General features: G+C 39.9%; 1 protein-coding gene and 1 non-coding gene across 3 annotated transcripts; both read right to left on the minus strand.

Moving 5' to 3' along the window:
- Window positions 1-600: 600 nt before the first annotated feature.
- Window positions 601-46,742, minus strand: Lamp2 (lysosomal associated membrane protein 2). Of its 2 annotated transcripts, none has more exons than XM_042665813.1 (9): window positions 46,553-46,741; window positions 31,524-31,642; window positions 30,018-30,231; window positions 24,786-24,944; window positions 21,920-22,107; window positions 18,882-19,001; window positions 13,057-13,120; window positions 12,327-12,491; window positions 601-1,118 (listed from the first exon to the last, which is right to left on the minus strand). In XM_042665813.1, the coding sequence occupies exons 1-9, from the start codon at window positions 46,614-46,616 to the stop codon at window positions 979-981; spliced, it is 1,233 nt and encodes a 410-aa protein (XP_042521747.1). In that variant the 5' UTR covers window positions 46,617-46,741; the 3' UTR covers window positions 601-978. The 2 variants fall into 2 exon arrangements, with proteins under 2 accessions (XP_042521747.1, XP_042521748.1); XM_042665814.1 differs by lacking the exon at window positions 601-1,118 and adding an exon at window positions 7,497-10,145 and having other exon boundaries at window positions 46,553-46,742.
- LOC122095403 lies at window positions 15,846-15,977 on the minus strand. The gene has a single exon (XR_006145120.1). It is a non-coding gene; the product is annotated as a small nucleolar RNA SNORA63 (small nucleolar RNA).
- Window positions 46,743-72,089: the final 25,347 nt, after the last annotated feature.

Below are 72,089 nucleotides of genomic sequence, written 5' to 3' on the forward strand. Positions count from 1 at the left end.
ACAGCCTCCCACTGTGCTTTACCACCTCCCTTCTTAGATTGATGTTAGCTTACATTTCATAAGTACCAGCATGATGACAAAACTAAATCAATTGTAATGCTCCAGAGATCAACAAGATGAAGTAGAAAAACACAACACAATCTGTCCTAATTAGTTCATACACTATTTCTATCTTTCAATGTTAATCAGGCATCCAAAGAGCAAAGAAAAAAGGAAACCAATGTAAGTGGTTATATATGTTTGAATCTTTTCAGTCTATACTGATGAAAAAGAAATAATAAAAGACCTTTAATTCTAAAACCAGCTTAAGTTCTGTGGAAGCCTCTTGGGACTGTTTTTACCTAAGGTGGGGAAAAATCACAAACCTGAGGTAGTAATTTTGTCCATAACACGAATGGGAAAAACAACAACAGCAAAAGTCACAACTTTAAAAATGTGGATAGTCTTCAGGACAGCCTCTACTTCACTCCACTGACAAATAAGGTTATGTATATCTGATGGGCATGAATTTCACATCAATACTTACTGAACGAACTATCTGCAAAGGTACAGTGATGAGTTTAAACCGGTATAGTTTCATGCATTGAAACAGAACACCAGTAGTGAAACAATATTTATTAATTCCAGTAAGATACAACTATGTATTTTATTCTTATAATGACCATGTTAATAAATTTAAGGCATCTTAGGTTAGAACCAAAATTTGGCCAAAGCTTAAGACACATCTTAAAACATTATATATCAAGAGTCTAACAAGTTGTCTCCAGGACCTGTAAATACAACACTTTCAACTTTAGCCTCATCAAGGGAAGAACAGTTTTTATTAGTAAATACTAACCTCAAAATTCCGGGGTTTAGATTTAAGAATTAAAAGTTATCAGCATAGCAATTTTAAGGAACAGAGTGTTTCATATGCTAAGAAGCAGGGAAACTTTGTTATTTGCATGTATTTTTGTGTAATAAATCAGATTGCAGGTTTTAAAATTGCTCATATCCAGCATGATGGCGCTTGAGACCAATAAAATAAGCCAGCAACACTAGAATAAGTACTCCTGCCAAGGCTGCTCCCACCGCTATGGGCACAAGGAAGTTGTCGTCATCTGCACTGCAGTCTTGAGCTAGATGTGGAGAAAGGAAAATTGAGAACAGAAACAAAAACAAAATTCCATATCTGCCCATTTTAAGTTAAAATGACAGCACTTCCCAATTCACCTATTTTATTCTGTTTTGTTAGTAGGACTGGGGTTTGAACTCAGAGCCTCATGTGTACTATGGAGGCATTCTACCACTTGAGCCACACTCCCAGCCTTTTTCTCAGACTCAAATACTTCCTCCTGTGCAACTGACCTTAGACCACAATCCTCTTATACCTCCCAAGTAGCTAGAATCACAGACTTTACCATCACATCCAGCTTGTTTACTGAGATTGAATCTCACTACTTATTGCCCATGCTAACCTTGAAATTCAAGCCTCCTGCTCTCTGCTTCTCAGGTAGCTGGGATTACAAGTGTGCATCACTATGCTCAGCCCCACATTTCTTTTTTTAAATGTTTTTTATTGTGAAAATACTGTACAGAGGGGTTATAATCACATGAGCAAGGTTAATGAGTACATTTCTTATCAAGCATTGTTGCCTCCTCCTTTGATTTCTTCTGTTTTTAAACCAAGGTAACAAGTCATTGGCATTCATTATCAAGAAATGAGGTAGATGTTCCTCGAGTGAATCTCCAATAACCAAATCATATGCTTTTTGAAACAAAAAGGTCAATTATTGGTCAAAAAAGTATACAGTGATCACATAGTTCCCAGATTCCTTTAGCAAAAGATAACAAATGAATATAATTAGCTTTTCCTTGGGTGTGAGCCTTCAAAGGTAAAATGTTATGTTGAAAAAGTACATGGCCTGGAATAATGAACATCAGGAAATAACTCTCCAAGTAAACATCTATGCAAAGCAGACACAAGAAATGAATGAGTAGCAATCTGAGGTCATTTCATAATGGTTAAGAAAACTATAAAATGTCCCTGGTGTCATAAGGGTTCATTTAAAGATGCTCAATCTGGAGTGACAGCTAGGCAAGGAAATCAATAGTTATAATTTGAAAATATGCCATGTGGTAGGGGCAACCAATACACAAGTTATTAGGGAAGTGTTTCACATACACACTAAACTCAGCCTTGTTACACAGCACTTTGAAAAGGTCACATTTGAGCTGATTTTTAAAGACAAATAGGAATTAACCAAGCAAGTAATCATTATAGATATAAGAAAAAAAGAGGCAAAAAGACAGACTAAGAAAACATGGCACTACAGGGGCAAAGCAAGATTAGCATAGCCAAAACATTGAGCCAAGAGGCAGAATACATACTAAGACCAGCTTACAGAACTAGCACATTATGCTTGGTTGTTATGCCATATCCCAATGGGAGAAAGTCCTCATCAGCATATTTGTTTAAGAAATTATGGCAGATGGAAGACTAGCAGTAATTAAATGAGGATGCATCCTTATTGCTAGAGGCCAATTACCCTATAACACAGACCTGAACTGGGGTAAATGAGGCACAGATGCAAGAGAGACTGAATATTCATTTCAAAGTTAGAATTGACCAAATTGATATACAGGGTATAGGAAGAGGTGATAACAAGATAGTTTCCAATTCTATACTTTATTATGTAAATGCTGGTGCCAGTCATTATGATAGTAATCCAAGAGGAAGAACTACGCATTTCAGATTTATTATGTTTGTAGGTGTTGAGAATGGATGGGTAGGAGATCAGGAAAAGATATGTGGAAGGAGGAGACACTCCATTTTTGATTGAGTTTAAGGTATCTAACGGGGCTATATAAACCTAAGTGTTAATAAAAATCATAGACAATCATTGTATTATATACTGTTTTGTTAAGTGTCAACTACCTTGTACAACTGCTTGAAAATGATTTAAAAAAGAAAAAAATCATAGACAAAGATATTTCTCAGTTTGAGAATAAAATTAGACCCAGAGACAAAACCCTTGGGAATACCAATATTTGAGGAACAAAGGAGTAGAAAAGAGGCATGTAGACAATGGTCCCACAGAAGCCTGAAAAATATCAATTAGGTCTAGCAATACAGAAGGTAAAGGGTATTAGTCAAATTCTCCAGGTTTAAGAGTGTAGAGTGATTGTTTAGAAAAATCAAGAATCTGGAATATAAACACAATACTGCCCTCAATAGGTTGAAGGTTAAGAGAGGATAATATGGAGGGAGTTAGGAGGACATGAAGATGACATTTTTGTGGAACATACTTATACATGCTTACAGAATGAAACTTAGCTGCTTATAGGATGAGGAAAACTACCATTAGCAAATGGTAAGTTGAAGATGTTGAATGGTACAAGGTCTCCTAAGAAGTAGGAGATTCCAAAAGCCCTGGACAGGAAGATAGCTTCCTATGACACTGGAGAAAAGTAATGGTGCAGATGGATGGACACAACCTGCACAGGGAAGAAAATGGCAAGGATGTCCAAGTGCCATTTCTATTCCCATATCCTACTTCTCTTCTTGGCTTGCAATCTACCAGAGATCAATAAATCAGGTAATTATGCTTATTGGAATTGTGTTGAAATAAAAATGGACAGGGGAAGTGGTTCTGTGGCTCAAGTGGTAGAGCACTAGCCTTGAGCTGAAGAGCTCAGGGACAGTGCCCAGGCCCAGAGTTCAGGCCCCATGATTGACAAAAAAAAAAAAAAAAAAAAAAACAATAATAAAAATGGACAGGCTATAAGGCAATTTTAATTTTAAGAAATGTGTCAGGCTTGTTTTTTTTGTTTGTATGTTTGTTTTGTTTTATTGTCTGTTAAACTCTTGGGCAATAACTGGGAACAAGACGCAACTCTGGCACTTAATAGTTTTTGACATTGAGTTTGGCTGCCAATTCAATTAACTTTTAAAACTTAGTTTTATTAAGAATTGAGATAGCTGAAGTTGCCAGATGTGAGTTGTGAGTAGATGGGTGTTAAAAGTCCCCAGTTAGCTCATCCCTTCAATTTCCCAAATTACCACCCAGCCAATAAAGTATTTGGTGACACATACCATAAAGTATTATGCCTTAGATTTAATATCTCTTGGATTTTACAAAATTCATTAGTAGATTAATTTCTTATTCTGGCAACAGACACATAGCCCTCTTTCCCAAATTGGGTATTTGACCTAGTACTGAAATGACTTTCATAAATACTGCCAATAAGGCTTTCACATAAGACAAATATTCCCAGAGTAGATCAAAAAGGCAATTCCACTAATACAAAGATGTTTCTAGATGCTGTCCCTTACTTAAAATGCTCTCAATTAGTATGTGAAATATTAATTTATAATAGCTATTGATTTTATGAATCCATTCTTTAAAAATTCTTTAGATAATGGAAAGAAATGTTAGTAAAATAGTAATTTTAATGGGATTGTATCCTAAAGAAACAAAATGCTCATTGTGTAAGTCAGTTTGACCTGATCTACTTGTCTAATGTACACTTAATACTTACCAAAAGAAAGTATTTCTGGGGGAAGGAAACATGTAATTATGTTCTGGTTTTTAGTACTGGAATTGAACTCAGGAACTCACATATGATAGGCATGTTCTCTACCACTGAACTGCACCTTCAGTTCTGTGAAAGTCAAATAGCCACAGAAGTGATAAAAAAAATTTTAAAGATTAGAAAGTTGCATGACCACTGAAATTTCATTGAAAAGTTTCATGTAGATTAAAAATACTACTATAGCTGAGTGCTGGTGGCACACATCTATAATCCTAGCTACTCAGGAGGCCGAAATCTAAGGAACACAGTTCGAGGAAGGAAAGTCTGTGAGACTCTTATCTCCAATTAACCACTAAAACAGCCAGAAGTGGAGCTGTGGCTCAAGTGCTAGCCTTGAGCACAAAAGCTCAAACAGTGTCCAAGCCCTGAGTGCAAGTCCCAGGACTGGTACCAAAAGAACAAAATCAAATACTGTTAATTCTTGATTTTCAATTCAGAAATTTTCAAAGATAATTTTCAGCCAAAAAAAATTGGAAAACCGAGCTATACTTACACCTCTCAGAAATGATTACTAATGTGAAAATGAACAATGAAGTTCACTGAGAGTGGTTTGAGAAGGAATTAGGGTAGTGAGGAAGAGCAATGGAAGGGGTTAAGTCTGATTAAGGTGCTCTCTCTCAGATGTGTGTGTGTGTGTATGTGCGCACACGTGTGTGTATATGTGTGTGTAGGCATGACATGGAACTCTCTGAATAAGGTGACTCTAATTTAAAAATGAGGGAAAAGACAGAAGTAGAGCTGTGGCTCAAGTGGTAGAGCACTAGCCTTGAAAAAAGGTCAGGGAAAGAGCCCAGGCCCTGAGTTCAAGCCACAGGACTAGCACAAAACAAAAACAAAAACAAAAACAAAAAACGAGGAAAAAGAATAAGAATTCTCTTTGAGCCTGGGGGGTGACTTATGGCTGTAATCCTAATTCTACACAGGATCATGGTTTGAAGCCAGCCCAGGCAGGAAAGTCTATAAATAAACTCATCTCAAATGAAGCACCAATCAACCGGAAATGGAACCCTGAACTCAAGTGGTAGAGCACTAGACTTGAGCAAAAAAATCTCAAGGACAGAAACCAGGCCCTAAGTTCAAGCCCCAAGACTGGCCAAAAAAAAAAACAAAACCAAAACCAAAACACACCAGATTTCTTTCTTGAAGAGTTGGCTTTACAATCACATCCTTGGCAGTACTAGGTTTTGAACCCAGGGCCTAATGCTTGTTAGGCAGGCTCTTTACACTTGACCTACAACCCAAATCTCTACATATCATATTCTTTTTTGGGGGGGGTCCGGTCAGGGGGCCTGAACTCTGGGCCTGGGCACTGTCCCTCAGCTCTTCAGCTCAAGGCTAGCGCTCTACCACTTGAGCCACAGCGCCACTTCCGGCTTTTTTCTTTTTGCTTATGTGGTGCTTAGGAATCGAACCCAGGGCCTCATGCATGCAAGGCAAGCGCTCTACCACTGAGCCACCTTCCCAGCCCCAATATCATATTCTTAATGTGACATCTTTTCTATATCCCTTTTAGATCTATACTCAAATCATTTGAAGTATATCACATGGAACTGAAGAAATATTTGAAGTTACTCAGTATAACTTATGCAAGCCCCATGATCAACAAAAAAAAAATCACGAAGTACAAAACATGCAGTAAACTTGCATGGTGCAGACTATACTGAATGTAATATATGCTCTTGATATATAACAACTTTTTACCAGATTGCTTCTAAAAATATTCAAATGTGTTTATCTTCTGTAAAATGGAAGTTATCATTCAAGAAATAAGAATTAACAGGATTTTAAAGCCCCCAAAACCTAGAACTGAGACCTTAGAAGTTAAGCAACGTGACTAAAGCACATAGTAGCTAGTAGTCATACTGGGAGCTATGACAACCTGTACATTGTTTAACGTGATAACACACAGGAGGAAAATCACTGGCTAAAGTTGCTAAATTTTTTTATGGGTGACTGGGAAACTAGTTAGAAATTAGAAAGTTCAAGAATTTTGTTTTGCAGTACTGGTGTTTGAATAGGGCCTTTGCTTGGTAGATAAGGACTCTATTACTTGAGCCACACTTACAATAAAGCATTTTACAGTAATCCAAGAGATACATTGGACATGTTCTCCTTTGGTCAGATCAACAGCTTCATATGAATTACTATAGCATACACATGCTATGCATGAACATTTAATAGAAATTGAGAAAAGTGTATATAAAGATACTCTGAACTGGGGCTGGGAAGGTGGCTCAGTGGTAGAGCGCTTGCCTCTTGCATGCTCAAGGCCCTGGGTTCGATTCCTCAGCACCACATAAGCAAAAAGAAAAAAGCTGGAAGTGGCGCTGTGGCTCAAGTGGTAGAGCGCTAGCCTTGAGCTGAAGAGCTGAGGGACAGCCCCAGGCCCAGAGTTCAGGCCCCACGACCGGACCCAAAAAAAAAAAAAGATACTCTGAACTTTTTACTATGAAATAAATATTCTAAGCTGATGTGATTCCACTGAGCCATGCTTCCAGTTTCTCCCACTTGCTAGGTATCACTTACACACACACACACATTCTCTCACTCTCTCACACACACATACATTCTCTCTCTCTCTCTCTACACACACACACACACACACACACACACACACACACACACACACACACACACACACACACACACACACACACACACACACACACACACACACACACACACACACCTCTCACCCCAAACCTGCTAAATGAAATCCTGTAGAGATGGAAAAATATACCCTTCTCACGTGATTCTTACTCTGTAGCCAACCTAGTATCATTTGAGGCCTACATAATTCAGAAAACATTTTGGAAATAATTATGTTCTAAGCATTTCTAAAGTTTTTACTGTTGAAAGAAATTGCCATTATGTAGCACATAAAATCTTAAACTTAACCAATAGGAAAAAATGTAAGCAAATTTCCTTAAGAAATAAAAGAATCTTTATTGTTTGAGAAGCAATGTTGAGCAAACAAAACAGGCAAATATCTAAAAAGAGAGACCATACATCAACTAGTGGCTTAAACATTTGAGAAAAAAACACAGAAGGTATTTACATGGACCAGTTACTTCATACAAATGCTAAAACATAAAGAAGACCTGAAACCAAATAGAGTGTTACCATTAAGGTGTGAACTCAATAAAATTAAACAAAAAATTTACAAAAGGTACAAAGAGCATATGGTTATAGGAAATTATAGTGTAAATAGCAGTATATAAACTGGCCCATGTAAAATACAAAAATATTCACTCGTCATATTTTTCTATAAAACAGTGCTTAATAGTACTTTAATATGAATCAGATTTATAATCTAAATGTAGAAACTTTTAGAAACAACAACAGCCTTAAGCTAGTGCCAATCACTTACAGTTCTAATTTGTTTTGATTCATGAGAAATACCTAAGGCCAATGTTCATAAAAGCTTAATCAATTCTTATATGATTAATAATTTTACAGTAAAACACAGTTTTAATGAAAGTAATTTTTAAAATCCAGATTTAGATTTGGTTTCTAAGAAATGTTTTGTAACTGTTAATGCAGCTCAATGAAGCTCTAGGAGAGAATCAGTGAAGCATATAGTCTGGACTAATAAATTTTTAGGCTAAAGAGACAGCAAATTTCAGTGAAGAAAATATTACTTATTCCAATAAAACTCAAAAGACAGTTACAGACATACATACCCTAGCATGCAATCTACTATGGATGTGTGCATACCATGCATGTATGTGTGTACCAATGCTTTCATTCAATGCCAAACCCAGATAGTTCCTCATTTTCAGGTAAATGGGAGGCATGTAATCTGTCCTCCTCAAATAACCATAAGAATCTGCAATGTGTAGCAAGATGCTAATATTTTTAACATTTGCTCAGCTATATCTACATGTGTAAACATACATAGTATATGCATGTATGCATATGGTGTATAAATATATGCATGTACAAGATGTTTTGGTAGCTACAAGGAACACTTCCTGTGCTATCAAGCTGAAGCATTGCTTTTTCATATAAGCATTAGGGGTTGCATGCTCAGTAAATTGACAACTGATGCATTTCTCTGAGTACCAAATTGAATACAAAATGCATGAATTAATAATGCCTCTACCATAATGAACAATAACAGTATAAGTTTTGATTAGCACAGAACCATTTAAATGTGAAAGGCAAATTAGTAAATGCTGTAGCAATCAACACAAACTAGAAAAGAAAAACATTTTAATGGACTAAAGGGAAGACCAAGACTTTTGGATTAAGTGCAAATTATTTTCTGAGTGTAAGTGCACTTCTTTATCTAGGTTCTTGGATATACTAGCATTTCTTCTTCAAAAAAAAAGAAGAAGAAAAAAACATACCACCAAGGAAGACTGGAAAGTTAAAGAGAAAGCTGCATTAATTTTAGTACTATACATAGAGGCCAATATACAGGCACAAAGGAATAATGCTCTCCATTGGCACTGTCTAGCAATTATCTCAAAAGCACCTAAAATATAGATTGAAATGCCTAGCTGGAATAGTCTTGCAGCTAGCAATTTAAAAGATTGAAATACCCAATTTTTTTAAAAGCAGATTAAACAGTAAGTTAAACATTTACTCTAAACTTTAAAAAATATTTTCTATCTTTTGTTGTTACAGCCACATTAAAAACAAATGTATTCAAAACACATGAGAAAAGAATTCATTAGGAAAAACACACTACTACTTACTAGGCCCTGAACAAACATACTACCATCTCTTTCCTAGATCAAATATGCAGCGAGGCAAAGTATCTAAATTAGCCTGCAAACAAAATCACAAAAAAATGCAAAGAGAACAAGTACAAACCCATTGTAGAATATATTGACCCAACCCAGTGTCATGCAGGGAAAAACCCTTTAAAAAAATTATTTTGTTAGCTGGCTACTGGTGGATCACCCCTGCAATCCTACATACTCAGGAGACTGAGATCTAAGGCTTACAGTTCAAAGCCAGCTCAGGCAAAAACATTTCTAAGTCTTTCTTTCAATTAATCAGAAAAATGCAGACTGGAGGTGGTAGAGCTCCCAGGCATGAGTGAAAAAGCCATAGAACTCAAAGCCTAGTAACAGCACACACACAAAAATAATTTTTCCTGTGTATTTCTAGTCTGAACATATTGGTAAAGACAAAACACTGAATACTAATTCAAAACAGTAAAATAGAATTTATAATCTAGGTAATTTTGCACATGTCTTTTGTTATAGAAGTAACTGTGTTACAGTCCATGGTTGGGGACACCAAAATCAGAGGCCTCATTTGGAATTTACAGTTCTATTTTTTTGTTTCAGTTTGAAATCTCCCATACATTCTAAGTGCAAGACTGAAACTAAATATACCTTAAATTGAACATTATTTCATGTTTGTACTTGTACTTGCTTTATTTTTTTGTAACAGAGATCATGAATGGATTTAGTGTTACAGAGTCTGATATCCAGCATAGCTTTTTCTTCTGCCAATTAGGTAAGCAATCACTATAACGATAATCAAGCCTGAAAGACCAGCACCAACTATAATTGGTATTAGAATGGTGTCATCATCCAGCGAACACTCCTGGGCTGTAAGTGAGAAAAAGTGTGTAACAAATAGTGAGTATAATTAAAAAAAAGAATATCCAAAAGTAAGAGATGTTGATTTAAAAGTCAGAAATGTTCGTATATAAAATCTATTTCAACAGATATATTTTTTGGATAAAGCTATAGAAAACTATGGACTAGTCTAAAATTTTTAAACTGTATTTGTCCTTTCATTTATGTTGTTGTATATATAAAGATATATTCATAGATAAAGCTATAAATACACATGGTATTACATGATATATATACATATAAATAAATGTGTATACAATTGTGTTTGTTTATATTCCAAGTCTATTCCAAAATAAGAGTATTTATCAAAATGAAGAGTTATTTATCTAATTGATCCTGTTTCCCTAAAGCTAGATCAGCCTTTCATCAGTAGAGTAAATGTCTCTGGGGACAACAGAAGCATTATAGTATCGTGGAATTGGATAGTCCAGGCTGATTTTGAAATTTCTTTATAGGAAAGGTCAGTGAACTGTAGTTCATGGGCTGAGCCTGGCCAAAGAGTTTAAAATGGCATTTATTCAAATGATTGGAGTGGGAGAAGGGAGGATATATTGTAACATATAACATACAGAATTCCAATTTCAGAATCCATAAATAAAGTTTTATTAGAACTCAGCCACATTCATCTGTTTATGTATTACCTATAGATGTTTTTGTACAACAATAGCAGAATTAAAAAAAATTGACAGTGAACCTAAGTCCCTGTTTGGAGTTTTCAGGAAATGTTTGCAGATCCCTGATGCAGAATGTTATTTTAGTGGCTGTAAGAGTCAAGAAACAGGGATTTCTTCTTAATTTGAGAGTGTTTACTAAATTTCTTATCACTCTACCATACTGACAGCCCACAAGAGCTATTTTTCTATGTATTTCTAGAAAGTACACAGATTGATCCAATAAAATTCAATCAACACACCTCTGCCTTGTTTCAGCTCTATTTCCTCCCCAAATACACTCAAGTATTACCTGGCATTCTATTTATAGGTATCCATAACCAAGAGCCTAGTTCCACAAATAGATTATGCAGCCAATATCAGTCTTAAATGTTATAAATCCTTGTGAGTAACATCTTAAATTCTATGTACATAAAAAGCACAGTTTCAAACAAGACAAAGATAGAGCTCATCTCTACTATAGCTGATGAAGTAAATAGGCCTGAACTGGTAACAATACTGCAAATGATTTTCAATTCTAAACACAAATCTGGACCTAAAATTAGGGTTATGATGTAGAGGAGCTAGATGGATTCCAAAATAAATCTCTCAAAGGATCAGAATAACTGAAATTCATAAGCAAAATCAACAAAAGGGAAATTACTTTTCAAGTTGTGATTAAATTCTCCAGTCTCAAGAGAATTAAGATGAAGAGCCTGCCTTATTTTGGCATAACCAAAGTAGATGAGGTATTTAGCACCTCTGTAGAAGCAGATGGATGGCTCACAACACATTCACTTCATTCACTTTGAAACAGAACTTCTACATTTCCTTCAAAACCATAGTTAATTGTTTAAAAGGATGTAGACGACTAGAATGGCTTTGCTTAGCAAGGTTTGTGATCCACAAACTTCCAATTTTAAGTAATTACTTTAAAAAGACCAGACACTTAAGGAATTTTACACTCTTTCCTTTTCCTTCATGCAAATTTTAATCTTGTAATGCCAAATAGATCTTTCACACTCACACAAACACATTATAATGAGCCTCACTTGCACTGACATGCTTGAGGAAATCTCCAGATCATTTTATCAAAACCATAGGTAATGAGATTTGAGGCTTTGTTGGCACTCTTTATCATTTCTTAACAAATCAAACCAAACTGCTTTCAGTCAGATATGAACATTTTCCAGTGAGAAGATGGTCCCAGGAAAGCAAATGTAAAATGTTCAAAGCTGATGTCTCAAGTGCCCATCCCCAAACTCAAATCTAGGGAGAGAATCTATGCCTTACATAAGCTCAATTTAATGTTCCAAATGATTTCCAGACTTGAAAACTACATCTAGCTTGAAGCTTGAGCAAAACAATAAGCCAGTATACAATGCACTAGAGGCTATGAGACCTGTACATCAGAGTCAAGAGTTGTTTGTATTTCTCTATTTCAAAGCCTCCTATTGGTCAACAGAACATAAATTATTAATAAGGTCTGTTTGATTCTTACCTGTAGAATACTTTCCTTCCTTCACATTGAAAGGCTGGACCCTGAGATTAAAGGTATTTATCTGAAATTTTCCAGACACTGACACAATCTGCTCTTTGTTGCACATATAAGAACTTCCCAACGGGGCATCCCAGTAGCTAAGGTTGTTATTTCCAAAGCTGAAAACTTCACAGAAAAAAAAAGGTTAGTAACATTTTAGCCTCTGAAAATAAAAAAAAAAATGAGACAGTCTTCAGAGGGTTTTTTAAAGTGAATTATGGGAACTTGGAAAGGGTCTATCTACAAAAAGAAATTCCCTAATAATTTTTTTGAGACAGGGACTTACTACATATCCTAGGGTTACTTGGAAATCTCTATAGAACCTGGGCTGGCTTTGAATGCAGGATCTTCCTGTCTCAGCCTCTCAAGTTTTGAAACTACAGATATGCACCACCATACTCAATTTGCCCTTATCTTTCCATAGCTATTTCTAATCTAAAAATCCACCATTAACTATTGCCCACTATACTTTGAAAAGATGGGTTATTCCAAAGATAGAATACCACAGTTCTAAATCATAGGTTTTAAGCTGTGGTCACAGTATACTTTTTATGTAGCATCCTTTGTCCCTGTGTTTCAGACTTACATTTTGGTCATTAAATAAGGGCACTATCTGGTAATGGAACAATTATAGGTCTTATAACTTTAGTGTAACCTCTGTGTACCACACACAGGACAGTGCTTTGCTTACCAGTGCTATTAGTCAAATATATGCTGGCATTCACTTCCTTCAGATAGAATCGGTTTCCGTTTTTCTGTATGTAAGAAAGATTTCCCAGTTAACAACATATCACAAATGTCTAAAAATATATTTTACTATCTACAGAAGAAAAGCAATCTAGTACTAATGCACAGAAGAGGAACTGGGGATTAGGCTTGAGCCAATCAAATAAATTGCTGGTAAACATTTTTTTTGGTCGGTTGTGGGGCATGAACTCTGGGTCTGAGTGCTGTCCCTCAGCTCTTCAGCTCAAGGTGAGCGCTCTACCACAGTGCCACTTCAGTTTTCTGGTGGTTCACTGGAGGTAAGTGTCTCACAGACTTTGCTGCCTGGGCTGGCTTTGAACTGTGATCCTCACTCAGATCTAGGCCTCCTGAGTAGCTAGGATTACAGGCATGAGCCACTGGTGCTCAGCTGCTAGTAAAGTTTGTCATAGTTTTGGCAGTACTGGGATCTGAACTCAGGTCTCAACACTTGCTAGGCAGGTACTCTACCACTTGAGCTATGCTTTCATCCCTTCTTTTTGCTGGTTACTTTTGGTATAGGGTTTTGCTTTCTACATATCTATGTGCCTAAACCATCTACTTTGGGCTTGTCTTCATTGTTTTAATGACAGACATGTGCCACCTCATCCAACTTCACTCCTTCTGTGGAGATGGAGTTTCCTAGATTATTCTGTCCAACCTAATCTTATACTTCAGTCCTCTCAATCTCACCCTCCCACAAAGAATGGGATAACAGGTATGTATGTCACTGTACCTGGCTATGAGTTGAAAAGGGGCTGGCCCCCAACTGCAATCCTCCCAATCTCATCCTCCAAAGTGGCTAGTATTATAGAGGCAAGCCACTAGCACCCAACTTTTGTCACAATTTAAGTGACATTTTCCTCTGCATTTTGATTCTGAATTGTTGACTTGCAGAAGTAGTCATGTTATCCCTGGACACTGGTGATTTAACTCTCTAGTTTATTCCTTCTGTCCCATGCTGAGTTCATAATACCTCTAGCCAAGATCATATTATCTTCTTCACCAGGTTCCCAGACTTTGTCTTCTAGCTCTATCCTTTCATATTCAGTGCTATTATCTCTTTTGTTTGTTTTATTGTTTTAGTGAAACCTGCTGTTCCTCTCCTACTTTGCAAGATGCACACAGAAATCAGGGTGAACGATGTATAGAGTTTGGAAAGAGAGAGAAAGGCAAGAGCAGCTGCAGCTGTGGGCTGGCGATCATGCAGCTTGAACTACCCTGCCATGGAGTTTAGATGGGGCCTTGTTGGCAAAAGAGAGCCACTGACGATTGTGAGGAAAACTACCTTGGGGAAAATCTAAATGTAGCCAGGTGCCAGTGGCTCATGCCTGTAATCTTAGCTACTCAGGAGGCTGAGATCTGAGGATCACGGTTCAAAGCCAGCCCGGGCAGGGAAGTCCATGAGATTCTTATCTCCAATTCAACAGAAAACCAGAAGTGGCACTGTGACTCAAGTGGTAGAGCTCTCGCTTTGAGCTGAAGAGCTGAGGGACAGCTTCCAGGCCCAGAGTTCAAGCCCCACAACCAAGAAAAAAAAAACCTAAATGAGGGAGATAAAAATTGAGATTATGTGGGAAGCTGTTTAAATGGTCCAGGCAAGAGGTAAGCCAGCTGGAACCAAACCAAAGCAAAAAGGAATAAAAATGAGGACACACTGGAAAGAAAGTTCTGGAACAAGCATAAAGGAGGACTTGATGACCTCATCACATTATTTCTCTGCAAAGGCAATGTCTCAGCTAGGCAGGCATTCAAGGTTCTCTATCATTTATCCCAATGACATTCCCATGCTTTCTCTAAACATGGCCACATGCATCATTTTGCTAGTTGGTCTTATGTTCTTGTATCCAAGGATGACCTCTACATTTTCCCTTACTCCACACTGATCTGCCTATATACAAATCTAACCTGTCCTTGAAGGCTCAAATGGTCTTTTCCTTTTAAAATTCCTGACTCTCTTCCAGCTAGAATTAACCTCTCCTTTTTTATAGGTCATGGGGCTTGAACTCTGGGCCTGGGCACTGTCCCTCAGCAATTCAGCTCAAGGCTAGTACTCCACCACTTGAGCCACAGTGCCTCTTCCGGTTTTCTGGTGGTTAACTGGAGATAAGAGCCCCACAGACTTTGCTGCCTGGGCTGGTTTTGAACCGTGATCCTCAGATCTCAGCCTCCGTAGCTAGAATTACAGGCGTGAGCCACCAGTGCCTGGCACCTCTCCTTTTTTTTAATGCTGGTGTTTTATGTCAAGATTTTGTGCTTGCTAGGCTGGTGCTCTACTACTTGAGCCACAACTCCAGCCCAACCTATTCCTTTATTCTCTCACAACACTTGTGTGAATATCTGGTCATCCCATTCTGTATGTACCTTTCACAAATCAAGATACAAGTTCAACACCTGACCTGGTATTCATGCCTTCCACAAAAATGGCAAGTATTTGTGTATTTCTAAACTGTGGGATTCTTAAAAATGCAGCTTTTCTAATTCATGTTTTATGTCCTTAAATTTTTAGTTATTGGATGATGAGACTGAATTCTGACAAGGGTTACACTGCACATCTTGCCTAAATGTCATGATGGTCAGCAATAATAAAACTATCTAAAGATCTTGTTTTGTTATACTTGTTATCTGTGCAATGTTTCAAACTAGCTTTTTCAATTTATTATTTGAATTTCATTGGCAGTGAATCACTGTTATAGTTGTTAAGGTTAACATTTTAGTGATTCTTTTTTTTTCAACATGTATGAGACCAAGTGTCCCTGGCTGCTACAGAGGTATAGCAGACAGGTATAGTTAAGAAACAACCTTAATTTAAGCAGGGGGAACGACAACACAGCACTTAGCAGTTATATTGTAGTCTAAATCCTGCTGCATTTTAGTGATTTTTTTGGGGGGGGTCCAGTCGTGGGGCCTGAACTCTGGGCCTGGGTGCTGTCCCTCAGCTCTTCAGCTCAAGGCTAGTACTCTACCACTTGAGCCACAGCGCCACTTCTGGCTTTTTTTCTTTCTGCTTATGTGGTGCTGAGGAATCGAACCCAGGGCCTTAAGCATGCAAGGCGAGCGCTTTACCACTGAGCCACCTTCCCAGCCCCAATTTTAGTGATTCTTAAGCAAGTCAGTCAGACTTTGAAAAACAGAATGTATATATTTTATGCTTTGTAGATCTCAAAAGGATTTCCCTCATAACAAGTATGGGCATGTATTATCATCGTCTTCTGTCAAATCATCTGTGCTACAGAAAAAAAAATAACCATTGTTTGAAAAAGAAAGGGCTAGATCCTGGTGCTGGTGGCTTATTCCTTTAATCCTAGCTACTCAGGAGACTGAGGATCACAATTCAAAGCCAGCATGGGAAGGAAAGTCTGTGTGATTCTTATCTCCAATTACCAGCAAAATGCCAGAACTGGAGGTATAGCTCAAGTGGTAGAGAACCATCCTTAAATAAAAAAGCTAAGCAAGATTGAAACCCTGAGTTGAAGCCCCAGTACTGACAGAAAAAAAAAATCATAAACTTGTCTTTTCTGGATGGTTAAGAATGATCTGCCACTATAATATACTGTACATTTAGAAATGAAATTTAGTGTCTTAAGTATAGGGTGGTAAGTTTAACCAAAAACAACGGCAATTACAACTGTTTCCTACAAAGTTCTTAAAAGTGCTACATATGCCAATACAAACACCTTTGAGTGTAAGAATACAGAGATTTCTACATAACTGATTATTTAAAATGGTTAAAGATGCCACTGTGGCAAATTGTACTGACATTTTTCATAATAAATAAAATGAGCTCCTATTTTTATAGTAAATGTCATTTTAACTGGGTGCTGGTGGCTCATATCTGTAATTCTACCTACTCAAGATGCTAAGACCTGAGGATCATGATTCAAAGATACCCTGGGCAGGAAAGTCTATGGATTCTTATCTCCAATTAAGCACCAAAACAAGCTAGACATGGAGTTGTGGCTCAAGTGGTAGAGCACTAGCCTTGAGCAAAAAAGCTCAGGGTCAGTTCCCAGGCCCTGAAATCAGGCCTCATGACAGTCTCCCCCGCCAAAAAAAAAATCCTTGGAAAATAAAAGTTGCATACTTCTTTTTTTGGAAAAAAAAGATTGCAGGCTTCCTTTGTATCCCACTATTGCAGCCTACACATGACACAATCAGTATTAGTTGCTTTCTTTGCTGATACACAAGAATTTTCTAAAATTTCCTAAGGAATCTTTACCAAGAAAGGGGCAAAGCTAATGTAGGCATCCTGAGCTCTGGTAATACTTCAGGTATTTCACTTTTCTTTTGCCCTTCTTTGTCTGGTATTTTTGTGATCTAAGGTTACTTAAATCTGTGGAATCAGGACCTACAGAAACAACATGTAGTACATCTACTATATAAACAATACATAAGCTGAGCAACAGTGGCTCACACCTGTAATCACAGCTACTCAGAAGGCTGAGATCTGAGGAGGGAGGTTTGAAGCCAGTTGGGGCAGGAAAGTCTGTGACACTCTTATCTCCAATTAACCACTAGAAAACCAGAAGTAGTGCTGTGGCCCAAGGGGTAGAGTGATAGCCTTGGGCAAAAAAACCTCAAGGACAAGCCAGGCACCGGTGGCTCACACGTGTAATCCTAGCTACTCAGGAGGCTGAGATCTGAAGATCGTGGTTCAAAGCCATCCTGGGCAGGAAAGTCTGTGAGACTCTTGATTTTTTGTTTTGTTTTGTTTTTGTCTTTTTGTCAGTTGTGGGACTTGACCAGTGTGCCTGGCGCTATCCCTAAGCTCTTCAGCTCAAGGCGAGCCCTCTACTACTTGAGCCACAGCACCACTTCCAGTTTTCTGGTGGCTAATTGGAGGTAAGAGTCTCACAGACTTTCCTTGCCTGGGCTGGCTTTGAATCGTGATCCTCAGATCTCAGCCTCCTCAGTAGCTAGGATTACAGGAGTTAGCCACCTGTGCCCAACTACCGTGAGACTCTTATCTCTAATTAACCACCAGAAAACTGGAAGTGGCACTATGGCTCAAGTGGTAGAGCACTTGTTTTAAGCTGAAGAGCTCAGAGACAGCTCTCAGGCCCATGACTGACAAAATAAAACCCAAAAACTCAAGGACAGTGCCCAAGCCCTGCCCTGAGTTCAAGTCCCACAATTGACCAAAAAACCCTTATATATGTGTGTATGTGTGTGTGTGTGTGTGTGCATACTATGTATACTATACACATATAGTATAATATAAATTGTATACATAGTATATACTATACATGGTATATATGTATATGTAGCATACATAGAATATGCATAGTATACATAATGTATATATATATATATTATGTATAGTGTATACTATAATATACTATATAGATGTTAGCTATTATTATCAATATCACTATTACAAACCATAGTACCACCAAAAGGCTTAAAATATAATAGACAAAAATAAGAGTTGTTTAGCCAATACTAAAGAAAAGTATCATCACAGGATTTACTGATATATGGAGAAATTACACAAATAGTTTTGTGGGTTTTTTTGTTGTAAATTAATTCTTGCTCCTACCCTAGCATCCACATAATGGCAGAATGGAGATTCTTGGTGATTATTAATTCAAGATTCTAGCTTAGAGACCACCAAGTGGACTCTGAAGGATAACTAGGGATCATGGGACTGTACTTTATAATTCAGTTGTGTTGAAATAAAAATAATATGCCCCATAAATATACATCACCATTTAGACTTTCCAATACGATTCTCAGAGAATGAACCTAACTTTAGAAATAACTGTTACTCACCATGGCAAAGACAAAGTCAAGATTAATGTTGCTGTTGTTCAGTCTAAGCTGGGCTGTTTGGGGATGACAACTGCCAGTGAAGCTAGTTATATTGGGGTTGATGTTAATAATGACAGGAACCTGTGGGGGAAAAAAAGGGAGAGAAAGTAGAGATAAGCTATAAAAGGCAATACAAATCTAGCTACTCAGAAGGCTGAAATCTGAGGATCATAATTTGAAGACAGCTCAAGGAGGAAAGTCCCTGAGACACATCTCTAATTAACCACCAAAAAGCCAGAAGTAGAGCTGTGTCAAGTGGTAGAATGCTATCCTCCAGCAAAAACAAAAACAAAAAACCCTCAGGGACAGCACCCAAGCCTAAGTTCAAGCCTCAAGTCTGGCACCAAAACAAAAAGACAATAGAGCCAACCACTGGTGGTTCATGCCTAAAATCCTAGCTACTCAGGAGGCTGAGATCTGAGGATTGCAGTTTGAAGCCAGACCAAGAAGGACAGGCCATCACCAAAAAAAACTGGAAGTGGAACAGTGGTCAAGGGATAGAGCCCTAGCTTTGAGCAAAAAGCTCAGGGGCAGAACTCAGTCCCTGAGTTCAAGCCTCAGGACTGGCAAAAAAAAAATAAAAGCAATAGAAAGTATTATAATTAAAGGCCAATTCTGGGACAGAAAAAAAATCTTCTGTTTGTATACTTAAATCCATGATGTCTTACTTTCAAACAAACTTGGCAGAGGCCCTCAAGCTATGAGTCATACAACTTAAACAATGACAACAATAAGAGAGATGCTTCCACATTAATGAGCCAAATGAAAACACATATTTTTACAGAGCATAAGAGCCATCTGTCTAGTTTCAATCATAGGAGCTTGGAAATGGTATTTATTCATTGGCACTCCCTCTAGAGCCTCAGTGGAAAACTGCATCTGCATCTATAAGAGCCATGGATACTTGAGCCCGTCTCGGTGATGTGTGTCATCAACTATCATCAACTAACTAACTGGAGAAACAAATCGCTACACTGTTCTGCACACCAACCCACAGCGTTTACATATCCAACTGTGAAGGCGCTACTCTTGTTGGTTTTTCTTTTGGTAGGGCTGGAATGATGAAATTCACAACATTTAGAGGGAAATTTGAAAGGACATGAGGGGATAGATAGGGTTGAGATAGATGGGGAGGTTAGAGGGGAGAATGATGGAAGAGGAAATACACATCAACATGGACTGTATAAATAAATTGACATATGTAATTGAAACTGCTTTGTAAATCTATTTTAAAAAGAAAATTATTAAAAATTATTACTAAAAATAAAAATAGCTGGCACCAGTAATCCTAGCTACTCAGGAAGCTCAGATCTGAGGATCATGGTCCAAAGTCAGCCTGGGAAGGAAAGTTTTTGAGAATCTTACCTCCAATTAACCATCAAAAAGGTGGAAAGGGAGTTGTGGTTCAAGTGGTACACTGCTAGCCTTGAGCAAAAGAAGCTCAGGAACAGCCCCAGGACCAGCACATAAATAAATAAATTTAGAGCTGGGTGATGGTGGCTCACACTTGTTATCTTAGCTAATCAGGAGCCTGAGAGCTGAGGATTTAGATTTGAAGCTAGCTTGAGCAGGAAAGTTCGTGAGACTCATATTTCCAGTTCACCATCAAAAAGCCAGAAGTGAAGCTGTGATTCAAGTGGTAGAGTGCCAGCTTGAAAGAGTCAGAGTGTGAAGCCTCAAGTTCAAGCCTGAGCACCAGCCAGAAAAAGCCAGGGGCTGGTGGCTCCTGCATGTAATCCTAGCTATTATTCACAAGGCTAAGAACCAAAGATCATGATTTGAAGCCAGCCCTGGCAGGAACATTTATGAGACTTTATCTTCAATTAACCACCAGAAAACCAGAAGCAGGGCCGTGGCTCAAAGTGGTAGAGGGATAGCCTTGAGCAAAAAAAAAACAAAAACAAAAACAAAAAAACAAAACTCAGGGACAAAAGAAAACAAGAAAAAAAAAGAACCACAAAAGTATAATAAAAAAAAAAACTTTTGTGGGGCTGGGAAGGTGGCTCAGTGGTAGAGCGCTTGCCTTGCATGCCTGAGCACCACATAAGCAAAAAGAAAAAAGCCGGAAGTGGCGCTGTGGCTCCAGTGGTAGAGCACTAGCCTTGAGCTGAAGAGCTGAGGGACAGCACCCAGGCCCAGAGTTCAGGCCCCACGACCGGACCCAAAAAAAAAAACAAAAAAAACTTTTGTTTCCATTTCTTAGAATTTTTTCCATTTCTTAGAATTCATTTTATAAGATCATATGCACATAGCTATTAAGTCCTTGTGATCCTCTTCTAAGAATATCCTCCTTTGGGGGCTGGGAAGGTGGCTCAGTGGTAGAGTGCTTGCCTTGCAAGCATGAGGCCCTGGGTTCGATTCCTCAGCACCACATAAGCAAAAAGAAAAAAGCCGGAAGTGGCGCTTTGGCTCAAGTGGTAGAGCGCTAGCCTTGAGCTGAAGAGCTGAGGGACAGCGCCCAGGCCCAGAGTTCAGGCCCCACAACTGGACCCAAAAAAAAAAAAAAAAAAAGAATATCCTCCTTTGGTCTCACTGTATACATGTTTAGAGTTCTGTTTAATCATGTCCAAGTATAGTTTTTTTTGTATTTTAATATCCATTGGGTTTGCTTGTAGATTTATAGTCACATTCTAAGTTTGTCTGATTTGGAGGGAGGAGAATAGAGAAGGGGAACATAGAAACTGTGGGACAAAAGGTGAACTAATTTAGCAGTGATACTTACAGACACTATGTTGGAAAGGAACTATACAACTTACCAGGAAGGAGGTTCAGGAGGAAAAAAAACTGGGAGAAAATTAAATGTACACATTACCTGACTTAAGTAACTGTAACCCCTCTGCACATCACCTTTACAATGAAATTTAAATAATGTTAATAATAATACTCAGGGACAGCACCCAGGCGTTCAGTTCAAGTCCCACAACCAACAAAAACAAAACAACTTTTAAAACACTAAAATGTTAATATTTATTCATTTAAGAAAAAACAGATGACCAAACCTTCTCTTGAGTGATGTTCAGCTGCAGTCCCATGGTAGCCAGTAGACAAGTGCCATTACCATTAGTAACCGAATAGTTTCCCACCGCTGGGTTTTTCTTTGGAGTAGGTGTTGTAGTAGGAGATGGCACGGTGGTATGAATGATGGGTGTTATTGTTGTGGAAATTTTATCTTTATCACATATAAATTCTAAAACAACGAAGGACAAAATAAACTGAGGTGGTCTTTTTCTTAATTCATGAGGCCAGGGAAAAACAAAATGTTTCAAAATATTTCTCATAGTTAGAAGTCCCAGAGGGTTAATGAGGAGACAGGAATAGCTTGTTAGTACATCATCTTGTAATCTCTACATATCCTCACATAGCAGATAAACTTAAGACATATCCATGGGGTTGGGAGAGATGTGGGAGAATGATGGAAGGAGTTACACTGATCAAGATGCATTGTCCTCCTAACTGACCTGTTGAATTCAACAACTACTTAAAGATTTAAAAATTAAAAAACAAGGGGCTGGGAAGGTGGCTCAGTGGTAGAGTGCTTGCCTTGCATGCATGAGGCCCTGGGTTCAATTCCTCAGCACCACATAAGCAGAAAAAAAAAGCCAGAAGTAGCGCTATGGCTCAAGTGGTAGAGCGCTAGCCTTGAGCTGAAGAGCTGAGGGACAGCGGCCAGGCACAGAGTTCAGGCCCATTACTAGACCCCCCACCAAAAAAAAAAATTTAAAAAGACATTCAAATTTTATAGCTACACATACAGGGCTGCACTCATCTTTTTCAGACCTGTAAATGCCTTTATTAACAAAGATCCCATCTGCCTCTGATTTAGAATCCAGAAGTAATCTGAAAATATTTAATCCCTACTCCTAGTGTGCCTTTTTCCTTCCCATATGTAACTACTATAAAATACTGTTTACTAGAAAATAAGTTTAGAAACCATTACAGTCAAGGTGCATCTTGCCTGTAATCCTATCTATTCAGGAGGTGGAGATTGGGAGGATCTCAGTTCAAGACCATTGTCAGCAAGCAGTTTATGAGACCCTCAACCAATAAAAAGTTGGGTACCTATCATCCCAGCTATGCAGGAAGCTTAAATATAGGAGGTAAAGGTTGAAGCCAGCTTAGGAAAAAATTGAGACCCTCTGTGAAAAGTCATACAAGCAAAAAGAGTTGCAGGTGTGACTCCAGAAGTAAAGCTCCTGACAAGCAAGTACCAAACCCTGAGTTCACATCCCAGTACCACCAGAAAAGAATCATTAAAGGATTTTCAATACAAATGAATCTTTTATTCATATTATTTCTACAACAATTCACAGGCATTTCAGCCTCTTAGGAAGTATTAGTTTTTCAGAATTGATGAATGAGAAATTGTTACATTTCTATAAACACATAAAATCAATTTAGAAAAAAGGCAAGATTAGAACATAGAAATCTAATTTCTAAGCTAAGGTCTTGGAACTGCTAAACGTCTATGACCAAGTGATTTGAGGATCTGTTCAAACATTATGCTTTCTCTCAGCGGAAAAGTTCATAGGTAGACTCTTAAAAGACTATTCTAGCTGATTATAGGTGATTTAATCCTAGCTACTCAAGAGGCTGAGAACTGGGGATTGCAATTTGAAGCGAGCATGGACAGGAAAGTCATGTGACTCTTAGCTCCAATTAACTACTCCCCCCACCCCCGCCCCCACAAAAAAAAAAAAGCCAGAAGTAAAGCTGTGGCTCAAGTGGTAGAGCCAAAAATTCAAGGACAGTGCCCAGGCCCAGAGTTCAAGCTCTAGGACTGGCACCCAAAAAAAGGACCATTCTACATGTATATCATAAACTTTAAACTACAACTTCCACCTGCAATTTTTAATAATAATTGTTATTAACACAAGCTTTAGTAGAAGCTACAAATAAGCCTTAATGAATGCTTTCAGTTAGAAAACATTGTGGGGGTAAGGATGGGATGGGTACTAGTAGGAGGGGATTGGGCTAACATAACAAGTAGGAAGTAAGAGGTTGTGGGATACAAGTGAAATAGATTGTTTGCAACATGAAAATAGACAATGGATCCTGTTGTAATTTTTTACCAAGAGGGACAAGAAGGAAGGGAGAATGACAGAGAGGATGAGATTGATTAGAATTCATAGTAAACCCACGAGGAATATAACAATGAGACACCCCCCACACACAACTAATATAAGCTAGTAATATAAAATATACACTAGGGCTGGGAATGTGGCTCAGTGATAGAGTGCTTGCCTAGCATGCCTGAAGCCCCAGGTTTGCTTCCTCAGTACCACATAAACAGAAAAAAGCCTGAAGTGGCTCTGTGACTCAAGTGGTAGAGGGCTAGCATCAAGCAAAATAAGCTCAGAGACAGTGCCCAGGCCTTAAGTTCAAGACCCAGGACAGGCTAAATAAATTAAATAAATAAATAAAACATATACTAGCTGGCAGTGGTGGCTCAGGCCTGTAATCCTAGCTAATCACAAGGCTGAGCTCTGAGACCTGCAATTCAAAGCCAGCTCAGGCAGAAAAATCCATGAAGTTTTTAATCTTCAATTAAGCACCAAAAAAGCTGGAAGTGGAGATATGGTTTAAGTGGTAGAGTACTCACTTGAGCAAAAAAGCTCAGGGACAATGCCCAGGCCGAGTTCAAGCCCCAGGACTGGCACCAAAATAAAACCCTAAAATGCATACATATATATATATATATATATATATATGCATATATATATATATATATATGTATATATATATATATATATATATACATCAATTAAAAAAAAAACACTTTGGATAATGACTTTGATGAATACCATCTGGTATGCTCTACCCTTAAAGTAAGATTCAAGTATAGAAATACATACTTTATATACTTACCTTTTCTGCTCACTGTGCCATTTTCAACAAAAGGTTGTACAAGAACATCCCGATATTGCTGGTCAACATCGCCAACTGGTATAGTTAATAAGCTATTGCATCTAAAGATGTCACTCAATGGAATTTTCATTGTCACATTGTGATGAACAGTAACACTTCCTATAAAACAAGAACAACAATGGCTGTTTCCAAGAAAACAGGAAAAAGTAATAATAACATAAATGTTTTTGGTTAGGCAGTGTGGCTCACAGCTACTGTGATCCTAGCTACTTGGGAGGCTGGGAATAGAAGGACTGTGGTTTGAAGCTAGCCCAGGCAGGAAAGTTCTCGATATCATTTCACAGCCTATAGCTGGGTTCAGGGGACTATACCTGCTATTGTCCTAGCTGTGGGGGAAGGCTGTAATCAGGGTTGAAGTTTTAGGCCAGCCTAGACTGAAAACTCTGACTCTATCTCAATGAAAAGCTGGATGTGACACCCACATCATTCCAATTATGACAAAGTCTAATAGGGGAATCATAGTCCAGGCACACACTTAGACCAAGAAGGAAGACACTTTCTCAAAAATAACCAGGGCATGCCCAGGCCCTTAGTTCAAGCCCTATGACCAACCAAGAAAAAAATCAAACTAAAGTAACCAAGGCAAGGCTGCGAAGGTAGCTCAGGGGTAAAGTGCTTGCCTCCCATGCCATGAATCCCTGGGTTCGATTCCTCAGCACCATATAAACACAAAAAAGCCGGAAGTGCCACTGTGGCTCAAGTGACACAGTGCTAGCCTTGAGCTGAAGAGCTGAAGGACAGCACCCAAGCCCAGAGTTCAAGCCCCACAATTGACAAAAAAAAAAATACCCATGGCAAAATAGGGCTAGAAAGATATAGTTCCGTTGGAGGTATAGATCAGCAGTAGACCGCCTATCTAATGAGCATGAGGTCTGAATGCAAACCCCAGTACAATCATAAATATGTTTTAAAGACTTTTTGTCGGGGCTGGGAAGGTGGCTCAGTGGTAGAGCGCTTGCCTCGCATGCATGAGGCCCTGGGTTCGATTCCTCAGCACCACATAAGCAAAAAGAAAAAAGCCGGAAGTGGCTCTGTGGCTCAAGTGGTAGAACGCTAGCCTTGTGCTGAAGAGCTGAGGGACAGCGCCCAGGCCCAGAGTTCAGGCCCCATGACTGACCCCCCCCCCCAAAAGACTTTTTGTCCTCTCTGCCAGCCCCACTACAAGTACAAAGTGTCAGAACATACGACATGTCGAAAGGAATGATAAATTCACTATGTTTGAAACATAGGAAATAGGAAGAAGTAATGAAGGTTAAAAGGGAGAGACAAGATGCAGGGGTTCACATTGGAGCATCTTCTACCATCTAAGGGAGATATAGGCTTTGTTACCAATGGAGGACTGGCTTCAGTTTATTTGAAGGAAAACAGAAATCTAAATTAAGAAGGTCAAATTAGAAATACTTATCTGAGATAGAACTTACAGGACCTGAGTATAAGAAGGAATAAATGGGTAAATCACAGATTTCGTAGTAAATCGTTATGTTTGTGCTACTATCCAAAAGCAAATTATTTCTGTGAACTTACAGAACATCTTCTGGATGGGATTTAAAGACCCTTCCATTTCAGGGAATCCTTAGGTGAAAGAAGTTATACACATTCTTTGCGGTGTTTAGTAGAATTCTTGTAGAAAAACTTCAAAAGACTATGACTGACCTTATCTAAATGGTTTAATTTCTTTTGGAGAAGAAGCAAGAAAATCTTAAGTTGCTTAATACATACAGGCTATTTCTTTCTCTCCCATCATGTAACAAGGCAGCCACTTAATGATGCCTTGGCACCCCCTAATGGTCAAATTGTTTCATTAACTTTTTTTTCTTAAAACTATCAATATTAACAAAAAATGAATAGATACATGAACTGGTTTTATGGACAGACTTCAAAAACAGATGACTAACAAAACAAGTTGTAGCTGAGTGCTCACACTTGTAAGCCTAGCTACTCAAGAGGCTGAAGTCTGAGGATCTCAGTTCAAAAACAGCCTGAGCAGAAAAGTTCATGGGACTCTCTTCTCTAATTAATTAGCAAAAAGCTGGAAGTGGAGGTGTAGCTCCTGTGGTAGAATACCAGCCTCAGCTAAGTCAAAATAAGACTGAATGAAAGCCCCAGAACTGGAACACAGAAAAAAAGTTACAGACATACTAGAATTATACTATGAAAAGACATGTTTTGAATTTGTAGTGCTTGTGAATATGCACATACGTACTAAAATAGAAACATATGACCAGGAAGAGAAGAGGACAAAAAAAAAACCCTCAAACTATCTACAAGGGTGTATTTCTTTAAATCAATAAAATGATGAAGAAAATATTTTTAAATGACATTTATTAATTCTGGGTAATGGGTACTTTTGGGCCTTTTACACTATCCTTTACTGTGTTGTATTTCAAACTTAAGCACATGTTTTAAAAGAAAATACTGGCTTCAAAGTTACTTCACTCATCAAGTAAATTACTAGTTCAGAATAATGAATTATTTCAAAGAACAACAATTCTCAACACTGCCATTTAGGAAGCCTTTTCAATTTTCAAATCATTGCAAGTATTCTATTACTTAGAATCTAGTCATGGAAAAAGTAATCACCCTGTTGCTTAAAATAAAGGGGGATTGCCAGGCAGTGGTGATTCAGGCCTATAAGGAGGCTGAAATCTAAGGATCCAGGTTCAAAGAAAGCCCAGGGAGAAAAGTCCTTGTTAGACTCTTATCTCCAATTAACCACTAGAAAACTGGAAGTGGAGCTGTGCTCAAAGTGGTAGAGTGCTAGCCTTGAACAAAAGAGCTCAGAGACAGCATCCAAGCCCTGAGTTCAAGACCCACAACTGATCAAAAAAAAAAAGGTGGATGGGGATAATGCCAATTGCTAATGGCTTACACCTGTAATCCTAGCTATTCCGAGAGCTGATACTGAAGGATCAAAGTTCAAAGCTAGCCCAGTCAGGAAAGTCTGTGAGACTCTTATCTGCAATAAACTACCAAAAAAGCCGGAAGTAGAGGTGTGACTCAAGTAGTAGAGTACTAGCCTTGAGCAAAATACAAAAAGTTCAGGGACAGCATCTAGGCCCAGAGTTCAAGCACAAGGACCAGCAAAAATAAATTGATAAAATAAGAGGGCTAAGGAAAAGAGCTGTTAACATTTTAGTTTCTCTGTCCAATCATGTCAGACTAAATCCCCCTCCTTTATGGTAGTAGCCCATGTGGCCTAGGCATTGTGCCTTGATTATTGTCTTCAGAAATGCCTCTGAAGCTGGCACCTGGTCTTAGAGTCCACTCACTTTCAAGTTAATCCTGTTTTTGTTATACAATTCTCTCACTTAAAAAACTTCAAAATAGTTCCCTTTTACATACCCCATCAATCTAAATGCCTTTCCTTGGCTTCCAAGGTCCCTTATAATTTAGTCACACTGTATTTGGTCAACTTTCTTTTCCACTGCACACATAGAGCTGTACTTTTCATCAGGCAACTGTCCAATTACTGCTGCCCATACTCTGCTTCCCCCTAGTGGAAACATCCTACTCAAATTCCACCATTAGGGGAGTTTTAGCTCAGGTCCCACTTCTTGAGCAAGCTTTCTCACCCCTGTCACACACTGATTTCTCCTTTCTCTGGCTCATGATCAGGACCACTAGGGAGAACACTTTTAAAGCTGACAGAGACCCCCAGATGGGATCAGGGAATATGTCCCACACCCATTTTACATTGTCAGAAGAAACATACACTCATTAATCCCTCAAACCAAATGTGTAAACAGCAGGAAAAAAAATCAGACTGAACTCCATGTTTGCCGATTTCTCCACATAAGTTGTGGACACAATTTAGCTGTGTCTCAACTAGTTTTCTAAGCTTTTTCAAAGTGAAGAAAAAAACATCGCAATTCTCAAAGACAATGCAGGACACAAATATACATATCTAACCTACCCAGTAACAACTTTTGCTTGTTATTCACTCAAACTCAGAGATTAGTAAAAAAGAAAACTTTAAATTTCAGTCTGTGCTATCTCTCAAGTTTAATGTATACCTCATTTATTTCTGGGTCTTTAAATTATAATCTTTTCCTATCTGTAAGTCAAATGATTATTATTCCACAAGACTTGGTAAATAATGCTGAGAAGAGTTAAGTTACTACAAACAGGAAGTTGATCTAATGTCACTGGAGGGGGGAAAGGAGAGTATTATATCTTTAAGAAAAGTAAAATCTCAACCTGAGCAAACTGGGTGTGGCAGTCCACGCCTATAATCCCAGCACTTAGGAAGTTGTGGCAAGTAGACTGTGAGTTCAAGGCAAGCTTGACCTGTCTCAAAAACAAAACAAAAGGGACTGCGAAGGTGGCTCAGTGGTAGAGAGCTTGCCTTGCATACATGAGGCCCTGGGTTCGATTCCTCAGCACCACAGAAGCAAAAAAAGGAAAAAGCCAGAAGTGGCGCTGTGGCTCAAGTGGTAGAGTGCCAGAAGTGGCGCTGTGGCTCAAGTGGTAGAGTGCTAGCCTTGAGCTAAAGAGCTGAGGGACAGTGCCGAGGCCCAGAGTTCAGGCCCCACGACCGGACCCCAAAAAAATGTAAATATCCATTATCTGTACTTTCAAATCATTTATTACATATTTCATTTCTGGGAATGACAATGATCTAATTGCCTGTGCTTTCTCAAGTTCATTTTGACCTAAAATTGTCTCAAAACAGCAGCAAATGTTGACTTTAGTCATTTAAACGTTAATCATTATTTACTTTTCAGTTAAAACATGATCTGAATGGTAAAAAAAGATCTAAAGAAAAATCATTTCTTTTAGTCTCATTTACTGAACTTGTACACAGTGATTAGGAAAGGATTTTTTCCCTCATTCAACATCTGTCCATTGCCTACTATTGAATAAGATAATTAGTATCAGTTACCTTTGGGGAAGGTCACTAAAGCCCTTTAACCATTTAAATGAGGTATCTTCTTCCCACGGTGACTGCCGTTAACTTACTTACTTCAAGTACAGAGTAAAGTGCCCCCCAAATGGCAGCCAACACCATTACTAAATCTGACATGTGATCAGGGACAGGGAGGGATACAAAGACTTGGTTTTCTATTCTAGTTAGGAAGACAAATGTACATAATGATGACTTTTTAAGTGTTTTACATTTTTATTATTAGTAAAAAGCCAAGAATATAATATCAATCCAATTCTTAAGGTTACCTTTTTTTGCAGCATCAGGAAATGTTGTAGTATCACTCATGTTGTAGGTAAATGAGATACCATCAATTAAATAATTAGATGCCTCCATGATAAAATTCACAATCCAAGAGAAACCGGATCCAAATTGTACTGCAATTTTGGAACGATTCTGGTTATCCCTACAACTGCTTCCATTATATGTTGCATTGGAAAAGTCTGAAATGGTTACAGTTTTCTAAAAGCAAAGAGAAGTTTGGGGTGAGGAACAAACATGTAGCAGTGTTAACTCTGGGAGACTAGCCCCCTCAGCGTAAAGCATACTTTGCCACAGCCCTTTGTCTGGGGGGCTTAGATTCTTCAGCCACATACCAATCTTAAGAACTGAGAAAAGGCAAAACTTGCCTGAACTACTATTTTTCAACTGGTTGGGTTTGTTTGTTTTGTAAAGCTAGGGTTGACTTATCACTGAATACATTACCAGTTTATCAGCTGTTTTTTCCTTATAAGTTTGACTGTGTGTGTAGGGCACCAGTGGTGACTCATGCCTATAATCATAGCTACTCAGCAGGCTGAGGTCTGAGGAATGTGGTTCCAAGCTGTCCCAAGAAGGAAAGTCCTTGATTCTTATCTCCAACAAAAGTAGAAAAGGAGCTAGCCTTGAGCAAAAAAGCTCAGGGACAGCACCCAGGCTCTGAGTTCAAGCCCCAGTACTACCCCACCCTCCCAAAAATAGGTTGTTAGTAGATAGGACCTTAACAAAAAGAAAATAAAGCAACAAGACCAAGGAGACCACTCTAAAGAGGGGAGGATCTAATAATAAACCTGTTTTATTTTTTAATTTTTTTCCTGTAAAGATACTATACAGAGGAGTTACAGTTACATGAGTAAGGTAATGAGTACTTTTCCTATCGAGCATTGTTACCCACTCCTTTGTTTTTCCCCTATTAGTCTTTCCCTCCCCACCTTCCCAACTCTTCCTCCCCTCCCTGCTGAAGTTGAAAAGTTCCTTTTCTCAATAGTGTCTTGTGCATCTCATTGTTACAATGTGTCAAACTGTATCCTTGTGTCAGATTTTGTTATTTCCCTTCCCCTCCCCAAATTAGAAAAATATATATAAAAAATGCAGGGCACCAACATCAAATACAGTGAAAACAGGGGTTATACCATGGGGGAAGAACATACAAAAGAAACAAAAATCATATACTACATTAAAAACAACAGCGACAAAGAAAAAAACCTCTGTGTCCCTATCTTGGGTAGTAAACTTTTTTTTAAAGGACAAGTTTTAATGCTAGTACATTTTAAACACCATGCAGCCTTCAGATCACATGTCCTTAAACATCTCCAAGAAAAACTCTGAAGAACCAAGGAGTTAGAAATATTCATTGTAAAGAAACAATAACTACAAGAATATATTTCCAAAACCACAGAATTTAAGTGTTAACATCAGTTAATGTGAAATCTGATTTGTATAAACACCTAAATAATAAGTCAGAATTAAAATCAAAGAAAAATAAATATACTTACAGAAGTGTTGGTTGTAGTTTTATAATGTATTGTGAAATTCATCTGCCATTTTGCAGAAAGACAAATGGCTTTTTCTGTATTGTTCAAAGTAAGTTCCAATGCATAGGACTGGACAGCTCCTAGATTTAAAAAATAACACTTTGAAATTGTACTACAATAACATATATAAGCTGGTCACTGGTGGCTCATGCCTGCAATTCCTAGCTACTCAGGAGGCCGAGGTCTGAGGATTATGCTTCAAAGCCAGCCAGGGCAGGAAAGTCTGTGAGAGTCTTATCTCCAATTAACCACCAGAAAACCAGAAGTGGCACTGTGGTTCAATCAATGGTAGAGCTCAGGGGCACCCAGGCCAGGCCCCACAACTGACAAAACAAACGAACAAAAACATATATAAATAATAAATTCTATCCAGTCCTGAAAATTCAACAAGCTCTAAGATGAAGTTAAGTACTTTTTAATATATATGGTTTTCTGCTGATTCTCTTTTCTTTTAAAAATATTTAACAGTACTGAAGATTAAACTCAGGGCCTCCCTCTAATTGGGTAAGCATTGTACCGCTTGAATTCTACCTCCATTCCCCACCTTTTATTGAGACTCAGTCTCACTATATACATCAATTTACGATCCTGTTGCCTCTGCCATTCAAGAACTGGGATCACAGGTATGCATCACCATACAGCCTTCAGATGTTCCTTTCTAACAGAATCTTCCTGGCAAGGTAGCATTTTTCTCTTCTGAATAGAGTGGTTACTCTATTGAGATGCTTTGGTAACACCACAATTGGTAACATTCGCCTTCTGCTTCCTAATAATCATATCCATGTTCATTTGTGCCTTGTTTCAGGCAATTGTAGTATGCCTTTCTTTCTGCAGTGCTGGGGATCAAACCCAAAAGCCTCCCTACATACTACTGAACTACTCTACCACCAAGTTACTCTGCCTTTTGGGGTTTTTGAAGTAAATAAGGCAGGAGGAATCATTCAGGGGGCTTTATTTTTATTTTTATTTTTTTGTTGGTCCTGGGGCTTGAACTCTGGGCCTGAGCACTGTCCCTCAGCTCTTCAGCTCAAGGCTAGTGCTCTACCATTTGAGCTACAGTGCCACTTCCGGTTTTCTGCTGGTTTATTGGAGATAAGAGTTACATGGACTTTCCTGCCCGAGCTGGCTTTGAACTGTGATCCTCAGATCTCAGCCTCCTCAGTAGGTAGTATTACAGGCATGAGCCACTGGCGCCCAGCTATCAGGGGGTTTTAAAAACTCTTGCTTCTCCTCAGGCACAGGTGGCTCATGCCTATAATCCTAGCTACTCAGGAGGCTGAAATCTGAGGATTGTGGTTGAAACCCAGTCTGGTCAGGAAAGGCCATGAGTCTGGAAGTGGAGCTGTGGCTAAACTCATAGAGGGCTAGCCTTGAGCAAAAATAAGCTCAGGTTTTTCCACTTCCTAACAAATGGGGCAATGTCATTCTTTCTGATGGAGGCATAGAATTCCATTGTGTAGATATACTACATTTTCTTGATCCATTCATCTACTGAGGGGCATCTGGGTTGGTTCCATATCTTAGCTATGGTAAATAATGCTGCAATAAACATAGTTGTGCTAAGTGAAGTAAGCCAGGCCCAAAGAAACGTAGGTCCCATGGTTTCCTTTATTTGTAATATCTAGTATATGTATGAGTCAAGCGGAAAAGGTCAGATAATGTGATGTCAGGAAAATGAACCCTTAGATGTGTATTTTAATATTTTTTTCTTTCATGCGTGTGTTTCTAACACATTTATAAGATTATCTCTTTGTTGCTTTGTATGTCCCTCCCCCACAGTATAACCCCTGCTTTCACTATATTTGATGTCAGTATAACTTGTGGAGGAGATGGGGAAAATCCAGTTGTTTAAGGATACAGGTGGACCTGTTGCAACAATGAGAAGTACAAGTTGTCATGTCCAAAACAAGCTTTACAACGTTGGTGCGGGGTGGGGGGGGAAGGGGGGGAAGGAGAAGGATTGGGATTGGGGGGGAGGGGGGAGGCTGGGAAGGGATGTGAAGGGTAAACAAAGGAGGAGGCTGCAATGCTTGGTAAGAAATGTACGCATTATCCTGCCCATGTAACTGTAACTCCTCTGTATAGTATGTTCACAAATAAAATTAAATTAAAAAAAAAAAAAAGCTCAGGGACAGTGCCTAGGCCCTAAGTTCAAGCCCCAGAGCCAACACACACACACACACACACACACACACACACACACACACACACACACACACACACACACACACACACACACACTCTTCCTGTTTCTCTTAAATAATAATGATAGGCTGTCCTATGGTCTAGATGCTTTAAATCCTATTCCTAAAACACCTGGTGTATTCCCAAATTCTTACTAATATTATCAGGTATACAATAACACTTGTCAACAATAACAATAAGAAGTAATATTGAAAAGAGCTACTAGATTCACAATAAAAAGTTTCATCTTTTTTTTTTTTTTGGGTCCAGTCGTTGGGCCTGAACTCTGGGCCTGGGTGCTGACCCTCAGCTCTTCAGCTCAAGGCTAGCACTCTACCACTTTAGCCACAGCGCCACTTCTGGCTTTTTTTCTTTTTGTTTATGTGGTGCTGAGGAATGGAACCCAGGGCCTCATGCATGCAAGGCAAGCGCTCTACCACTGAGCCACCTTCCCAGCCCCATGAACTTTGCATTTTTAAAGATGAAACTTTGGGGCCAAAAAAAGCAAAGTTCACTACTGTTTCACTTTAAAATCAACTTGACTGGAAAGGCTGATGATTTTTTCGTGTGTACTCAAAATTACTTCCTAAATTCTTTTTTTTTTTGGGGGGGGGGTCCGGTCGTGGGGCCTGAACTCTGGGCCTGGGCACTGTCCCTCAGCTCTTCAGCTCAAGGCTAGCGTTCTACCACTTGAGCCACAGCGCCACTTCTGGCTTTTTTCTTTTTGCTTATGTGGTGCTGAGGAATTGAACCCAGAGCCTCAGGCATGCAAGACAAGTGCTCTACCACTGAGCCACCTTCCCAGCCCCTACTTTCTAAATTCTTAACCTACTACCTCTTTAGGCAGAGACCTTAAAGACCCAAGAAAGCGTTGGGATTTTGTATCTAACTTGACTCTGATCCTTTCACTTCTACATTACAGGAACATTACCTATGAAATTGAAGTGCCCAAGGCCTCTTACTCTAATGCATAGTAGAAAATATGCCAACAAATATGCCTGCAGCATAAACAATGGACAATCATCTAAAAGGTTTCTTCACACAGTACCCAAGAGGTAAGCTGTTTCCTGTTAAGATAGCTACATAGCCTTAAACGATATCTGAACAATTCACCGTCATCTACAGGCAGGGGCATGCTATAGACTGCAGAGAACGAAGTCCTAAGAGGAACAGCAAGCGGGCGTACCTCAGCAACAACTTTCAAGCTGTACACAGCTGTCATGCTCCAGAGACCTGGCTGTTTTAGCAAGCCTAGACAGTATGCTAATGCTTGTGGTTACTTAAGTACTCACAAAGGCTCAAAAGGACCGTGTGATGTAGGTTTTACTACCATTCTTTCCTAAGTACAATATGGGCTGGAGCTGTCAAGCAAATCCAAGGCCACCCTAAAGTTGTACTGAGAATTAGAACTTGCAATTTTTCTAATTAACTTGAGTTTGACTTTTCAGATACTTGCGTTTTGAGACTGGCTTAAAGCACCAGCTTCTGAGCCACCTTCAGAAGAGTGTCTGGGTTAAATCTCACTTGGTCATAATGAATGTTCATTATTGTTGTTTTTGGTGCCAGTCCACAGGGGCTTGAACTCAGAGCCTGGCACTGTCCTTGAGCTTATTTACTCAAGGCCAGAGCCACAACTCAGGTTCTTTTTGATACTTTACTGGATTTGATTTTCCAAGTATTTTACAGTACTGAGAATCTGGCTTGTATGTTCATTAGAGAGATGGGTATACAGCTTTCTTATTTTGTTGCCCATGAAATTTGTAAGTAGAATGGTGGTTACCAGAAGCTGATGACTAAAGGAGAAAAGAAGGATGGGGAAATGTTGATCAAAGGGTACTGAGCCACGGCTAGGGGCAAGCATCTCTGGTGTGCTACTGCACAATAGAGCAACTATAGACAATAATGTACTGTACATTTCAAAAAGCTAGAAAAAAAGCTTTCAAAGTTGTCACCATAAAGAAATGATCAATCGTTGAAACTGAATGAAACATTTAATCTGATTTTTAAACATTACATATATATCCCTGTATTGAAACATCATCACACAAACCCACTCTACAACGCTTAATTGTTATGGTCTCTGTATCACTTTTTAAAAAATAGCCAGGCACTAGTGACTCATGTCTGTAATTCCTAGCTACTCAGGTGGTTGAGGTCTGAAGATCTGAGGATCAAGGATTGAGGACTACCTCTTGAGAAATAATAGAGTCTCTTGGAGATATTGCCAAGGGCCTCTCATCTCCAATTAACCCACAAAACTCTGAAGGCAGAATTATGTCTCAAGTGTTAGAGTGCCAGTATGGAGTGAAAAAGCTAAACAAGAGCATGAGACTCTGAATTTAAGCTCCAGTACTGGCACAAATTTTTTTTTTAAATAAAGCCTTTAGCTTTAGGATATTCTCTTCCTTGTTTTGAAGACACTTAAAACAATTTTAAAAAAGAAAAGCCTTTCATGTATTAATCATTTTCTTTCCAAAGACATTAGAGTAGAAAGAAGGCCAATTCAAATAGTAACAGGATCAACATGTCCCTAGAAGTGCAAGTTTATGAAGCAGAAGGTACAGGTTGTACTGTACATTTATCACTTAAAACTAAATTCTAGATGGTCTATCTACCCTGTTGCCCATGACTATCACCTGAGAAATTCCCAGAGGCCCTGTCACACTGCTCACTTGCCTCCCAGCCTTTCTGCCTTGTGAGTGATTCATTATGATGATGATAAAGGTGATGTTTAGAGAGGTTATGGTTGCATAAGTCAGGTAATAAGTACATTTCTTTTTGGACAGTGTCACCCCTTCCCTCTCTCCCAGTTTTTCTCTCCTCTCCACACCTACAAGTTGTATAGTTCATTTTCAACATAGTGTCTAGTGAGTACCACTGCTGCATTTGTTCACCCTTTGTCTCTCCATTTATGCCCTTTTATACTCCCAAAGATAAACAAATAAAGAAAAAACTTCTTGTCTCCATGTCATGGATTTCATTTTGATAAATATTTTATATGATCAGAGGCACAAAGACTTTGCACCTTTGTGCTCTTCCCCTAAAAATATCCTCCTTCAGCTGATTCTTTCCTTCTAGTCTCCATCGCCAACTGCATAGGGATCACTTTTACTCAGCTCTTCAGTTCAAGGCTAGTGCTTTACCACTTGAGCCACAGTGCCACTTCCGGCTTTTTTCTTTTTTTCTGCTTATGCGGTGCTGAGGAATCGAACCCAGGGCCTCATGCATGTAAGGCAAGCAATCTACCACTGAACCACCTTCCCAGCTTCAATATTAATTCTTTTCCTTGTTCCCCCAAATGGGCTCCCTCAGGCCCTCAACTCTCTAAATAAAAGACAGGGCAGGACATTAAAACTCAATTTCTAAAACTCTAAAGTTTTAGAAATAGCTTTTACTACATTCTGTTTGTGAAATCCTATTGTTTTGCCTTTCAAATTTTCCTTTAAATCCAATCTTTGCCATTTATTTCTGCTCCCAATCTACCACTCCACCTCTATGTTACTACAGTACCTCAGAATTGCCAAAAAAAATACCTGCAAGATTCAGTCCCTACCACAACTTCTTCAAATGTTTACTGGATCTAAAACACCTATATGACCTCTTGCCATGTTTTCAAAGTAATACTTAAGCTAACTATTTTCCCAGAACACACCCTTTAAATCTGGTTAAACTTGTTTGCACTGGACCCAAAAGCCACCACTTCTACCCCTAGCTTCTATTATTCCTGACACTTGAAATCTATTTTCTTCTGCTGACAAAAATGTTCTTCTTAATGTCCCTCTTTTTGGCTGCCCCAAATCAGATATCCCCCTCTATGGATTATAACTCCTGGTCTATATCACTGGGAGTTACAGGAGGTGAAAAATTTGGACACTTGTTTTCCTATTGTCCTTTACCACAATGAAGGAAAAATTCTAGGCTTTGCCTAACAAATTTATCCATCCCAGACTTAGAATGGAGCTGTCAGTATAAACAACAGCCAAGAGTTAAGGGAGTAACTGCAGTAGAATTAAGTGCCCAGACAACAAGGTAGCAGTGGCCAGTGGTGCCAGCTTAAGTTTCTTTCTTGGTGGTGGTGATACAGTTCTCTACCATGACTTAGGGTATTAAATCAGGCTTTGGAATAAATAGCCAAAAGTACCAGGCATTCTGAGTTACTTTCATAAATTCAATGTTTTGACATACAACATACACAGAAGAAAGGGCACATCACAAAATATGTAAGGAAAAAGCACACAAATATATTTGTGTCAAGTATATAGTTCAAACAATTTTCACCCACTGAGTTCTTTTTTGTCAAAAAACAAAATACACAAGTACAAGGTCTGACCCTCAATATTTGTGGAAATTGTCTCCCAGATACTGATACCAAAATCCACAGATATTCCAGTCCCTTATGTAAAATGGCATGTATAGAATGTATGGTATTTGTATAGAATCTATGCTCATCCTCCTACTTTAAGTCATCCCTAAATTATTCATAATCTGAGCAAGTAATCTAAACAGATACTTTTCAAATGAAAACTATAAAAATAGCCAATTAATATATAAAAATGTAGTCAGCAGCTTAAAGGCACTATGGAAATGCAAATCAATTATTTTATGCCAGTAAATCCTGTCTCTTCTATTGAAATTTCCCAAATCACAATTTTCTTTTTTTCTTTCTTTTTTTTTTTTTGTGGGTCATGGGCCTTGAACTCTGGGCCTGGGTGGTGGTGTCCCTGAGCTTTCAGCTCAAAGCGAGCACTCTACCACTTGAACCACAGCGCCACTTCTGATTTTCTGGTGGTTAATTGGAGATAAGAGTCTCATGGACTTTCCTGCATGGGCTGGCTTTGACCCATGACACTCAGATCTCAGCCTCCTGAGCAGCTAGGATTACAGGTGTGAGCCACCAGCACGTGGCTCAAATCACAATTTTCAACTGTCATTTCGCAACAAACTAATTGTTGCTGTGCAAAATAACAGTCCATAGCAAGTAATTCCTTAGTATGAAAAAAGTACCAAAGTCTGTGAATAAATGATAAACATGGGATAGATTCAAAATTTCCTTTTGATAATGTTCTGTAACACATCTGAATTCCAATATATTCCATTAATCAGATGAATCTATCCGTGCCACAGACCCTCATAATGTGTCTTTTATATGGATGTCATCTTCATCTGTCACCAGTGTCATGGTAGAGGAAACCAGATCTATTACTTTTTCTCTATCTGCTATCATTCCTAGTAGTGCTGAATACATATTAGATTTTCAATAAATACTGATTACATCAAAGTGAAAATCCCCTGCAATAAGGACATGAAATGGAGTTTAGTCTCATTACAGGAAGGCTTGTGCTTTAGCACTTCCAAAAAATGAATCTATCAGTCTTCTGAATACTTGCTCCTATTTCATATTAGTTTTCACCCAGTAAGTTCTGACATGGATTTCAAGCTAACACTACTACCTTTTCCATAAAATCAGCTCAAGGTTAATATATTTACAGTTTAGTAAAAAGTCTCTAGTGTGAAATGTCCAACCTTGCTGCTACAGGTGATATTAAAATAGCCAAAAACATTTTAGCTTTTAATGCTTTAAGGTTTTAAAATTCATAGCTGAATATATCCTAGAATGTGTGATCATGGAGCTGAGAGTTTATTCATGACCTAAAAAAATAACATTCTTGGGGCTGGGAAGGTGGCTCAGTGGTAGAGTGCTTGCCTTGCATGCCTGAGGCCCTGGGTTCAATTCCTCAGCACCACCTAAGCAGGAAAATAGAAAAAAGCCGGAAGTGGTGCTGTAGCTCAAGTGGTAGAGTGCTAGCCTTGAGCTGAAGAGCTGAGGGAGAGCACTCAGGCCCAGAGTTCAGGCCCCACAACCAGACCCCCCCCCAAAAAAAATAACATTCTTGCAAGTGCCAGTGACTCACACCTGTAATCCTACCTACTCAGGAAGCTGAGATCTGAGGATTTTGGTTCAAAGCCAGCCCAGGCAGGAAAGTCTGTGAGTGTCAGAAATGGCACTGTGGCTCAAATTGGTAGAGTGCTAGTCTTGAGCAAATGCTCAGGGACAGGGCTCAGGCACTGATTTCAAGCCCCACAACTGACAAAAGAGGGGAAAAAAACCCCAAAATTCTTAAATTCAAATATCTCTTCAATCTTATTTACAAAAATTTATATTCTTTCAAAACTCAGACCTTATTTGTTCAAAAGATAGACCCAAGGTTTTTACAATAAAACTAGTTAGGTAGAGCAAGATGTTAATACTAATAAGAAAACAGTATCAAACACACACAATGACCTGAAAAACAATCTAACAAGATTTTTAAGAACACCCATCCTGGGCTGGGAAGTTGGCTCAGTGGTAGAGTGCTTGCCTCACATTCATGAGGCCCTGGGTTCAATTCCTCAGCACAATAAGCAGAAAAGGCCAGAAGTGGTACTGTGGCTCAAGTGGTAGGGCACTAGCCTTGAGGGACAGCGCCCAGGCCCAGAGTTCAGCCCCCACGACAGAAAAAAAAAAAAAGAACACCCATCCCTGAAGCTGAAGACCAGAATTCAAACAGGGACTAAGTTACTGCCTGTGAGACTTGTAGCATGTTACCCTTGCTCAAAACTGAAGTTGTTAATAAGGTCTTCAATAACATATAAATCCCTCAGACATGAGTAATTTTCCAAGCAAGTTAGTGGTTCCTGTACACATGCCTCCCTTCCAATAAATACATTAGCTAAAGGAATCCTTGCCAGTTTTTAGGAATGTTTACTTTCATCTTATTAGATCTTTTTTGGTGGGAGTTTGCAGGCTCTAGGGCTTAAACTGAGGACCTCATGCTCTCGCTTGGCTTCTTTGCTTGAGGCTAGTGCTGTACCACTTGAGTCATACCTCCACTTCTGGTTTTTTGCTGGTTCATTGGAGATAGTTTTGCCATACAAATCTTCAAATCTTGATCCCCAGATCTCCTGAGTAGCTAAGATTCTAGGCATGAGCCAATAGAACTTGGCTCACCTTATTAAAATCTTGGCCTCAAGCCAGGCATCAGTGGCTCACGCCTATAATCCTAGCTACTAAGGTAGCTGAGATCTGAGGATCGTGGTTCAAAGCCAGCCCAGGCAGGAACTTTTATCTTCAATTAACCACCAGAAAACTGGAAGTGGAGCTGTGGCTCAAGTGATAGAGCACTAGTCTTGAGCTGAAGAGCTCAAGGACAGTGCTCAGGCCCAGAGTTCAAGCCCCACAACCAACCAAAAAAAGTCTTGACCTCAAATTTACCTATCTTTGGCCAAAGGGCTTTAAAAAGACCTTAAAAGCGCATAGTACTGTATACCACATATTTACTTTTTCTTTTTCTGTCATGTGACTGATAGCTTTCTCACAGATTTACCAGATTAACTGTTTGTCTTTCACAATTTCTGATAAAGGTTTACTCACTACATTAATTACACTCTTGCTTTTTGGTATTATAAAACAGAAAGGTAGTGATATGACTTTATGCTATGGATATGTATAAAGGAACATTAAAAACAAAACAAGAGGGCTGGGAAGGTGGCTCCGTGGTAGAGTGCTTGCCTTGCATGCATGAGGCCCTGGGTTCAATTCCTCAGCATCACAGAAGCAGAAAAGGCTGGAAGTGGCGCTGTGACTCAAGTGGTAAAGCACTAGCCTTGAGCTGAAGAGCTGAGGGACAGAGCTCAGGCCCAGAGTTCATGCCCCATGACCGGCAAAAAAAAAAACAAGACAGGAGATACAGCTTAAGTGGTAGAACATCAGTCATTAGGGAAAAAGCCAAACTAAAGCTCAAGGTAAACAAACACATACACATATATGCACACACACACACACACACACACACACACACACACACACACACACACACCCCACACATGTCAGTAGTTCAAGAACTAGGAGGCAGAGGCAGAACAATCATTAAGTTCAAGGCCAGCATGGACTATTAGTGAGTTTCTACCTGAAAAACAAAATTACTAGGACAAACAGTTTGAAGTCATAGAATGACTTCATTTTTTAAGACCAGAAAGTAGATAAGGAAATGAGATTCAACTCTAGTCAACTAATGGAAAATGCTTATTGCTGAGTGGTATTTGGCAGATCTCCAGAATTCTTTCACAATACAGAGTAGGAAACCAACAAGTACTTACAAAATACACTTGTGGAGCTGGGTGCTAGTGACTCACGCCTGTAATCCTAGCTACTCAGAAGGCTGAGATCTGAGGATCATGGTTCAAAAGCCAGCCCAGCCAGAAAATCAGTGAAACTCCTCTCCAATTAACCACCAGAAAATCCAGAAGTGGCACTGTAGTTCAAGCAATAGAGCGCCAGCTTTGAGCAAAAAGAGCTCAGGGATAACACCCAGGCCCTGAGTTCACGCCCAAAGATCCACCAAAAGAAAAAAAGCAGACAAAAAAAAAGCAAACAAACAAACAAAAAACACTTGTGGATCTGAGGGGATCTCTGATCACTTTATTTTTTTTTTTTTTTTCTTTTTGCTTATGTGGTGCTGAGGAATCAAACCCAGGGCCGCAGGCATGCAAGGCAAGCACTCTACCACTGAGCCACCTTCCCAGCCCTCTGATCACTTTAATATGAACTTATGATCAGAATGCTTTGTCACCATATTAGGAAAAACAGCCTTCCTGGACCAAGAGACACTCAAGCTAGTTCCAAAACTGTCAACAATCCATCATTACAAAGTCCATGCAAGGATACAGGGGAATAAATCTGTACACGAGGCACATATTTGACTATTTATAATCATATCCAATATAACCAGTGATTAATGGACTAATGACAAGTCTGTCCTTTCAAGTACTTCTACGAATATAGCTAGATTAACTTTGACAAACCTTTATGCCAAAGTTGTTATTAAACAAAGTATGGCAAAGCCATAGAAAGTCTCCATATTTACATTCAGATTGCCTCAAAATGAGAGATACTGGTTCTCTGTGAAAACCTAACCCTTTCTCACCAAGGACTTTATAGTTCTCTATATTAACTTTTAAGCACTCATTATGCAGGTAAGAGACTAGCATTATTATAGGGCATCTTATTTCATAATGTGCTCTATAATTACTTGAGCTGTTAGCATTGACCTTGAAGCTCCCAATCCAAAGACACAAAAGAACCTCTTGTAAAATAGTACATAAGGTTCACAGAAGAAAGAAGAGTCTATGTTGGGTCTAGTTCACAGTTCTATCTCTAGTGCCCACCAACGAATACCTGGTACTCAGTAAGCTGTAAGAAGTAACAACACATAAGACTGTGTGTTCTCAGAGATTAACATCATAAAAGAGGCTTGACTAGAACTAGGAGAAAAAAGGAACAGAAAATAGGTAAGAACTTAATAGTCTGAGAAGGACAAAATGTACTCTTCTTTTCTGTGTGACAGACCTAGGGTTTAAACTTGGGGTCTGGTCTCTGTCCCTGAGCTCTTCTGGTCAAGGCTAGCACTCTACCACTTGAGCTACAGCTCCATTTCTGATTTTCTGGTTTTTTAAGAAGTTTTTATGGTTAACCTCATTTTTAAAATATATATAATTTAATGTTACCATTCAGGTGTTAGTATTCAGAGGGTTTATCCTTTTATAAGTCAGGTAGTATTTCTTTTTGGACACTGTCACCCCTTCCTTTACTGATAAAGCTATTATTTTCTTTTTGTTGGTAGTGGAGCTTGAACCCTGGACCTGGGTGCTGTCCTTGAGCTCTTCAGCTCAAGGTGAGCACTCTACCACTTGAGCCACAGCATCACTTCTGGTTTTCTGGTGGTTAATTGGAGATAAGAGTCTCATGGACTTTCCTGCAGGGGCTGGCTTCGAACCGTGATCCTCAGATCTCAGCCTCCAGAGTAGCTAGGATTAAAGGTGTGAGGAACCAGTGTCCTGCTTAATAAAGCTATTTTTTTAAGTAGCTACTTGGTGGACTTAGGCTAGCTACAAATTTATAAAGTGAAACTGGTATAGCAAGAACATTCATGGTAATGAAAGTATAAATTCAGGACAGTCTCCTTCATTGGTACCCACAGTATATACCAGGCATACAGCAGGTACTTCACAAAGTTGTTGTTTTCAAAAGCCCATTCTTAGTAGATAGTGGACAGTTTTGTAATACATTGCAAGCATATGTGAAAACAACATAAAGAAACTTAGTGAAACCTAGGGGTTAATAGAATAGGATTGTTTGGGGGGTGGGCACTAACCAGAGGAGGTGGAGCTAACAAAGGACAAATGAGGATTAACACAGTCAAAATAGATTATTTTACAGCTATGAAAACAGAACAATGAAACTCCTTGAAATTGTTCTGGGAGGGGAGGATGGGAGCAGGGAGAGTGATATGGAGAGGTTAGATTGTGTTGTAAACATGTATGGAAATGTAACAATGAAATCATCCCATAGCTAAAGTAGGCTAAGTAAAAAAAAGACCCTTGGGGCTGGGAAGGTGGCTCAGTGGTAGAGCGCTTGCCTTGCATGCCTGAGTCCCTGGGTTCGATTCCTCAGCACCACATAAGCAAAAAAGAAAAAAGCAGGAAGTGGCTCTGTGGCTCAAGTGGTAAAGCACTAGCCTTGAGCTGAAGAGCTGAGGGACAGAGCCCAGGCCCAGAGTTCAGGCCCCACGACCGGACCCTCCCCCCCCAAAAAAAAACACCTCTATTTTTACTATCAATTTTGATAAAGAAAATAGCAAGCAAAATCCACTAAGCAACTAAACACAAGTAAGAGGACACTTGGGAGAACTTTGTGCTCCACACTGAATCAAGAGCTATCAGAAAAAGCAACCATATTGCATTCTGGAGCTTTTTGCAAACTAAATCTAGCTACATAAAATTTGAGTCCTCCAAATTCTGTTGTGAACTTGGAGGTGTAAGGAACTGGTCTTAGAAACCATGCAAGAGGATGAATCTATTCCATCCTGATCAATAAATGGCAAACTAGCAGAAGAGCTACTAGGTTCTATGTGCTTATTTTTGCCTGCTAGTTTTCTACAGTGACCAGTTTTTGTAAAAAACAAAACAAAAAAATCATTTATTTACAAAAAATTACACAAAAGCCAACAAGTAGGACAACAGTTACGTTTTTCTGACTTTCCCTAAACAATAAGTGTTGTGTGCGTGACTCAATTGGCAGGGAAGTACAGCTTAACAGATGCCTTTGTCAGATGTGTACTAGTCACTGATAAGGTGCTTTCCACTGTAAACAAGCCTTTGTTAGGGCCCACAGGCTTCAGAGCTTTCACAGTGAAGTTAAGGCTTAGTGTTCCCGCAAGGCCTCAGTGCCCTGGACTAGAAGTGCCTTAGTAGTATTCCTTACACCATGTGGCCAGGTGTAGTACATTATGCATTTGCAAGAGATATGCAATTGGGTCCACTTTACTCACCTATCCATGGAGACCTTCACAGAACTTTCATTTGTATGAATTATATCTACTAGTATTTACTGTATTAGAAATTAAAAGTGAGAAATGAATAAAACAATAACATTAGAACATTCTGAGTGGTGGGTGATGTCATCATACAGTACCAGCTTCTGAAAAACACTATAGTGAAGTGAAAGGGAGAGAGGGAAGAGAAAGATCTTCATAGTATTGTTCTGAAAATTTCTCAGGCTCCCTTAACTTATCTTATTTTCTCCCCCACATGCATGTGGGTCTGTTCCTTCTGTTCTTTGATTAAGGCACAAATAGCAAGAGTCACAGGTTAACAACAAGGACAAGATGAATCTGGTCAACAAGACACACCGATCAAAGTTCACTTTTAGGCACTAAAACCTTTTAATGGACTATTCATTAGAATAGAGCATAACCAACCAACATTCCACTCATCCAGGTATTCTTAGGACCTACTAGTAACCCAATCCTTAGAAAGTTAACAAAATCCTGCTACACAATCACAATTAATAGGTCAACTGTGTGATAGGAAAGATAATAGAAAACTCTGAAGACCAGGCAGATAGTCTACAAAATTGAGCTACACAACTACTAAAACCTCTTATCAGAGAAGTTGTTTCAATTGAAGCATCTAGGACTTTTTCTCTCATGGTCTGATTGTGAGGAAGTAGCAAAACTAATAGAAAATTGAACTTCTCGACACTACCGAGTTAGATATTCACTTCTCGCCAAAGTTTACACTCATTCCTTCAGTCTCCCGAGATTTGAATCGAGTTTTTTCTACTGAAAATTGCTTCAGTTACCATACTTGTTTTCACCCTCAAAACTGAGACTAAAGTCTAATCTCACATCATTCGTCATCGTTCTTCATCAGCCACCCTTTCTTCTTTAGCCTCAAATTGCTAAGAACCCCCAACCATGTCCCAAATTTTTTAGGCTCTCTATCCTTTCTCTCCCCCACCCCATGCTCTTCCTTCCCCCCACCGGATCTATTTCATTCCAATTTTCTTTCTGACCCTTCTGGTTACTCCACCATCTTCAAAACTCTTTCTTGATCTAGGAAACCAGGACTCCCCTAATTGTGTCTGTTATCCCAGAATCTGCATATACTGCCCTCTTGAGCTCGCTCCTGACTGTCCTCCCCAAGCTGCTCTTTCTAGCCCGACCTATTCCACTCTTTGCTCTGTTATGCCTACTCTCTTGGCATCTGCTCCCTTATTTGCCCCATCTTATTCTCAGAGGCCCTTCCTGGCCATCCCTCCGTCCGGCCTTCTGTAGGTCACAGCCCCACTACCCAGGGGAATCAACCGCCACCCAGTATAAACTGCTCAGTGTGTAAACCTAGTCTGAACCGGTCTTTCAGGTTGTGAACTTTGAACCCGCTCTCCAGGCCCGGGCGGGGAGATTAATCCCAAGGGCCCCACAACTCACCTAAGAGGAGGCAGAGAAGAACGAGCCCTGAGCTCGGAACTGGGGAGAGCCGGAAGTACATCATGATTCCGAAAAGCAGGAGGCAGCAGCGGTTGCGGAGACCAGAGCAGCAATACCAGCAAAAAGGCTCGCGGGACGTGGAAGTACAGCTCCGGTGACCACTGACCACAGCGCAGCTTCAGCCCGAGTCATAAGACCAGGGGTGGGGCTCTTTTTTGCTTTCAGCCAATCACAACTCTTGAAAGCTGCGCGAGGATTGGTGATGTCGGAGGCAGTGGGCGGAGAGACCACGCCCTGGCTTTTTGGTTCACAACCACTATTACAGTACTGATGGGCGCGGACGGCACTTTCTAAAGCTTAAGACAGAAAAGGCACTTTTGAGCTAGGTAGACAGCAGGCTATTTCTGTTCCTGCTCCTTTAGTTAGGAGAGAATAATTTTGTTTGGAATTAAAAATGCGTCTCAACATAATCTATATAAAAATAACACAAAATTTGTCTCCAATCGTCCTTATTACCCACGCAGTTCATGCTATAGATGTACCTAGAAGCGAGGGGGTGGTATGGAGTCACTAAGCACTGGAGAAGAACATGGTTTTGAACTGCACCAATTTACAACACCATTTCTCAGATAGGGAAATTGAACTCAAAAAGAGGAAGTATCTTTTTAAAAAAATACAGGAAGGCTTTAAAAAAGTGAGAAACAAGGATAAAGGGACAGTTAGTAAACATCGTATGTGTGTGTGTTGCTATGTATATACAAATATTCTACAATGAGATCATATTAAATATGATATTGGTCATATTTGCTAAATGAACAGTGAACAGAGAAAACTCAAGTCATCAGATGAAGGTATTCAAACATAAAAATGGAAAATTGGAATAAAGTATTGACTCTCAAATGTTACAGTTCAAAAGAATCACCTCAAAGTTCTCAAAAACACAGTCTTACATCTCACTCCCAAGTTTATGAAATAGAAGGTTGTCAGCTGATTGCTTGTTTTGTTTTGCTTTGTTTGCAACAGGAACTCACTGTGCAGCACAAGCTGGATCTGAACACATGGTGATCATCCTGCTCAACTTCTACAATGCTGAGATTACAGGCATGCAAGCAGTACCCTGCCTGCATCAAACCTCTTATTTTCTTAAACACTTCAAGTAATTCTCATGCTATGCTCCATGTTTCACAGCTTGAGAAACACCAAACGAGCTTTAAAATCATTTGGTCCAATAGATTTTAAATCTGGGGTCTATAAATAAGCTTGTGTAAGGGTCCAGAAAGTACAAAGCCCCAGGAATCCTCAGAAATTACGTGAAGCACTTGTGTGTGTGTGCTTCTGCCAAAAATTATGCATTTAACTATTTCTCTAGATAGACACTTGTGGCTCCCCACCATTGCCCTAACTCCAACACAAATACTAAGACTCACTGATCTAACCTCACTATCATTTTCTTTTCTTTCTTTCTTTCTTTTTTTTTTTTTGTCAGTTATGGGGCTTGCTTGAACTCTGGGTCTAGGTGCTGTCCCTCAGCTCTTCAGCTCAAGGCGAGTACTCTACCACTTGAGCCACAGCGCCATTTCCAGTTTTCTAGTGGTTTATTGGAGATAAGAGTCTCACGGACTTTCCTGCCCATGCTGGCTTTGAACCGCAGTCCTCAGATCTCAGCCTCCTGAGTAGCTGGGATTACAGGTGTGAGCCACCTGTGCCCGGCTCTCACTATCATTTACTTTGATGTTATTCATTCCTAAAAGTAAGAAAACTGTAAATGTCTTCTGTCATGAGCAAAACTGAGTCACAGAAAATTGACTTGCCCAATCCAGTACCAAAATACACTGCAACATTACTCATTGTCTTTAGTAAAATGTCATTTGACTAACCCCACTATCAGCAAGGGTTGGCTAGAGCTATATCCTCGATATAGCCATCTTGAGAACTCATAATTGATTTGAATTCTCAAAAGTTGCTCCACCAATGCTTACTGGTGGGCTGTGGCCTTACTCCTCAAATTGTATGTTGTATAACTTTCGTGTTTAACTCTATGTTCTAGAAAAACCGATGAACATAGTGGCTTGCAGGTGTGGTGGTGCACAACTATAATCTCTGCACTTGGGAGGCTGAGGTAAGCCTGTGAATTACAGGCTAGCCTGTGCAACATAACCATTGTATGTCAAAAAAAGGACATGGAGAAAGTGGTCAAGGCAGAAGTCAGAAAACTGTCAATGTCAGCTGACAAGGCTAATGGAAAAAAAGTCATATACCTAGTCACTTTCCTTTATGTGACACAGCTGGAAAAAAAATATCCTGGAAATAGCCTGGGGAACTCATTCTACCAGCTCAGCACTGAGACCGTATGACCTCTAAAAGCCAGAACCTATTCTTATAGCTTCTGATTATTTATTAATTCAGCAAACATTTCCCGAGCACTTTCTATGAGAAGGGATTGGTGGAGAAAAATTAGCCATGTTCTCCACTCTAAAGAAGCTCACAGCTACTACAGGCTGTGGGCCAGTGAAAAGATGATTACTTGGGAAATGCAAACACTAAGGGAGCACATAGACAAAGTTCCTCTGATTCAACCTTGCATGATTAAGTAGTGTTTATTTATTTGGTGTTTATTATTATTATTTTAGTTTTATATCTTTTTTATTGTGAAAATACTGTACAGAGGGGTTACAATTACATGGGCAAGATAATGAGTACCTTTCTTATCAAGCATTGTAGCCTCCTCCTTTGTTTCCCCTTCCCATCCCTTCCTATCCTCCCCCCACCCTCCCAGCCAATCCTCCTTCTCTCCTCCCTCCCCACCCTCCGTGTTTATTTTATAGTGTTTAGTTTCTCCTAAAGGTGAAAGCAAGAGTCTGGCAGGAAGTGAAGGAATGTGCTAGGCAGAAAGGTAGGTATTTAATTTTCTTTGTACTTAACAAAGCTTTGTGAATGTTATTTATTCAACAGGTATTTCATTTATAGGGAGGTGTTTCTTTTTAATATAAAAGATATGAAAACTCTGAGGTCAACCTGGATATCTTGGTTTATATATGTGTAATGATCAGAGGCACAAATAGGACAAAGTGATTTTTTTCATGTCTTATAATCCAATGACAGAATAGGTTCCCAAACTCTAGTTCATCAACACAATCACCAAACTCTGGTTTGCTCTAGCCATACTAACGATACTTATTTTTATTTGATTCTTTTTGTCAATCATGGGGCTTGAACTCTGGACCTGAGCACTGTCACTGAGTTCTTCAGCCAGGGCTCTACCACTTGAGCCACAGCACCACTTCCAGTTTTCTCATGGTTAATTGGAGATAAGAGTCTCACGGACTTTCCTGCCTGGTCTGGCTTTGACCCGTGATCCTTAGATCTCAGCCTCCTGAGTAGCTAGTAGTAGGCGTGAGCCACTGGTGCCCAGCTTATTTTGTTTATTTGATCAGTCGTAGGGCTTGAACTCTGGGCCTGGTCGCTATCCCTGAGCTCTTCAACTCAAGGCAAATGCTCTACCACTTGAACTACAGCACCACTTCCAGTTTTCTAGTGGCTAATTGGAGATAAGAGTCTTTCCTGCCTACACTGGCTTTGAACCATGATTCATAGATCTCAGCCTCCTGAGTAGCTAGGTTTATAGGCCTGAGTTTTGTTCATTTATTTAATAGCATTTATTTTTCCATTCATTTACTCTCCATACCATTAAACTCATTTCCTTCTCCCAATCTCTACATTTTATTATCTTTTATATAGTTATTTCTTTTTATAACTACTATTATAGTTAATACATATTTTACAAAATAATATTATGGGGGTTGTTTAGTGTGTGTGTGTATGTGTGTGTGTGTGTGTGTGTGTGTGTGTGTGTGTGTGTGTGTGTACGCGCCAGTCCTGGGGCTTAAACTCAGGTCCTGGGTGCCATCCCCAAGCTCTTTTGCTCAAGGCTCTACTTCTGGCTGCTTTGGTATTTAACTGGAGATGAGAGTCTCATGGAGCCTGGCACTGGTAGTTCATACTTGTAATCCTAGCCATTCAGGACGCTAAGATATGAGGATCATGGTTCAAAGCCAGCCCAGGGAAGAAAGTCTATGAATCTTATCTCCAATTAGCCACCAGAAAACCAGGAGTGGTGCTGTAGCTCAAAGTAGTAGAGTGCTAGCCTTGAGCAAAAAGAGTTCAGGGATAGTGCCGACCTCCAATTCAAGCCTCACAACCAACAAAAAAAGTCTCATTGACTGTCCTGTCTACATTAGTTTCAAACTATGATTCTCAGATTTCAGCCTGCAGAGTAGCTAGGATTACAGGCATGAGTCACCAGCAGTTGGCTGAAGTAATATGTTTTGATTGATAGTATCTTACATGCATGTAACATACTTTGATATATTCATTTGATCTTCCTTTTTTTCTTTTCTTTTTTTTTCGGGTGTAGGGGGGGGTCCAGTCATGGGGCCTGAACTCTGGGCCTGGGCGCTGTCCCTCAGCTCTTCAGCTCAAGGCTAGCGCTCTACCACTTGAGCCACAGTGCCACTTCCGGTTTTTTTCTTTTTGCTTATATGATACTGAGGAATCAAACCCAGGGCCTCATGCATGCAAGGCAAGCACTCTACCACTGAGCCACCTTCCCAGCCCCTTCCTTTCTTTTCTTTTTTTTCTTTCCTTTTCTTTTTTTCCACAGCTGAGGACTGAACTCAGGACCTTGCACTTGCCAGGCAAGTGCTCTTCCACTGAGCTAAATCCTTAGCCCCTAGGGTCTTTCTTATATCATTCCATGTCTTGCCTTTAGGGAAACGTTTGCTATTTGTTCTCTACTCTTTGGCCCCAAAATCATGACCCTGCAATGCCAAAAGGATCACACTTGTAATCCTAGCTTCTTGGTAGGATCATGGTTCCAGGCTAGCCCAGGGAGAAGAGTTCATGGGAATACTTCTCAAACCATAGCTGGGCCCACTAGCACATACCTATCATCTTAGCATTGTAGGAGGCTGACATAAGGAAGATCACAATTTCAGATCAGCCTAGGCAAACAAAGCCATAAGTTTTCATCTCAGTGGAAGAAGCTGGGCATGGTGGGATGTGCCTGTCATCTTAGCTACTGACATGAAGCCTGAATAGGCGTATCATGGCTCAGACCCATGCCTTGGAAGGAAGTGAAACCCTGTCTAAAAAAGCAAAAAGAGGGTTGGGAATGTGGCTTAGTGGTAGAGTGTTTGCCTAGCAGGCATGAAGCTCTAGGTTCAATTCCTCAGTACCACATACATAGAAAAAGCTGAAAGTGGCACTGTGGTTCAAGTGGTAGAGTGCTAGCCTTGAGCAAAAGAAGCCCAGGGCCTGAGTTCAAGCCCCAGGACTGGCAAAAAAAAACACAAAAAGGTTGGAGACATGTCTCAGCAGTATAACGCAGACCGAGCAAATACAAACCCCAGTACCACTGAAAACAAAAGTCATAATCTACATATGTGGTAGGGGCAAAAGGCAAGGAGCTACCGACAGGCTTTGTGTGAGATAAGAGGTCTGATCAGGAAAGAACACAAAAGTCTGGTGGATAAAGCAGGATCAGAACTCAGGTCAACAAGTATGAAGCTAAATGTAGAGGATCACATGGAGTTGCTTGAACATCAACCCCAGTCCCACATGTCTGTCCCTGTTACAGAAGAGCTCCTTCAACCTGGGGCAGGGTTCGTGGCAGAGCTATCCAAAGAGGAACAGTTCTCAGAGTGTTTAGGGTATAAGCATTAAATAACTGTATGGAGAGAAGTTTGGACCAAAGGAAGGTTTGAGAATGTTTAGCCTGTCTGGCATAATGCCATTTACGTACAACTTTCAAAGCAATCATTCTGTATCATAAAGGTGCCTGTCCCAAAGAATCAGCATTTGTATTAGTCTGAGGGGCAAAAGTTTGTGATGGGCAGCACATGGGTAATTCATAAAGCTGTCCGTATTTCATATTTGTTTTTAGTTTTGCTTTTTGGTGGTGCTGGGGATGGATCCTCAGATCTCAAGTATGCTACAGCAAATGTTCTATCAATGAGTGACATCCTTATATCCCTATATTACTAATTGTTGTACAATTGATGACAGTAATTCATTAACCTAGATATGTAAATAATTGGGACACCTTATTTACTAATATTTTGTAAATAAATGAGCATTTTGTTATATAGAATCCTAGACTTGTAAGGCTGGGGGCCATGTGAGTACTTCTGGGCTGCAACATATGTTTCTCTACCCTGGAAACCCAGCATGCACAGGGGTGAGCACAGACTACCCAAGGCAGAACCTCAAGAGCTGGACTAGAGCATCTTTGTCTTTAAGGGTCAAAAAGTGGTTTCAATATGCAGCTCAGATTGAGAAACAGCTCTAGCCTCACTGATCCATTTACAGACAAGGATTCAGATGAAGCAACTTCTTCAAAATCACACTGCCAATAAGTGTAGTCATATAGCTATCTCCACTGACAGCAAAACAAATGTTCTTTCCACTGTGTTTTTGCTTTGCTTTGGTTTTGTTGTTGTTGATGATAATGCTGTTTTGAGACAGAGCCTCCAGATGTAGCCATGGTGACCTTGAATTCATTAGCTTCTGGCTACCATCCTGTGTGTTGTGCATGCCATCCTGCTTATATTGTATCTTTATCCCTCTCTGTCTCCTTTCTGAGCCTTTATTTCTCCATATATCTCCCTCATACTTTCTCTCTTTCCATCCTCCCTTTCTCTCTCCCCTCCTCTCTCTCTATCTCACACACACAAACTTGCATGTCAGCTTTATTTATCTCTTCACTGTGATTTTCATATTCTCTTCCAATTCTATAGATTATGATACAGAATTCTCATGGCATTATGATTTGTCAAACTGGATAATGATGCATTGCACAGCAAATTATGCCATAGCATGCTCTACCTTTGCAATGGGGATTTGGAAGTGAGAAGTCAGATTCAGAAATTCTTACCTTCTTCTATATAGCCCTAATGATGATGATATATGTAACTGCACAAGTTTGGTTCCCATAAGATGTCAACCACTTGTGACTGACTGTCAATATGGAACGATAGACACTTTAAAGTCAGTGGCCCTTTTCTGCTTCAGTGCCATCATTTTGCTCAGGGAGTCCAGTGATTTTCCCAAGTAGACAGTACAGGTGGTAATGGAACTCTCTTCCTTCTGTATTTCTTGTCTATTATTTTATTCCCAATTGGCTCAAACGTATACTCAAAAATGCAGCCTTTATTAAAGTTTCATGACAGTGAGAAAGACCCAGAAAACACTGAAGGCCCTGTTCACTTCTGGTACAGAACTTATTAGCTGCAGACCTTGGCATTCTATGAATTTCAATGTGGATGCTTCCTAGCAACTCTTTCCGTTCCAGATGTTACTTCTTTCATTCTACCTCTGTGTGTTCACATAAGCATTTGATGGTTTTATAGTGGGTTCTAAGGATGACAGTCTATCCACCTAACTCCTTCATTAACAACTTCAGAGAAGTTAATAAAATAAAGCATCAAAGCCTCATGCTTTAGGGCTGGGTGTGAGTCATGTGGTGGAAACCTTGCCTACCAAACACAAAGCCTTGAGTTCAAACCTCAGTATTGGCCAAAAAAAAATTACATTGTATACCTTGAATGTGTACAATTTTCCAACACCATAAATGTGTGCAAATTGTCAAGAAAGACTTTAAAAAGCACCAATTTCTCCTTTTAAAAGATTCATACATACATTATGAAGCATTGCGTTATAAAAATACACATCGTCAGCCAGGCACTGGTGATTTATACCTGTCATCCTAGCTACTGGTATTATATGTATGTAGCTGGTATTCTATCCTAGTAGCTGAATTATAGGTATTTACTGCCATAGCTGGTTTTTTGAGCCAGGGACTCGACTCTCTGTGTAGCCCAGGTTGGCCTCAAGCTAGTGATCCCCCTGCCTCAGCTTCCTGAGTACTAGCTCTACAGGTGTGTGGCACTATACCTGGCCTGTTTTCATTTCCCAAGACTGAGAGTCAAACTCAGTATGTGATGCTTTTACTCATTGGTTAGAATTCAACCAACTCATTGGTTAGAATTCAACCAACTGAGCTACGCCTCCAACCTCTCCCTTTTCATTTTGAATTGACACATAATAATTATATTTATGGAGTACCATGTGATAATTTAGTGCAGGCATACAATGCATATTATAAGTCAAAATAATTAGCATTTTCATGTTCTTCAACATGAATATTGTTCTATGATTAACATAATTATATATTTGGGGGAATGGTTTGATATTTGAGTACATGTATAGAATATGATTGATCACATTAAGGTAATTAGCATTTCCATCTTCTTATCAACCTCTTTGTATTTAGAGCCTTCAAACATTTTTTCAAGGTCTTCATGAAAGACATAACAGGCTACTACAAATTATACTCACTCTACTGTATTACAGAACTCTACAACTTATTTCTAATTGTACTTTGGCATCCATTATCACACTCTTTTATCACCCCACTCATAGCTTCTAATAATCACTATTCACTCTCTCCTTTGAGATCAATTGTTTTCCTTCCACATCTGTTGAGTGAGATCATTCAATACTTGTTTTTGTGTGCCTGGATTATTTCACTTAGGATAATATCTTCTCATTCCACCCACGCTGTCACAAGTGACAGAATTCATAGCTGAATAGTTTTTCATGGTAAGTATACATCACATCACATTTTCTCCATCTTTTCATGCCATCTTGGTTCATTCCATATTCTGGCTTTGTGAATGGTGCTGCAATAAATAGGAGAATGTCAGATTGCTGCATCATGTAGTAATACTTTTAATTTTCAGAGTAACATCCATACAGTTCTCCATAATGATTGTACTAATGCACATTTCCTCCAATAATGTACAACTCTTTCAGGGGAGCTAGGTATGGATATTTTTATTAATTTATTTTTATTATATTATAAGGTGATATATCAGTATTGATCTTTTTATTAATTTATTTTTTGTGGTTATTATAAGGTGATGTTACATAAGTCAAGTAACTAGTTCATTTATTTTTGGACAATGTCATCCTTTCCTTCGTTCTCTCCCAGTTTTAGTTACTGATCTTAAGTTTGACGATTACTATTTAGACCACTCAAGCTCTTTGGAGCACTCTTCCTTTCTGACAGTGAATTAAGGATTTGGGCTACATTGAGTTTCTCAAAGTGTGTTCCATGGAGCTGTTAGGGTCAGGAGTACTATATCAGAGAGACATTGGAAGGATAAGACAGAATAATGGAGTGGCAAATATGATCAAATATGTTAAATGTATGTATGTATGAAAACGTCACAATGAAACCACTTATTTTATACAATTAATATATAATAACAGGGCTGGGAATGTGGCTAAGTGGTAGAGTACTTGCTTAGCATGCAGGAAGCCCTGGGTTCAATTCCTCACTACCACATAAACAGAAAAAAACAGAAGTAGAGCTGTGGTTCAAGTGGTAGAGCGCTAGCCTTGAGCAAAAGCAGCTCAGGGACAGTGCCCAGGCCCTGAGTTCAAGCCCCAGGACTGGCATATGTGTATGTGTGTGTGTGTGTGTGTGTGTGTGTGTGTGTGTGTGTGTACACACACATGTATATATGTACATGTGATAAAATGAGAAGAAAAGAAGGTTAGGTGGGCAAGACATCCTGCCTTTCACTCCACCGCACCCCCACTGTTCTAAATAGTGGGCTGTTTTATAAAATTTCATTTGAACAAAGACTCTGTAGTTAAAAATTCACAAGCAGTGCTGGGATAGAACATTTTCAAGTTCACTTTTTGTAGTAACAACGTAAAACTGTCTTTTCTGCACATGGAACATGAATGTGTCTTATAATGAAAGATTCTGGTGTGTTTTGCTCTAACCACAGTGAGTCAAATGAGAACAGACAAAGAACACATTCAGGACTGGGTGATAGGATCACTTCTAAGCTGTTGGCTCCACCCAAAGGATAATAATAGTTGCTAGAAGCCAGGGGCTGACTGCTGTGAGCCTTTGATATGGATTACTTCCTATAACTCTCACAAGTCTGTGAAGTAACCACAATTATCTTTGTCTTACAGATGACAGAACAGAAGCACAGAAAGCTTACATACCCGTGGTCACATGTCTACTAATGGAAGAGGCAAACCCGTGGTCACATGTCTACTAATGGAAGAGGTAAACCAGACTTCAAGCCAAGACAGTTTTTACCCAGTGACCCTGTTCCAAACCATTGAAGCACCAAGATTTTTAGGTCCTATACTGGGACTCAAACTCAGTACCTAATGCTTTCATTCATTGATTGGCACTCTACCATCTGAACCACCCCTCCAATATCCTGTGTTATTTCTTTTTTTTTTTTTTGTCAGTCATGAGGCTTGAACTCTGGGCCTGGGCACTATCCCTGAGCTCTTCAGTTCAAGGCTAGCACTCTACCACAGTGCCCCTTCCGGTTTTCTAGTGGTTAATTAGAGATAAGTCTCACAGGCTTTCCTGACTGTGCTGGCTTTGAACCATCATACTCAGTTCTCAGCCTCCTGAGTAGCTAGGATTACAGGTGTGAGGCCCCAGTGCCAGGCTCCAAGTGTTATTTCTAATGCCTAAAAAAAAATCCACATATCCACTCAAACAGTTCAAACGCTCACATTTAATATTACCTAAACCAAATCCATTTTTTCTCTTTTTTCCAAGGTCTTTCCCAATTCTCTTTACCCTCAAGATTTTCCTAGTCACAAAGACAAGAAATCTTGATATTAACTTTAACCTATCCCCTCAGATACCAATTTGTTTTGCTGTTTGTGGTGAGCAGAGTCCATTCCCCTCACGTCCCTTCTGAAGTGGGCTCAGACCACTAAGATTGCAGCCCCGTAGCAGAGGCTAGTGTTGCAGCTTCTTACTGTTGCTGCTGCGCTTCTCTGATTCTCATCTCAGGAATTTGATGAATGAAGTCCACAGACAATGTAGGGTAAGTGTGAAGAACTTCATTCAGAAAAGAAGTATCTCAGTCAAAGGCCTCTGCTGCTCACTGTGCAGGTGGAGGAATCTAAGGTTTTGGTTTTTTTTTATACCCTGAGAACAGCTCAGGGACAGTGCCCAGGCCCTGAGTTCAAGCCCCAGAACTGGTGTACACACACACACACACACACACACACACACACACACACACACACACACACACACACAAACACACATGTATATATGTACATGTGATAAAATGAGAAGAAAAGAAAGTTAGGTGGGCAAGACATACTGCCTTTCACTCCACCGCACCCCCACTGTTCTAAATAGTGGGTTGTTGTGTAAAATTTCATTTGAACAAAGACTCTGTGGCTAAAAATGGTTGCCCTATTATAATGAGATGCTTAGAAGGTGGTATTTTTATAATTTCTTTTTTTTAATTGTTAAAGTGATGTACAGAGTAGTTACAGTTACATAATTAAGGTAATAAGTACATTTCTTGTCAAACTTGATATCCCTTCTCTCATTTTTCTCCTACTTTCCCTCCTCTGCCAATCACCCCACCCAAGTTGTACAGATTGTTTCCAACATTTTGTCTTGTGTATATCACTGTTGCATTGGTTCTTTGTCTCACCATTCTGTTGTTCCCCTTCCCTTCCCTAATTCAAATAAACGTATATACAATACCAGGATACCAAAATCAAATATAGTGACATCAGTGGATATACCATAGCTCAATGGAAAGTGGTATTTTTATTCTTTGGCTCCTGCAGCACCCTAACTGGTTGTTAATTCCTAATCAGGACCCTTCTGCAAATCATTTCCCCATCTCAGGGTCATGGGAAGGCTTTTGGAACTTGAGAAACTAAAAGAGGCTAGGGAGGATCAGAGGCAGGATGTTTTGTTTCCTGCTGGAACCACTTTTAAAACATATTGTCTCTTTTTTATTGTAAAGATACTGTGCAGAGGGGTTACAGTTACATGAGTAAAATAATGAGTATATTTCCTATTAAGCATTGTTACCACCTCCTTTTTCTCCTACCAACCCTTCCTTTCCCACTTCCCCAACTCCTCCCTCCCCCCCCCCAATGTAAAGTTTCTTTTCAACATAGTGTCTTGTATGTCTCATTGTTACAATGGGTCAACCTGCATCCTTGTTTCAGCATTTTGTTATTTCCCTTCCCTTCTCCAAATTAGAAAAATGTATGTACAAGATGCAGGGCACCAGCATCAAATACAGTGAAAACGAGTTATACCATGGGGGAAGAAAATACAAAGAAACAAAAAAATCACATAGCACATTAAAAACAACAGCAACAAAGAAAAAAACCTAAATCCTCCAACAACAAATCCTCAAAGAAACAACTGCCCCATTAATTAGTGGGCTAAAGACTTAAAGAGAGATTTCTCTGAAGAGGAAATAAGAATGGCCAATAGACACATGAAGAAATGCTCAACCTCCCTAGCCATAAAAGAAATGCAAATCAAACCAACATTGAGATTCCACCTCATCCCAGTTAGAATGGCTATAATCAAGAAATCTAACAACAACAGATGCTGGAGGGGATGTGGCCAAAAAGGAACCCTAATGCATTGTTGGTGGGAGTGTAAACTTTTTCAACCACTCTGGAAAGCAGTATAGAGATTCCTCAAAAGATTCCACATAGAGCTCCCCTATGACCCAGCAATCTCATTTCTGGGCATTTACCCAAAGGATCACAAACAAGGCCATGCTAAAGCTACCAGCACAACTATGTTTATTGCAGCATTATTTACCATAGCTAAGATATGGAACCAACCCAGATGCCCCTCAGTACATGAATGGATCAAGAAAATGTGGAATATATTATAGTATGGAATTCTATGCTTCCATCAGAAACCATATTGTCTCTTTTGTATCTGGTTCCCACTTGCCAGGCCAGGATGCTGTTCAGGGCCCCTGGATCCTAACTAATCTTTCTTTTTTTCACATCTATACTCCAACATAGGGAGTCACCAATTTCTCATATACTGATGTTACCACATTCTCCTACTACTCAAAACCCTTGCATAGTTCTCCATTTCTTACTATATTAACCTGGAATTTTTTGGAGGAAATTGATACCAGCACTTGAACTCAGGGTCTCAAGCTCATATTTAGCTTTCGTACTCAAGGCTGGTGCTCTCCCACTTGAGTCATGCCTACACTTCTGGCCTTTTGCTGGTTAATTGGAGATGACAGTCTTGTGGATTTGTCTGCCAGGGGCTGGCTTTTTTTTTTTTTGGTTGGTCGTGGGGCTTGAACTCTGGGCCTGGGCGCTGTCCCTCAGCTCTTCATCTCAAGGCGAGCGCTCTACCACTTGAGCTACAGCGCCACTTCCGGTTTTCTGGTGGTTTATTGGAGATAGGAGTCTCATAGTCTCTCCTGCCCGGGCTGGCTTTGAACCGCGATCCTCAGATCTCAGCCTCCTGAGTAGCTAGGATTACAGGCGTGAGCCACCAGCACCCGGCTCAGGGGCTGGCTTTGACATGAATCCCAGATCTCAGTCTCCTGAATAGCTAGGACTATAAATGTGAGCCACTGGTACTTAGCTGATGCTATAGTTAATGTGTGCCATTTGGACCTATAGCAGAGCAGCCACGTTAAAACTATGAAAGGAGAAATAGCTATTGCATTGAGCATATCAAAGCAAAAAGTCCAAAATATTGGCGATGCTATTGAGTTGTTGTGTTAATCCCAAGACTTCCCATCTCACAATTTCTTGTTAAGTAGTGCTATGGGTTGAATATTTAAGTCCTCCTAAAATTCCTGTGTTGAAGCTCTCATCCCTAATGTGATGCTATTTGGAGTTGGAGCCTATGAGAAGTAATTAGGATTAGATGAAGTCCTGAGAATAGACACTGTGATAGAAATATGGTATTTATAAGAAGAGGAACAAATCAGATATGAGTACAGGAGAAGAAAAGAGGCATCTACACACAAGGAAGAGAGCCTTCAACAGATATTGGACTGTTATAACAGTCCAAACAAACCAAGATAAGTGGAATAATAAACATCTGTTTAAATTTAAACAGCTGCTGGATGAGGAATTCTATTTGCATTTGAACTCATAGGAACTACTGTATTGTCCTTTATCCAGGTAACGACTTTTTATCCCCACCATAAATCCAAATTCTGAAATGTATTCTAAAAGCAGTTTGAATCCTGCCTGAGGGGGCAGAGGGAGTTTTCTCCTGATCACTGCTGACCTCAGCAACCTCCTTGTCTGCTTCCTCCCCCTCACCCCCAGTCCTGGGGCTTGAATTCAGGACCTGGATGCTATCCTTGAGTTTTTGTGCTCAAAGCTAGCATTCCACACTTGAGCCACAACACCCCTTCTGGATTTTTTTGTGTTTTATTTGGAGATAAGAAAGAATATCAGAGACTATCATACTGAGGCTGGCTTTGAACCATGATCCTCAGATCTCAGCCTCCCGATTACAGTTATGAGCCACCAGCATCTGGCTTGATGTAGAATTTTTCAGAGGTCTCCAAGTGAGTGGAATATAGCCAAGGTTGTGACCTGCTGCTCCAGATCACTGTGTGAAGTGTGGGCCAAGATTGTTTAAATGATGGCATTTGGAATAACCACCCTTCTGAGCCCCACCACCAGATATTCTAAAGGTTGGAGTGGAGCCCAGGAGTCTGCATTTTTAGGAAATAGTCAAGTGATAATAACGTACATTGTCATTGGTAATACTTTGAAAAACTCTATAACTGAACTAATTCTCTAAAACTTCTGGGAAGTCATGGTGGCTGAATGGTTAAGATGTTAGACTTGAAATGCAATGTAGTTTCCCTGCACAGATTCAAATCCTATTCATGATGGCTAGGAGATTCTGTGGTATTTTTTAAACTTTTTTTTTTTTTACTTTTGGTAGAAAAGTTTTAAAAGAAGCCAGGTGCTGGTGGCTCACACCTTTAATCCTAGCTACTCAGGAGGCTGAGATCTGAGGATCACAGTTCAAAGCCAGCCTGGGCAAGAAAGTCCATGGGACTATTATCTCCAATTAACCACCAGAAAATTGGAAGTGGTGCTGTGGCTCAAGTGGTAGAGTGCTAGCTTTGACATAAGGAGCTCAGGGACAATGCCCAGGCCCAGAGTTCAAGCTGCATGACTGACAAAAAAAGAGAGAGAGAAAAAAAAGTTTTAAAAGTACAGTTCCTATAGATAGATATGGGAAATGATTATCCTCCTCTGTTCAAAAGAAGGAAAAACACATTTTTCTTAAAATAAACTGATTTAAATTGAAAGACAATGTGCTGGAAAAGAGAATAAGTATGGGATAGAAAATGGATATTACATTTTTGACTTTTGGTTTGGGGGTTATTTGGGGTCATGTTGTATGCTGCGGTTTGAACTCTGGTGCTTGAGCTTGCAAGGCAGGTACTCTACTACTTGAGTCATATTTGCAGTCCTCTTTTACCTTTAGTTATTATTTAAAGTAGGTTCTCAAGTGCCAGGACCAGCCTCAAATTTCTGTCTTCCTACATGCATGTAATACTACATTATGGATCATCACCCTAAGCTTGTCTGTTGAGATAGAGATCTCTCTAACTTTTTTGCCTAGGCTTCCCTGGAATCTTGTGCTCTCAATTTCTACCTCTTAAGCATTTGAATTACAATCATGTTGCCACCCTGCCCATGTAGAAGTTTCTATTTTCAAGAACAGAAACATTTTCCTGAATTTTAAGTGATCATAACATTTGCAAATGATCCAAATTTCAGAGGGCAAGCTAGTCTGAGGTATCAAATTAAAATGTATCAGCATTTCTAATTATCTGGAACAGAATTGAGTAGTGGATTTAAACTAGTGAGATTAAACTGAACAGAGGTAACCATAAAGTCTTGTTTTCATTTTTTAAATTTGTTTTACAAATCAATCTTAGAAGAGGCCATACTTACCAGAGACCACGTGAAAAAGAGCTGCAGATTTGATCACTGACAAGCTCAGTGTAAGTCAACAGTGACTAAAACAAGGTGCAAAGTACAAGCCCTGCCACTTAGGTGGAAGTTTCCAATCAAGAGATGTGATACCACAGTGGATTCTGCTAGCTTTATATATTCCATTCTGGGTTCTCCACAGTTGCAGAAGGACATAAACAAAGTTCTAGAAGATATTTCCGGAGGGTCACAGTCAGACTGAAGAACAAAGAGGTCTTGATAGTTGAGCCATCTTCAAGTACCTATAGAGTAGGTATAGCAAAAAGGTAAGAAAATATCTTCTTGGACATCTTGAAGACAAAAAAAGTTGAATTGTTTGATATCACAGAAGTGAGCATTCAGTCTGTAGAAGGGAAAATTGCTAAAGTGAACCCTTTCAAAAGTAGGAACTTGTGACTTTTCTAAATCAAGTTTGACTGCTTCCAAATCACTGAAAGTATTTGTAGAGAAGCCAAATGGACATATTTTCTCAGAAAACCTGGGATGGGTTTTTGCATGAGAAGTTAAATAAGACGACCTCTAAATATTCTCACAACTTGCATCTTACCATTTCTTTAAGTTCCTTATTCCTCTAGATTTGTAGAGGAATGACTTGATAGTGGATAAAAATGCAAAAGGTGGGGCTGGGAAGTTGGCTTAGTGGTAGAGTGCTTACCTCACATGCATGAGGCCCTGGGTTCAATTCCTCAGCACCACCTAAGCAGAAAAAAGCCAGAAGTGGTGCTGTGGCTCAAGTGGTAGGGCACTAGCCTTGAGTTGAAGAGCTGAGGGACAGAGCCCAGGCCCAGAGTTCAGCCCCCATGACCGACCAGAAAAAAGAGGCTAAAATGCAAAAGGTATTCAACAGTGACATTATAAAGAGAAAAGTGTGGACTGGGAATGTGGCTTAGTGATAGAGTGCTTGCCTAGCAAGCGTGAAGCCCTGGGTTCAATTCCTCAGTACCATATAAACAGAATAAGATGGAAGTGGTGCTGTGGCTCAAGCAGTAAAGCGCTAGGCTTGAGCAAAAAGTCAGAGACAGTACTCAGGCTCTAAATTCAAGCCCCAGAAATGGAAAAAGAAAGGAAGGAAGGGAGGGAGGAGGAAGGAGGGAGAAAGGGAGGAAGAAAGGGAGGGAGAGAAAGAGAGAAAAAGAGAGAAAGCCCTCTGCCATCAAAATTTCATTGATGGGTATTTCAGAAAGACATTTGCATTTTGTTAATAATGAAAGGACTGGTGCTGGGAATGTGGCTTAGTGGCAGAGTCTTTGCCTAGCAAGCGTGAAGCCCTGGGTTCAATTCCTCAATACCATATAAACAGAAAAAGCTGGAAGTGGCACTGTGGCTCAAGTAGTAGAGTGCTATCCTTGAGCAAAAATCTCAGGGACAGTGCTCAGACTGAGTTCAAGCCCCAGGACTTGCAATAATGCTGCTGCTGCTGCTGCTGCTGCTGCTGCTGCTGCTGCTGCTGCTGATGATGATGATGATGATGATGATGGAAGGACTTGTGAAGGATTCAGGGTTATAGTATGTACGGAGGCATGGTCTAGAATGACTGAAGCCCAACATTACAGAACAAACCAACATACAAAAATGCAGTAACAAAAATAGACCTTGTGGGCTGGGAAAATGGCTTAGTGGTAGAATGCTTCCCTATCATACATGAAGCCCTGGGTTAGATTCCTTACTACCACATGAACAGAAAAATCTGGAAGTGGTGCTGTGGCTCAAGTGGCAGAGTGCTTGGCTTGAGCAAAAGAAGCTCAGGGACAGTGCCCAGACCCTGAATTCAAGCACCAGGACTGTCAAAAAAAGAAAACAGACCTTGTACTCCTATTCAAGGGTTACTTGCTTTAACAAGCTTATTAAGATCCCACCAAAAATACCCATATCCTAATCTCCATAACAAGAGAGATTTAAGGAGTGAAATAGAGGTAACTTTAATCAGCTGACTTTAAAATAGGGAAATCACACTAGATTCCCCGGTGTGTCTAATGAAATCATGATGGTCCTCATAAGTGAAAGAAGGAAGAGACAGTAAGTCAGAAAAAGCCATGAGACAATGAGAGCACAGGTCAGAATACGGATTTTTTTTCTGGTATGTGTTTGAGGCCCTGACTCCATTTCACGGCCTCTCATCATACTGCACTCACTTCTGTGGCTCAAGTTTCTTTCCAATTCAATTTGCAGGCTGGTTGGAGGTTTTTCCTTACTTGCTAACATCTTGCTTTAGAATCACATATCTAGTCTTTATTTATTCATTTATTTATTTATAGACAGGCTTTCCCTTTGTAGCCTAGTGTAATCATGAAGTTATGACACTCCTGCCTCAGCCTCCCTAATGCTGGAATTACAGGCAGACACCGCCTCTCCTAGCTCCTAGCTGTTTGTTCCTTTAAGCAGTTGGCTTGGCCCCTCTTTGTCACATGAGCTCCCATTTTGTCCAAGTTCAGTCCCATTTCCACAGCCTTGGATACTGGAACTTTGCCTAGAACATTTTTCCCTTAGATATCCACATGGGTAACTCACTTTCTCCAAGTCTTGCTGATCTGTCATTTTCTTAATGAGTATTCTATTTACTAAAGACTCTCTCCTTCCCCAATGACAAACACTTTCAAATTTCCTGTTTTTGTCCATTTTTTTTATAGCACGTATCTTCTTTTAACAAAAAAAAAAAACAAAACACTTATTTGTGCCTATGTGCATGCTGGTCCTGGGGCTTGAGCACTTTTCCTAAAGTTTTTTTTGCTCAAGTCTTGTACTCTACCACTTGTGGATTTGGGGTAGTTAATTGGAGTTAATTGGTAGTTAATTGGGATTGCTTTGAACTATGATTCTCAGATCTCAGTCTCTTGAGGAGCTGGGATTACAAGCATGACTCACTACTGCTCGACAATAAACAATTTTTATTCATCAATTTATTTACCAATAAGTATGTACGATTTTATTCATCAATGGAATGGAAAGAAAAAGTTTATATGTAATAATCCATAAGGTTTTAGTGGCAGAATGGGGCTTGAACTCAAGACCTGGGCACTACCACTTAAGGTACAGTTCTGCTTCCAGCAGTTTTGTTTTTTGTTTTTTTAAAGCAGTTAGTCGGATGTAAGAGTCTCACAGGAAAAAAAATCTCACAGACTTTCCTCCCTGGGCTGGCTTTGAACTCCATCCTCAGATCTCAACCTTCTGCGTAGCTAGGGTTACAGGAATAAGCCATTGGAGCCAAGCTCTGAATAATAAAGAAAATGTGTGACAGTTGCTTAAGTAGGGAATTAGATAAATGGTTACTTAAAATTCTTATCATTTTGTATGTAGACTTGAAATAAATTGGGATGACTTGGCTAAAATGACTTTTTGGAAATTAAGTCGATTTTTTTAAAGGATCACTTGTTCTTTTTAATAAAATGTAGACCTTCCTGTTCCAGTGTTCAAAACTGGTAGGTAGGACTGTACAAGAAAAGGTGAAGGCGGTAACAACAAACCAAAAAATTAAAGGAGGTCGTATGGAGAAATTGCTGAGTCCAGCAATCACGTGAAGAGTTTAATGAAAACGAAACTTACCCGGAGACCTGGTTAGCTTTCCCTCCACCCCTCCCCGCATTGTTAAGAGGCAGAGCCGTGTCGGCGGCCTCGTTCTTCTTTGAGTGGAACTCCAACTTAGGATAGTGGAAGAGGGGACCCCGCCTGGCACGCCTCTGTGCAGGTGGGTCAGGTTTCGGCGAACAGAAACATCGATATGGGGGAATCATTGGCCTTTAGTGTCCCTTCCGTGGTACCTTCGCACAGCCAGCTGCTGCTGTAAGAGGCCAAGCTCACTGCCAGCGGTCAAGGCGACCTTGCGCAGCCAGGCAACCATTAGACTTTGAGCTAGTGACTGGGAGGCTTGGATGCTTTCTATGTGTTCCTCCAGGACATTACCCCCCCCTGGAGGCCAGCACTATAAATGCTGTTTTTGCAATGTGATGCCTTATACTTGGCTTTGGCGCCAAGGGTAGCATACAATCCTAACAACTTAATTATGGCCTTTTCCACAAGAAAAGCAATAAAGTCCTGTTCTTTATGTCTAAAGTCAGTGCTCCTGTCTTGGCTGGCAAGAGGTGCTTTGAAGTCTTTCTCTAGCTACCTACTCATCTGGTATTCTTCATCCAAGTATGAACTTGTTCCCATGCCCAGCACCTTTCCCAAGCTTGACACCAGGACCTAGGACTGTTGCTGTGGCTGTACAAGCTTGTGAGATTCACAGGAGGAGACACCACCATAATCTTCTGAATGGACACAGGCCAAAATTACCAGAGTATATATTCCAAGTTGTCAGTTATGTCTCCATAAAAACTGGGTGGAGGGTTTGCCTGTACTGGGATTTGAACTAATGGCCCTGGAGGAGTCCTACTTTTTTTTGCTCAAGGCTGGCACTCTACCAGACCTGAGCCATACCTCCACTTCCAGCTTTTTGCTGGTTAAAGATAAATGACTTTACTGCACAGGCTAGCTTTGATCTTTGATCCTCAGATCTTAGCTTTCTGCGTAGCTACAATTATAGGGGAAAGGATCCATCACATCCATCCCAGGGGACCATGTGGAGGCAGGCAGGTACTGGAAAAAGATTATTATAAGGTTTATTAGAGGAACCGTATTTCCCCAAGAGGGACCACATGGCATCTGACCCTATTCCGGTAGCAGGAGGGTCTGGGGGCAGGAAGTGAGGTAGGTGGGAGCTCAGGTGGGTCTGGGTGGAGAGAGGGAGTAGCCAGCTGTTTGGCAGGAACTCCAGGGCTGGGAGGAGCTCAGGTCTGGGTGAAGCTGAGGACCAAAGGTGGGGATAATATTAACATTCCCAGCTCTGTTGTTTAATAAAAATAGGGGGTTACCAGGCCAGGGAGTATGGGCAGAGGTTATCTCTCTACTCCCACAGCCATGGAGGTTCAGAGCTGTGGATTCACATTTGCCACGTTAAAAGGCAGGTGCCTGATGGACCTCATATATGTCTGAGCCAACTGGACCCCTATCTCCACGGATAAAAATGATCGGACCCCGTCTTTCTCCAGTCATCGAGGATCCAGAGGACCCTCCTCTGGACAAGTAACATCTTCATAACCATCACAACCTTGGTCATACAGTACCTGGCACCTCTTCTCCCCTTCATTGACTACAGAGCCCCCTCTCAGCAGGAATTTGCTCCAGGAGTAAAGACCTTCGTCCATATTCCCTGCCTCTCCTCACAGACCTAATCTCCGCCTCGATGGCAGCACCTGCACAGTAGGTGAGGCACCTCCCACTTCCGGTCCCCACGATATAAAACCGGCCTCCAAGAAGCCAGAAGGGACCATTTTCTCCCTTTCTTCATGAGAACTTGGCCTTCTCAGCTCTGCTGGCAATAAATCATTCCTTCTACTTGACTTCTGTCTGCATGGTCTTTTGGGTTACTTTCTGCCTTTCAATAGGCATAACCACCAGTGCCAGGCAACAATTTCAACTTCTACTTCATGAGGCTGCAGATAAAACCCAGGGCCTTATACATGCTAGGCAAGCACTCTACCACTGAGCTACATTCCACAAACCCTGGTTGTGTGTGTGTGTGTGTGTGTCTGTGTGTCTGTGTGTGTCTGTGTGTGTCTGTGTGTTTGAGATAGATCTATATAGCTCACCTATAACCCAAGCTGGCCTCCAACTCAGGATCCTCATATTTTAGCCTATCACTGCTGAAATTATAGGTATTAGATATACAGGCAGTTCGGTTTTGAATTTCTGAACCATAAAATACAAGTTTGAAAATTATACTACATGATTCTATTTTTAAATTTAAAAACAATAAACTGGCTAAGAGGCAATGTTCAGATTTGTTTGTTGTTTTTTTTTTACTAATTTTTTTGTGTTTTATTGTCAGTCCACAACTAGAGATACAGGCAAAATGCAAAACAACAGATTCAGTAAAAAATAATATATTGTCATTAATAACTGACAATATTTCTAGGAAAAGGCTATATACATTAGACAGCATTGGGATATTCACAAATTCAAATCTATTGTAATAGATAAAAGACTGTACATCAGCATGCTCTGAAATTTTCTTTTTTTTTTTTAATTTAATTTTATTTTATTTGAGAACATACAGTACAGAGGGGTTACAATTACATGGGCAGGATAATGCATACATTTCTTACCAAGCATTGCAGCCTCCTCCTTTGTTTACCCTTCACCTCCCTTCCCAGCCTCCCCCCTCCCCCCCACCCACACCGACATTGTAAAGCTGGTTTTGATATGACATTTTGTACTTCTCATTGTTCAGATTTGTAATACAAACTATTTAGGAGGCTGAGACCTAGAGAAGCACAGATACAGGCCAACTTAGGCAGAAAAGACTTCAAGACTCTAAAATAACTAGCCAAAACTTGAGTTGGTTGGTTGGTGTTCTTATCTTCTGAAGCCGTGTACAGCTTCAAGGCTTTAAGTTTGAGCCCTGTACTGGCATAATCATAATACCACATGGAAAAATACATCCTTTCCAACTACATTCGAAAAATATAAAAAAATATATTATATGGCTTATTCTTGCAATCCTAGCTACTCTGGAGACAAAGATCTGAAGATTGATGTTCAAAATTACAGAAAAGGGCTGAGAAGATGGATCAGTGGTAGAATGCTTGCCTCACATGCATGAGGCCCTAGGTTCGATTCCTCAGCACCACATAAACAAACAAACAAAAACGGAAGTGGCACTGTGGCTCAAGTGGTAGAGCGCTAGCTTTGAGCTGAATAGCTGAGGGCAGGGCCCAGGCCTAGAGTTCAAGCCCCATGACGAGCAACAACAACAACAAAAAAAAAAACTGCAGAAAAGTCTGTGAGATTCTTATCTGGAATAAACCAGAAAGAAGCTAGAAGTAGAAGTATGGCTCAAGTGGTAAAGCTCTGCCTTGAATGAAAAAGCTAAACAGGAGAGTGAGGCCCTGAGTATAAACACCAGTACCCCCATACACACACACTGAACAAAAGTTTAAAAGTGAGACCAAGATTGAGCCAGGTGAGGGTGACTTATGCCTATAATCCTAGCTACTCAGGAGGCTGAGATGTGAAGATCACAGATCAAACCTAGCCTTGACAGGAAAATCTGTGAGACTCACATCTCCAATTAAGCACTAAAAAAGCTGGAAGGGGAGATGTGGCTCAAGTGGTAGAGTGTTAACTTCAGCAGAAAAGCTCAGGGACAGAACCCAGGCCCTGAGTTCAAGAACTAGCACAAAATAATAATAACTTTGCATCCTAATAAAACAAAACTAATTTGGAGCCCAAAATAAATATTTCAAAAATTATGTAGCTAGTTTGAGAGTTGTCTTCACTAAGAGCTAAGCATATGTTCTAATTTGGACAGAATATACATGGTGATACTATTAACTTTGTTATCTGTTTAGAGCCTGGGCTTCAATTTCAGTTCTTAGGTTGAGACTTAGGTTAGTTATTCAATTGCTCTCACACTCAGTTTCCTTAACTTTAAAATGGTGGCAACATGGGGCTGGGAAGGTAGCTCAGTGGTAGAGTGCTTGCCTTGCATGCATGAGGCCCTGGGTTTGATTCCTCAGCACCACAGAAGCAAAAAAAGAAAAAAGCTGGAAGTGGCGCTGTGGCTCAAGTGGTAGAGCGCTAGCCTTGAGCTGAAAAGCTGAGGGACAGCGCCCAGGCCCAGAGTTCAGGCCCCACGACCAGACCCCCCAAAAAATGGTGGCAACAATAGAAATTCTCTTATTGGATTATTTCAAGAATGAAATGAATAAGAAAGAAAAAAATGAGAGAATGAATGCAAGGTGCTTAGCCCAGGGCCTCAGCATCTAGAGCAATCAATGACCAGGTACTATTATCATTGACGCAGCTATTAGTAAGAGGCTGTATGCACGACTGTTGTCATCAGAGTTCCCTTAACCAAATTCCCTTCAAAGCTTGGTCGACTGACCTTGTCTTTACCTTGCATAGGGACCCAGTGATCAAGAATACTCACCAAATTATTATTATTATTATTATTATTTTGGTCAGTCGTGGGGCCTGAGCTGGAGGCAAAACAAGCTCTCGCATAGAAAGCAATTTTAGTGTTTCAGTGAACAGTCCTAGCCTACAGAATTACACCAAGTGTGCCATCACAGTACCAAGAGTTTGGCCAGAGAGGGAAAATCCAGGCAAGGAGACAGATCTGAGCACTTGCCAATAGCTGCCGCTGTAGCCTCCCTAACTACAACAGAGAGAGTCCAGAACAAAGGTGCCAGACACAGCAGGCGAGCAGATTCTACTCAACATACTTAATCCAGAAATTTATTATTCAATTCACAACTTCTTTTTTTTTTGGGGGGGGGGGGCGTCCGGTTGTGGGGCCTGAACTCTGGGCCTGGGCACTGTCCCTCAGCTCTTCAGCTCAAGGCTGACTCTCTACCACTCTACCACTTGAGCCACAGCGCCATGTCTGGCTTGTTTTTCTTTTTGCTTATGTGGTGTTGGGGAATCGAACCCAGGGCCTCATGCATGCAAGGCAAGCGCTCTACCACTGAGCCACCTTCCCAGCTCCAGTATTATATCTTTATACCTATATAATTTTCAAGTAACTAATTTTAAGAATTTTTATTTTTTAGTTTTTCATGTCTCCTTTCTAGCCCTCCCCTCCTCTCATCCTTTTCTTCTCTCAATATCACTTCTGTAAATTACATAATTTTTAAGTGTTTCACTTTTTAAATTTAAATTTCTGTTTTTACATTTTTTTTCTTTTTTTTTTAATCTCTCTCCTATCATTCTGTCCAATCCATTTCCCTCTCTGAGATTAGGACTTGGTTAAATTCACTCTTTTACCTCTCCACATCCCTCTAATCCTATTTTTCCCCACATTTCTTCCTAAACCTAATAATTTCTGGTTTGCCAAATTCTTCTTTGTTATTCTTAGCCCATTAATCCATACTTGTTTGATGTAGACTATATTGTATCTGTTGAACTACATTGTATCTGCAGCCTTTTGACTGTGGAACTACAGGACTTTGGTTGATGCTTGCCTTAAAATAGTGTCCTAGCACAAATTTGGGGTTACTTTCATACTAAATGGGCAGAACAAGCCAGAAAAACACAAGAAAAATGGCAAGTCTGGGTATCTCAACTCCCACTCATGATAATCAGGTGACAGAACAGAAAATGAATAATCCAGAGCAGAGTTTCCAAAAAGCTCTACAAACACTACTGGTAAACATGGTGGATGAAAAGATTGAAAACCTGCAAAGGACTCAGTGTGAGCATGATAGGGAGAGAGAGGAGGCACAGGAATCTCATGAGCATGAGGAAGATACTCAATGATTGATACAGGAATTGCGTGAGCAGGATGAGAACATTCAAAGAGAAATAAAGGAATTGCATGAGCAGGCTAAGAAGAGTCAAAGAGAAAGATAGGAATTGCATGAGCAGGCTGAGAACAGACAAAGTCAGGAATTGAGCGAGCAGGCTGAGAACAGTCAAAGAGAATGACAGGAATTGCATGAACATGAGGAAGCTAAGCAAAGAGTAATACAGAAATTGCGAGAGCAGGATGAGAACACACAAAGATCAATAGAGACATTCATGGACTCCATAAATAGACAACTGAAAAAAGTCAGGGATACCACAAAGGGAATACTGAATGGAACCCAATAGAAGGAATGGGAGTCCAAGG

Source organism: Dipodomys spectabilis, unplaced genomic scaffold (assembly GCF_019054845.1).
Source record: "Dipodomys spectabilis isolate Male_0828 unplaced genomic scaffold, ASM1905484v1 ptg000348l, whole genome shotgun sequence".
NCBI lineage: Eukaryota > Metazoa > Chordata > Mammalia > Rodentia > Heteromyidae > Dipodomys > Dipodomys spectabilis.

Coding starts and splice junctions, on each gene's coding strand:
- Lamp2 (XM_042665813.1), bottom strand. CDS start 46,616: ATGATGTACTTCCGGCTCTCCCCAGTTCCGAGCTCAGGGCTCGTTCTT. Junction 13,121..18,881: donor TTGACTTTGTCTTTGCCATG/GTGAGTAACAGT, acceptor TCTTACATACAG/AAAAACGGAAACCGATTCTA. Junction 1,119..12,326: donor GGAAGGAAAGTATTCTACAG/GTAAGAATCAAA, acceptor CTCCACATCTAG/CTCAAGACTGCAGTGCAGAT.